General features: G+C 57.8%; 1 protein-coding gene and 1 long non-coding RNA gene across 6 annotated transcripts; both read right to left on the reverse strand.

Moving 5' to 3' along the window:
* Positions 1-17,744: 17,744 nt before the first annotated feature.
* HTRA3 (HtrA serine peptidase 3) lies at positions 17,745-48,921 on the reverse strand. 5 transcript variants are annotated; one of them, XM_032493293.1, is made up of 10 exons: positions 48,242-48,910; positions 35,510-35,609; positions 33,540-33,762; positions 31,348-31,542; positions 30,567-30,599; positions 28,723-28,837; positions 26,942-26,977; positions 21,738-21,786; positions 20,039-20,134; positions 17,745-18,912 (listed from the first exon to the last, which is right to left on the reverse strand). In XM_032493293.1, the coding sequence occupies exons 1-10, from the start codon at positions 48,624-48,626 to the stop codon at positions 18,747-18,749; spliced, it is 1,398 nt and encodes a 465-aa protein (XP_032349184.1). In that variant the 5' UTR covers positions 48,627-48,910; the 3' UTR covers positions 17,745-18,746. The 5 variants fall into 5 exon arrangements, 3 of the variants coding, with proteins under 3 accessions (XP_032349184.1, XP_032349189.1, XP_032349193.1); XR_004324591.1 differs by having other exon boundaries at positions 18,776-18,912; positions 20,039-20,151; positions 48,242-48,918; XM_032493298.1 differs by lacking the exon at positions 26,942-26,977 and having other exon boundaries at positions 48,242-48,912.
* Positions 48,922-51,402: 2,481 nt separating this feature from the next.
* Positions 51,403-53,859, reverse strand: LOC116667654. Its single transcript, XR_004324596.1, has 2 exons — positions 53,590-53,859; positions 51,403-52,317 (listed from the first exon to the last, which is right to left on the reverse strand). It is a non-coding gene; the product is annotated as an uncharacterized LOC116667654 (long non-coding RNA).
* Between the last annotated feature and the right edge of the window lie 10,143 nt (positions 53,860-64,002).

Here is a 64,002-nt window from a genome sequence, read left to right on the forward strand (position 1 = left end):
TGGTGACCTCCAGACTGCCCTCCCCTTCTGCCCCTAGACTCGTCCCCCACCCCTCTCCCAGGGCTGCAGGGGGGCCCAGGCCACCAGACCCATTCCAGGTCACCCCTCACTCCTGCCTGATGTGCTTTAGCGGCTCCTGCTTTAAAACAGGCGGGGTTGATGCCGCTGTGATCTGGTCCCCCGGGAGCCCTGGGGAAACTGAGGCCTGGGGTCCCTCTGAGGCCACTGGGCTCTCCGTGTCTGTGGGTCCCAGGCAGCCTGGGGCTGCCCTGCCTGCGCCCCTTCCCCGTGCAGGTCGCCTGGCCGTGTGCCGGGCCTCTCACGTGGAGCCCAGCAAGGAGGCTTCCTCACAGGGCTTGTGGGGCCACGCGGCTGAAGCCCTGACAGCCCGCTGCTCACAAGTGACATGTGTCCAATCCTTGGTGTGCAGACCTTTTGCAGATGTGCCAGCTGGCTGATGGCTGAGGCCTCCCCAGGCCCCACCTGCCTGGCCCTCTCTGCCCAGGGCTGTCCGTCCACAGGCCGGTGTGCGACTCTCCATGCAATGTCTCAGCTGCCGGATTTTTATTGCAAACAGTGACGCCCTCTGTCCCCGTGACCTCATCTTTCTGCCCGCTTCCCTCAGTCCCCCGGCAGGAGGCCAGCTCAGTTTTCTCTCCTGCTGCACAGGTTGAGGCTGTGGCCCCAAGTCGGGAAGGGGCTGGGCGGGGCCGACTGGTGCCCTCACCCCAGATCCCTACCTGGGAAGCTGGCTCACTGCACCTCCAGTCTCCCCAAAGGCCTGCATTCTGCACTGCCAGCTCCCCCTCCTGGGCCCTCACCTCGCGGGCACCAGAGCCGGGCCCAGCACAGACACTACCTCACACGCCCGGGGCTGCCAGCTGCGGGACCACGGCCACGGCCAGCTGGCCAGTCTAGGAGACAGGACAGTAATTCCTGAGTCTGCAGGCAGTGGGGTCCGTTCAGGTCTCAAGACTCGGCCTAGACGGTGGCCTGCTGTGCGCACCTGAGGGCGGAGGGGCAGGAAGTGCACGGGGTGCTGGACCTCTAGCCCGAGGGTTGTCTCAGAGCCTCTTCACTGTGATCCTGAGGGATAGAGCCCATACCCACTTGACAGATGAAAAAACTGAGGCCCAAGAGGTAGACTGACTAATTCAGGGTCTCAGAGCCGTGGGTGGAAGAGTCAGAACGCACTTCTGATGGCAGGAGGCCCAATGACCTTCTGAAACGCCATCACGCGTGGAGCCTGCTGGAGACTTTCACGCAGTGAGGAGGGGGACAGGTCGCTGTATTCTGTGGTCCAGAAGTCCAAGGTCGAGGCTCGAGCCCAGCGCAGGGTTGGGGTGAGGAGTGAGGCACCGGGTACAGCATTTAAGGAGGCTGTGCTCCCTCTCTGGCATCAGCCCCGAGAGCAGGCACCTCCTCCAGCGCCGCTCCCGGTGCCTCGATCTCCCTATCTGGTCCCCGCGGAGTCGGGGGTGGAGGGGTGGGGGGCTGGGGTGGGCGTGGCCGGGGCAACGGGCCTGCTGAGGACGTGAAGGCAGGACGAGGCGTCCAGGACTCAGGCCCGGCCTTCCAGAGTTGGTCTGATCTCCCGTTGAGGAGTCTGCCCCCCGGTTCTAGGAGTAACTCTCCCTGGAGGGCCATGCTGTGAAAATACTCCTGGCTTAATTTAAGTTTTGGCTAAATGCCATTTCCTTCTTTCTGACTGAGGAGTCACATCGTCTCACCGGAAGGGCCACGGCCTCGGGCGCGCTGCCCACACCGGGCCGGCCCCGGCTGCCTGAGACAGGGCCTTGGTCCTGCTCTCCTCCCACCCCCACCCTCAGCTGGCAGGTGTCTGGACCACACAGCCCCTTCGTGTGCCAGCTCTGTGCAGGGCACTGTCGTGCTGGGGCCAGAGCTTGGGAGGCGCTAACGGGTCCCTGTTCCCAGTGGCTCATGCTGGGCTGGACTAGGTGGGTGCCCGGGGCACTGGCTAATGAGGCGCCTGTTCTCGGGTCAGGGGCGCAGACACAGGGCTGTGACTTGGGCATCGCAGGTGCAGCCTGATGCTGGGTCGGTGGCTGTGGGCCCTGGTGCTTTGGGGCCCAGAGAGGGCAGAGTCATTTGGCCTGGGCTGCCGGGCAGTCTCCAACCTGCCAGGAGTGTGGATGGAGGGTCACCCAACACTGGGGGCCTGTCCCCCTGCCCTTGGGCAGCTCCAGGCCCCCTCCCCTCACCCAGCCCCCGTGTGCCTGCCTGGGCCCTGTTCCTGGCACTCCCAGGCCTGGCACTCCTTCCCCGGGGCCATCGGCTAGCCTCTTACTTTCCTGAGAGGTCATGGATGAAGAATTCAGGCCTGTGATCTGCCTCCCTGTCCTTTCAGGTCTCCCCAGTTCCGCCTCCCCCCAGGCTGACCCTCCTCCCGCCTCTCCACTTGCCCCTGCTGCTCCCCAACCACCAGCCACAGTCAGTGTCTCGCAACCCTCCTGACTGTTTCCTGGTTGGGCTCAGCGCTGGGGGCCTCGTGGGGCATGGGCCCCTGGGCCCATGTCTGGGTGCCCAGCATGAGACAGACCCTGCCAGGATGCAGCACCTCCCCTCTCCCATGGGGTGTCACTCTTCTTCCCAGGGGGCTGGGCACTGTATCTTCTCCTCTAGGAACCCGACTTGGGGGCCTGCATGGCTCCCGGGCCCCGCGCGGAGATTGGACCCCGGTGACCTGGCCCGGCCCCCAGGGAGCATTATCTCGACGTGGCGGGCATCACACCTTCATCTGCTCACTTGCGGCCTCTGAGTCAGGCACCACTATGAGTCTGGGCTGCCGACGCTTGACCCTCACGCCAGCAGGGTGTGGTGAGAATCCGCTCAGTGACTGGGGAGGATAGGAAGGAATGGATGGGAGCTGTGACCTGACTCTGGTGAGATCAGACTGAGCCAGGTTTGGCTGTTGGGTTAAAAGACAGGCAGAAGCAGTCTGTGTGGTTAGAAGTCAGCACAGATGAGAGCAGGCTTTCCCAGCCTCGGCACTGTGCACACTGGGGCCGGGTGATTCTGTCTGGGGACCATCCTGTGCATGGGATGCTGAGCCGCATCCCTGGCCTCTGACGCCAGCAGTCCGCTCTCGGTTGTGACGACATATAAGTCTGCACTCATTGCCCGGTGACCCTGGGGCTACACTGCCCCTGCTGAGAGCCACTGGACTAGAGGTTACTGTGGTAATGGGCAGCTCTGGTACCATTTTCTTCCGGATCTGGGGCTGGGTACATGGCGTGTTCACCTTGTGAAAATTCACCAGCTGTCCCCTTATGATCAAAGCTGCTTTCTGCACGTCCATTGTAGCCAGGAAAAAGTTCATTAAAAAAGGAATCACGGGAAAACAGGCTGAAGGACATGACAGTCAGGTTTCAGGGTCTCCATCGCCAGCTGAGCTCGAGGGTGTCCACAGCGTGCAGTGTCCCCATGAGCCCCCAGGGAATGAACCTGAGGGGCTTGGGAAACACAACGATCTTCACCCAGGAGGAGCTGGGTCCGTGCCCTCTGGCTGGGTGGGGGTGGGTGGGGCTCTTGTCCTGACCCCACCCTTTTAGGACATTCCGGGGCTCTGAGCGCCCTGGGCCTGGCACACAGTAGGTCTCCGTGATGACACGAGGTGGGTGCAGCTTGTATGGCCAGGGGGACACACACAGGGTGTTCGCTGAGGCTTCTGCTGAGCAGCTTCTGCTGAGCGGCTTCCAAGCTTTAGTGAACAAAAGACAAACATTTCTTCATTCTTTTTATTACAGTTAAAAACAAGCCTGGAAAGACAGGGAATGATTAGTGCATTACGGAGTCTCTCTACCTATCTGAAAATTAGGCAGGAATTACCATCTGTGCTTGAAGAAAGGCTTAACCTTGTATATGAAGTGGGAAAGCAGGACTGAAAATACCTGCAGCGTGAGCTCAATGCAACAAGATTCAGACACAGAAAAAAGGACGAAATCAGGGGATAAACAGATACTCCATGTTGGTGGTCGGGAAGCCTCGGGACTGTCAAGATGTCAGCTTCATAACTGCATCTATAGATTCAGTGCAACCCAGCCAAAGTCTCAGCCCGTTATTTTGGGGATGTCGGTAAAAGTCTTGGAAGACACACACTCCAACGTCAGCAGATATCATCACTGCATCCTGACATCATGAGGAATTTTAATTGTTTTGTTTGTGCTTTTCTGATTTTTCTGCGATGAGCACGTGCTTCACTAGAACAGAGCAATGAAGATACATGCATTTTTAAGGGATAAATGCAGAAAGAAAGAAGAGTGAGCAGAGAGGAGCCGGGCAGATGAGTTTAGCAGCAGGGCCTTTTGGAGTTGGCTAGCTGGACCAGACCCAGGGGCGTCACTGGGGCCAGCTGTCAAATGTCTCCTTCCCGGGGTCTGGGAGCCCCCGTCCAAGGGCTCTAATGCGGAAACAGCCCCACAGAGAAATCCGACTCAGGCTGGCCTGGGGTCTGGGCCTCTCTGTGTTTTACATCTGCAGAGACGGAACAGCTGGGAGGCAGCCTTTTACTACAGTCTGCACGGGCCGAGAAGGGATTGTTTCTCCAGCTGGGGTTCTTTCTTTTAAAAGGCTTTTAAAGTAGATGATGGGGTAGATACTGTTGAAAAAACCAACTGCAGTTCCTCATGGTTAGGTCCCCAGTTCCCAGAGACCATAGCGGAAAGGCCCAAGGACTGTTAAGGGCTTGCTCCTCAAACTCTGCTCAGCATTCAAGGCCTTTCTCTAGCGCCACCTCCTCCAGGAAGCCCTCTGACTTCCTGGGCCACAGCACTTGAGCCCTCGCCTAGAATCCTAATGTACTTGACCTGCCCCATGGGGGGTCCCTGAGAGACTGTGTGGAGCACGCCTCAGGGGGCCCCGCTGAGGTATGAGGAAGCTGCCGTTACCTGCTGGCCGGTCTTGCAGCCTGAGATCACTGCGGGCAGGCAGCAGAGGCGGCCCTTGGCTGGGGTGACAAGCCCATCAGCAGGTGGGCTGGCCTAGGGGTGGGGATGGGGCACCGCCACACCTACTCCATGTCCTGGGACAACCACGGGACCCCTGAGGTTGTGCCCCCCGTGGCTAGCCCGGGGCGGCATTTGGTGCACAGCCTGGGCGGCGGACCCAGGGGGCCGCCTGCTTCTTCCCTGAGCCCCTCCCTCCTCGGGACCAGAGCAGGTACTCTGGAGGTCTGAGGAAGAAAACAGAGCCAGGAGGGCCTGTGCCAGCTCTGGCCCCATCCCAGGAAGGCAACAAACTTTCACACATTCAACAGGTATTTATCGGCAGCCCGGTATCTGTGAGGCCCTGAGCCTGAGGCTGCCAGAGGCTGGCAGTGGCTCAGAGACTCTGAGTCAAAGTGGGTCCCTCAGTCCCCAGACGGCAGGCTCAGGCTCAGGTGTGCGATGGGTGCTGGCTCTGCCGGGAGCATGTGCGGGAGCTCACAGCTTGACTTTGGAATCAGATAGACCCAGGCTCATATTCCAGCTCTGCCACCTTCGTGCTGCGTGGCCTGGACCCACCACTTAACCTCTCTGAGCACAGTCTCCTTGTCTGAAAAAGTGAGAAACAAACGGTTACAGAATCATCAGAGGATTCCGTGCCACCCGGACATCAAGTGCTCAGAGCAGAGCCTTCCCCGTGGTGAGCGGTCAGCACAGTGTCGCTGTGCTAACGGGTCATGCGATGGGGCCGTCCCTGACCAGGACTTCGTGTCTGACAGCAAAGTGGGCTAGATGCCCACCCCTTCTAGAGAAGGAGCCAGACCTCTGTCTGCAGGGGTAACTAGGGTGTGATCGAGGGGTCCTGGCCATACCAACCTTAGCTGTGAGCCGTTTTTGGTGAATGTAGTTGAGAGACCGGGGGGAGGATGTGTTGGGGAGAGCTGGCCAGGAGCTGTGCGCCACCATCGCTGGGTGAGAGGAGAGGGCTGTGCAGGCCCCCAGCCAGGTGAGGGGCTTGGAGAGAACCACCTGTTGGCCGAGAGATGCTCTCTGAGCATCTGGGTAGGGGACCTGCCTAGGGCAGGATCCAGGGAGGTGATAACAGTTTTCCCAGGGTCAGCCCTGTGAGGGTCTCATTAGCTATGGAATGAGCGGCCCCTCCCATGCGTGCCTGTAGTTTTGCACAAATGTGTATTTCTCTAGGATGGATTTCTGGGTCGGAGGGATGTGAATTTAACCCTCTAGTAGACAGATGGACCAAACTGTCCTGCAAGAAGTTCACTGGCCCGTGGTGCACGGTCTGAGCACAGCCGGTCTCCCCACCGGGCCCGCAGCTCTGCCAGTGACGGTAGGATGGCATTCCATTCTGGTTGTCACCCTCCATCCCCCTTTCCCAGAGACACTGGCCCCTTACCTCATGCCTGCAGACACTTGTGCATCCTCTGTGTGATGTGCCCAGCCGTGTCCCCCGGCAGGCAGACAGGGGACTTTAGGCCACTCTGAGGGCAGACCCCTGCCTGGGCACTGAGCACGTCCCCCCCTCTGGGAAGCATCAGTGACACTCCCTGGGGCTCTGATGATGGGAGGCAGGGCTCCAAGGCCAGGCTTCCACAGGAGCTGGAGCAGGGAGCCGGCACCCACAGCCAGTGTGGCCGACGGCCAGGGGCAAGTCAGCCTAGACCTGTCACTGGACAACCAACTTCCCTGAGGGCCAGGGCCCTGTAGGCAAGAGGGCGGAAGGTAACCTGGGACCTTGACTCCACGTGAACTATTTAAGAACAACACTTAGGAAAAACTGAGGCAGAAAAATTATCCCAGTTTGAGAAAGACTTCATTTTCTAGACTCTAAAAGTCCAAGCCCAGATGCCTCATTTCACAGATGGGGAAACTGAGGCTTAGGGAGGGGCATAGGTTTGTCCTGCTGGCTTCCCAGGGTGGCCGGGAAGAAGGACAGTTGGATCTGGTATCAACGCAGGAGGTGGATGCCAGGGGGTGGGGAGGGGTGGTGCTGGGACATGTTTAACAACTGGTACTGTTGGGGGGGGCTCTGATTTGTGGTATCTGCCACTTTCCATGTGTTAATTCTTCCCCTGTGGCCAATTTCGAGCCACCAGTAAGGCTGTGATGTGCCTTCCCTACCTTGTTCCCAAAGAAACCTTCAGTAAAGTTAATATTTCTCTCTTACGGTTTGTGAGAGGATTCTTCTTGAGAAATACTGATGACGATGATCGTGATAGTGATGATGGTGATGATGATGGTGATGGTGATGATGAGAGTGGTGATGATGGTGATAACAGCGGTGGTGATGATGATATGATGGTGGTGTGATGAGGGTGAGGGTGATGATGGTGATGATAACAGTGGTGGTGATGATGGTGATGAAGATGATGATCATGTTAGTGATGATGGTGGTGATGATGATGAGGGTGGTGGTGAGGTGATGATGGTGGTGATGATGGTGATGATAATGGTGGTGATGAAGGTGATGATGGTGACGATAACAGTGGTGGTGATGGTGATGATGGTGGTGATGATGTGGTGATGGTGGTGGTGATGATGATGGTGGTGTGATGAGGGTGATGGTCATGAGGGTGGTGATGTGGTGATGATGGTGATGATAGCAGCGGTGGTGATGGTGGTGATGAAGGTGATGATCATGGTAGTGATTATGATGAGGCAGTGTAGTGGGGATTTTGATGAGGAGGAGGGTGATGGTGATGATGAGATGATGGTTTTGGTGATGATGGCTACTAATATTCTGGGACACTTACTAAGTCCCAAGCAGAGTTTTAGTTTTACTTTACCTGCGCTATCCCATTTATTCCTGATGAAACCTAAGTGTACACCATTATTGTCCCCAGCATGAGTCCCTTGTCCCCGTTATCCAGGTGAAAGGACACTTCACGTGGGTACAAGTGTTCAAGGGCAACAAGGATGGGGGAGCCTGGATACTCTAAGCTTCACAACCACCCTGTGAGGAGGATTGTTGTTCTGCTTTCCAGGTGCAGAAACTGAGGCCCAGAGAGGGAGAGGGGCTTGACTGAGGTCACAGAGCTGGGGATACAGCAACAAAGTGAGAAGTCAGGTGGGCTTGACTCAAAGCTTTCCCTGAGCACCTAGGCCAAGTGCTAAGAAGGCACAGAAGAATCAGACAGACCTAGCCCTGCCCTTGAGAAGCTCACAGTCTCATGGGCGAGATAGGCAGGTAAACTGGCAGCAGGTGAGGGTTAAGAAGGCCACCCCAGATGAGGAGTCAGGAAGGCTTCCTGGAAGAGGCAGCCTTTGGTCCTGGGGAGAAGGGGAGGTCTGCTCAGATGGGGGCTCAGGGAGGCCGGCGGGCAGGGTCTTTTGTGTGCTCTCCTCCCATCCTCAGCCGGGGCTCCATCCTGACCCCCTAAACCTGCCTCTGGCCATGCAGAGTGCCGGCCTCTCCAGCCACTTCACCCAGACCTATTTTTAGACCCAGTTCAGTGCTAAACACAAACACATTGTCAAGAGAATGGCCAACTTGGATCCCGTCCACGAGCAGCCTTCTCTGCGACACCAAAATAGAAAATGTCTCTGTTTGCGGGTGACATGGGCTGCTGGCCGAGGCTTCGACTTGAGTGGACGGGGGCCAGGTCACCGCCCAGCCCTCGGATGACCCGGACACATCGATGCTTCCTACCCAAATACAGTATAAAAATGCGTGCAGAAGTGTGTTGCTGTTAGTCTTGTAAAAAGGCAACTTCCGCCTGGGGCAGCCCCCGGTGCCAGGCGTGTGGGAGCAGGCAGGCTCAGGAGAGCGAGTGGTCCTGCCTGCTGAAGGGAGAGTGCTTGAGACAGTGCATCATTGTCACTGCTTTTCAGAGTTAGACAGCCCCCGGCTGCGGGAGCCAGGAGCTCCGGACCGTCGCGGTAACACAAAGCGCACAACCCCGTCACCTACTGCAGGCTCACTGTGGGCCGGCGCGAGGCGGACGCTTGAGCTGCACCCTCTCTCCATCCACATCACCACCCCACGAGATGGATACTTTGCCATCTCATTTCGTAGATGAGAAAATGGAGGCTCAGACAGGGTACGTTATTTGCCTTAGCAGTCAGTAAGTGGGAGGTTTGGTATTTGAAAGTCGGTCTGTTGAACCCCAAAAGCCATGGGCTTAATTTTTCCAAGATACGGTTTCTCTGTCTTTCAGCATTTCCTCCTTCTTTCATCCTCAAAGGACAGCACAAATGTCACCTCCTGCAGGAAGCACACCCTGCCTGTCAGGCCAGCTTGCATGCTTTTTGTCTCAGAGCAGTGGTCACACTGAGATTCCTTCCCTGCCAGACTGAGAGCCCCTTGAGGCCAGAGCCTGTGTAGAGTTGCCTCTGTTCTCACTCAGGACAGCTCTGGGGACACAATGAATGAATGAAATTTTTCACTCTGTAAGGGAGGAAGGGCCAGCGGGCAGGACAGTGTGGTGCCCAGGGCCTGGATTCCGGGGTCAGAGTGACTTGGCTCTCATCCCCCTGCTGCCAGGTTTCAGACAGCAGAGCTCCGCCCAGGGCTCCCGCGGGCATCCAACCAGGCAGACAGCATCTCGCACCCTTAGTGCCCGTCTGGCGCACGTCCCGGGCTCCACACACAACTGATCTCATTGGTATTGAGACCCAGACCACAGTTCCACTGGAACGAGGGCAAAACAGACTTGCCTCTTGGTCTGATCCTCGGAAAGGTGGTACCCAATGTGCCCGGGGTGACTTCCTTTTCACTTTTTAAAACTGGGGTGAAATATATATATAACAAATTTTGCCATGTTAACAATTAAAAATAGTTTTACTGTGATAAAATCCACATAGCATAACATTTACCATCTTGACTGTATTTTGAAGCGTCCAGCTCTGGGGCGTTAAGTACGTGCACATCGTTGTGCAGCCGTCGCCCCCACCTGTGAAAACCGCAGCTCTGTCCCCGGGAAGCAGCACCTCCCCCCCGCCCCGGCCCCGCACCCACCGCTCCGCTCCCGTCCCGGGGAACCTGACTGCTCCAGGGGCCTCACACGAGGGGCAGCGGGCAGGGTTTGCCCTCTGCAGCCAGCTCACCTCACTGAGCGCACCGTGCTCAGGGCTCGTCCATGTCGTCGCAGGCGTCAGAATGTTCTTCCTTTTTTTTCGTATAGCAAATCTTCGTTTTATTTATTTTTTTAAGCAAAAGTTTAGAGTTTAAAGAACTCTTGATGAATGTGTTTTTATTTTTTTTAACACCTTTATTGTGTTATGATTCCTGTACGGTAAACTACACACATTTCAGATGTAAAATTTGATGAATTTTGATCAAGGTTCCATTTTATTTTATGTTATTCTATTTTAAAGGGACTGAGATGACCCCTTTTTATTATTTTTTTATTTTTTGAGGGGAGGTAATTAGGGTTTTTTATTTATTTATTTTAATAGAGATACCGGGATCGAACCTGGGACCCTGCACATGCTCAGCACACGCTCTGTCCTGAGCTTCACCCCCCCTTCTCTTCCTTCTTAGTGTTGAGTCATATCCTGTTGTGTGGAAGGACTGCATTTTGTCTATCTAACCTTCTGTCCATGCACACTGGGGCTGCCTGGGGTGTGATTTTGTCAGGAAATCTATCACCAACTATGGGGACAGTCCATGGAAAAGTTGTGACAAGTGATCCAGTCAGTCAGCCAACTCAGTGACCGCTGCCCGGTGAGCGCACGGGCCCTGGGTTCTGTGTGGGCTGCGCACGCAGGCAACCGTGTGCATGTCCTGGGTGTGGATTTGCGTGCACATAGACCCACGTACGTGTGTGCGGGGGCGCGGGTGTCCACGTGGTGGTCACACGGAGCTGGACAGCAGGGTGGGTGAGCTAGGCAGCTGCTAGCTGGAGGCAGCAGGCCATAGGAGGTGTGGGAACACTGCTGGAAATGAAACAACTTCATGGAAATTGCATCTGTTCAAGCTCTTGGTGGAAAGGCACGCGGGTGAGTTTGGAGGGGGTGTTCAGGGAGGAGAGTGACAGCCCCTCGAGCGGGATCACAAACCCCTGTAAAGGGCCAGACAGCAAATACTTCAGACTTTACACAAGGTTTGCAGCCCCTGTTGGTCTTCTGTGGCCCATTCCTCCCCCCACCCCTTTAACATGCTGACGACAAAAAGGTCTTAAAAGCCTCCAGAGAGAAAAGACCACTTCCCCACAAGGAGTGACGGTTGTACATGCGTCCGTGGCCACAGCAGCAGACCCACCGCAAAGCCAACGGTCTGGTGCGGCTGGTGGGGCTGGTGGGGCTGGTGCTGGAGACTGGAGCGGTTGTCTGCGGCGTGTTTGGGGATTTCGGTATTTGAAAGATGAACATCTGAAACAAATGTATCAGAAAGCTACCATTTGACAGTGTCGGGGGATAGGTTCACAGTTCAATTATATTTTCTATTCTTTGCTGTAGGCTTGACATATTTCATAATCAAAGATTTTTCATTTAAAAAATATAAACAAAGCAAACCTCGTGTCTGTCTGCCCTGGGGATGTGTCCGTAGGTTGCAGGTGCTGTGTGTGCATTCACACCCTCTCCTCATGACCACCTGCGGCACAGGGACAGTGTCTCACTGCAGGTGCCTGTCACTCTGTCCTCACCGGGAAACAGACTGTGCATATATGGGAGCTTGGTTTATAACAAAGGGGGAAAGAATTGCCTGTTTTGGGACAATGATATGCACGTACGTCCAGATGGGAAGAATGGAACGTGACCTCTCCTTTGCACCACACACAAAAGTCAGTTCCAGTTGGATCCCCTATTGAAATGTAAAATGTAAAATAATGAAGCTTCAGGAAGCTAACAGGAAGGTAAGGGACTCTGAGGTAGGAAGATAATTTCTAAATCAGACATAAGAAACACTAGCTTTGCAGGCAAAGACTGGTAAACAGAGCTATTAAAACAGACGCATCCGGCGGGTGGACATAGCTCAGGGTAGAGCGCGCGCTTAGCACGCAGAGGGTCCTGTGTTCAGTCCCCAGTACCTCTATTAATAACATAGAATAGTAATAACATTTTAAAAAAGAGGGAAAAGATGTTTCAACACAAAAAACTTTCAAGAGCTCATTTCTACAGTGCATAAAAGAACTACCAAGCAGTAAGAAAAAGGCAAGGTGGGAGAGGTCCTGCCCCAGAGAGGGCACCTGAGTGAGCAGCGAGCATTTGCAGAGCCGCTACCTGTGCCCGGAGCCACGGATCTGCAAGCTCACAGGAGCCTCAAGTTCAAGGCTGACCCCAACAAGCGTTGGTGAGGGTGTGGAGCAATGGGAACTCTCACCACACTGTGGGGAGTACGAGCTAGTAAAACCACTTTGAAAAGCTTACATTTCTACCAAAATGGGATCTACATACACCCAATGACCTAGCAGTTTCACTTGCAGAAATGTGCCCAGCACAATCCCCTGCCCAGTAGCCAGAGACGCAGACACAGATGCTCCCATCCACGTGGGGAGCCGCGGCTCGGGCTGGATGCAGCCTGAATGTCCAGCAGGAGACCGGCGTTCATGGACTGGCCGCTCTGCGGTGGGGGGCAGTGACCACCGCAGCTGCGCAGCAGTGTGGATGAGCCTCACAAGCAAGAATGGGGGTGTGGGTCTTGGGGGGAGGGTACAGCTCAGTGGTAAACCACGTGCTTAGCATGCACAGGGTTCGATCCCCAGCACATCCATTAATACATAAATAAGTAAGTAAACCTAATTACTCCCCTCCAAATTTCTTTAAAAGAGTGGGGAGAACCTCCTTCGAAATGAGGGGCAGAAGTGGGATGGAGGCCAAGGTGGGTGGGGGTCCATTTCCCCTGGTGGCTCGCTTGGCCTGGGGTGTCCTTGGAGCTTGGAGAGGGTCCCGGGGTGAGGCTTGGTGATTCCAAGTGGGTAAAGGGACAGCATGTGGCCAGCTCTGTCGGCATGGACACCTGCAGGGGGGCTTTGTCCTTGGGCGTGGAGAAACTTGTGGCAGCGAGGAAAGTGGGGTCTCCTCTGCCCGACCCCATCGTCTTGTCCCCTCCTCTCCACATTTCACACCTCTGGGCATCTTGGCATTCCCTGATATGGAATTTGGCGGTCTGGCTTGCGGAAGTGGCAGGCGTGGGCATTCTAGGACTCAGATGAACTCGGGTTCACAAGCCCCACCTTGCTGGAGTGTGTTCCCTGGCACCTGCCATGCTGCGGGCCCTGGGCTGGCTCTGAGGAAAGGCTGTGATTCAGAGAAGGGCATGAGCTCCTGGAGCCGTCATTCGGAGGGGGATGCGGTCGGCAGACATCGGAGCAGTGCGGTGGGCCGGATGCAGGAGACAGGGGCCTCCCTGGGGACCTGGCGTGGCCGGGCGCGGGCATCCTGGCGGCAGTGGACGGATGGGATTCCTGTCGCTGCTGCAACAACTCGCCACAAAGGTAATGGCTTAAAACAGTTCTACTGAGGTTCAGAGTCACTGGCTGAAGTCCTGGTGTGGGCGGGGCTGACTGCTCCGGGGGGCGGCTCCGGGAGAGATCCCACTTCCTCACCTTTTCCTGAAGCGCCCTCGGTCTTTAGTCCCTTCCTCATGTCCCCCAACCTCTTGCTCCCATGGTCACATCTTCTAGTCTGACTCCCCTGACTCTCTGTACTAAGGACCCTGTGATGGCACGGGGGCTCCCCAGACCACCCAGGGTGACCTCCCGTCTCAGACCTTGCACTTGATCACAGCCGCAAGGCCCCCCTGGCCACGTAGGTTCTGGGGTCATGACGTGGACAGCTTTGGGGACTTCTTCAGCGCATCACAGAGGAGGGGATGGTCGGCGGGAAAGAAGCAGGCCTGGGGCAGCCTGGGGTGGGGGTGGGGCGTCCAGGGACGGGGAGCAGCCTGCACAGAGACGGGGGGGGGGGGCTGGGGAAGCACGTGGAGTGCAGGGAGTTTAGAGCAGAGCTGGATCCTGCAGGGTGGAGGGTGTGGACTGAGGGCAGGGCAGCGGGGGGACTGCAAGCGGGGGAGGTGAGTGTCCGGCACCTGCGGGGTGGAGGGAGGGGTGGCTGGAGGCGGGACACCTGTACAGACACAGACTGAGCAGTGCTGGCAGGCTGGTCCCAGCCCAGTCCCCCCAGGCGCCGCTCAGGGCCCCGGGTAACAGTGCCAGAGCCCCCACTGTTTCCCTCGCATCTGACCCATTCCAGAATTCCCATCTTTGGTCACCGTGTTCTGGATCCACTAATCCTGGGGGGGCAGGGAGGAACTCTGGGAGGAAGTTGCCGAGACTCGCAGGTTTTCTGCTCCCAGGAACGGCCCCCCGGTGCTCCGGGTTCAGCCCTATGCACTCAGACAGCGGATGTTTGTCCTGCTGCAGCTGCGGCCACAGCTGTTTGCTCCAGCCCGGCCTGAGGGGCAGTCAGGAGCCCAGCCCAGCCCCCTGTGGGCCAGCCCTAGCCCACGTGTGACCCCATGTCCTTCTCTCTGGGCCTCAGTTTTGGCCTCTGTGCAATGGGTCGCTTGGACACAGGAAGGCGTGAAGCCCCTTCCAGGCCTGTCCTTCCAGGACTCCCGGTGTTTATGGAGGGACCCGAGGCTGGAAGGGGGGGTCCCTCCCCCATGGGGCTCTGGCTTGTCAGCACCCTGCTTACAGCTTCCAGGACATGGAGTGGGGGGTGGGCCAAGAGCCCAGCCTCCAGGGGTTGCGTCAGGAGCCTGGGGGTTACACAACGGCTCAGGCGGCAGCTGGCAGGCTCTGAAAAAGTTGTTTTTCACCATGAGCGGCTGGAGCAGCGGCGGGAAGGCCAGCTCTTCCCCACTGGGTGTAGTCAGGACAGAGCGGCTGGTGGGGGACAGAGGCCTTGACCACCACAGAGCCCACTGCCACCATGGCGGGGCCAGCCGGGCGGGCAAGCAGACAGCCCCCAGCACGGGGCGAGGGGCCTGGCTCCCAGTGAGGTGGCGACCAGGGGCTCCCCTGGATGCAGGCACGTAGAGCCAGGGGCCCCGACAGAGGTCAGCCAGAGAGGGGCCAAGCCGAGACCACAGCCCAGGCCTGGTGGACTCCCGAGCTCAGGGACCCCCACATCCCACCTCCCATTTCACCATGGACAACCCGAGGTCATGGAGGGTGGCACAGCCCTGCCACCCAGGGGGCTGGTGTCAGGGAGGGATTGGATGTGAAGTGACATTATGGGGCACTCTTGGGGCCAGACTATGAGTCAGGAACCTCCCAGGTGACATTTAATTCAGCACTTATTGCAACAAAGCTGCGTTGGGGACAGATGGGTTTCAGCCCCGCCCCTCTGGGCAGGGGCCCCTCCCCTGCTGGGCCCCGTGTCTGCCCCCTTCCTCTCTCCCCTCCAAACCCAAGGGGCTCCGGGTGGTGGTGGAGAAGAGGGGACGATGATGGGTTGGCCGTGTTGATGCCCACAGAGGCCATGCTCAGGGAGTCTGGTCCACCCCAGCTCCAGACCTCAGGGTGAAGGCGGTTCCATGAAATACCGAGGGGGCTGGTGACCTATCTGGGGCACTGCAAGTACACAAAGACTGGCATCTATGGGGCGGGTGCCTGGCACTTCCACTGTCTGTCTCTCAAAATCTTAGGCAGGAGGGGCTGTTGGTGTCCCCTCATGCTCCCCTCCACCTCTGAGGTCACCTGCCACTTCCAGGGACAATTCTGGGCTCACTGTCAGTGCTATCCCCAGTGTCCTGTCTCTGTGACCCTCGGCCAGCGGGTTCCCTCCAGCAAGGTGGGCACTAGCTCCGCCCCCTCAAATGTGAGAGGGCGGGGTCTGTGGACCAGCACTGCCAGCTTCCCTGCCTCCGGGAAGTGTCTGGGCCCATCTGCACAGTTCCTCAGGGGATCTCAGCCCCGTTCCCCTCAGCTGCCTGAGCCCACCAGCTCAATACCACAGGCCCCCACTCTGTGCTGAGGACTGGATTGTGTCCCCCAGATTCCTGTGCTGAAGCCCTAGCCCCTGTGATGTATATGATGGTGGTGGTACGTGGAGGTGGGGCTTTTGGGGGTGAGCAGGGTCAGATGACAATGGGGACTTCATGGTGGGGTGGCTGCCCCTATGAGAAGGGACTGACTCCCCCCCTCCATGTGCTCACACTGCAATCGGGAAGTCAGGAAGCAGCTCTCACCAGGAACCGCAGGACTCCCTTATCTTGGATGCCCTTATCAGTTCCCGCTCAGATACTGGGCCCTGGTCAAGTTCACAGCTCTGCTTTCAGTGCCCTGTTTCCAGCTCACCTTCTGCCCACACCCCAACACCCCCAGGCTCCTTACTCTTAGGGGGGACCACCTGGCTGCTGAGTAACAAAGGCCAAGCTCTGGGGGCCATTGAGAGTGTGGAAGGTGGGGACGGGGGCCCTGCCTGGTGGGAGTGAGAGCAGAGACCTCAGAGGGCGGACAGACTTTGGACATTGGGACTGTTCCAGATTGGGGGGCGGTGGGATGGTCCAGGGCCTGCTCTGTGGGGATGGTCCAGCCCACTCTGGATGGGAAGGGAGGGATGGGGGGACTGGCTGTGGGTAGCCCTGTGATGTGGGCTGAACCAGGCTCTGTGGCTGTGTTCTGGCATTTCCAGAAGACGCTGGCAGTGAAGAGGGCTATAACAGGAGGGTGACACTGTGTGAGGCCAGCTCAGGGCGAATGGAAAGGGGGCAGGCCGGCCAGTGGTGGCAGGGACCATGTTGTGGTGGGGGCTGGAATGTCACTCGCAGGGCGGCCTTCGTGCCCGGCCCCTCCTTCCCCAGTAGCGCCTGGGTGCGGCTGAGGGATGGGGAGTGGTGCTCAGTCCACTTGATAATCTGAGCCCTGGAATTGAGAAACTGGCCTGGTGAACCAGTTCACAGGGCCCTCATTAAAAAGCCGCCCGTGACAGATTCTGATCCTTTCCTGAGAGTGGGAGCTTTTTTGTCTCACTCCCTCCTTCCCCCCGCCAGCCAGCTGGCACACAGTGCACACAGCAGTGCACACCCAGTGTCTTCACGGATCTCCTATGAGCCCCGCCGGGTCCTGAGCAGGGTTCTGGCCACTGCCACGGCCGTCTGAGGCTGTCTCCTAAAATAAGCCTCATGGCAGGTCATTTAAGTCTGGACCTGTCGAATCTCAGGCTCTCAGAACTTAGTCTGCAGTTCACTCCCTAACCCCCAACTCCCGAGGGAGAAGGTGCCTGAGGTCACACAGCTGGGGGCAGGCCCGGTTGCTTTGCGAGGGTTGGACCAGGGGACGGCGACCCTTCTGGGCTGGTGGTCCAGCACTCGGGGCCGGGACCTTCCCTCTCAGCCCCAGTGGGAGCCCCTCACCCTCACCTTGATTCCCCGACCTGCAACCGCAGGGCCACTTCTGATTTGGCTCTCGGTGTTCAGAGTTCACAGCCCTCGGCGCCGTGCTGGCAGCGCCCCCCGCCCCCCACCTGTGCCTGGGCAGCCTGCCCCATCCTTTTCTGCCTCATTCCCGATGCTGGGGGTGCTGCGGGGACGGTGATGCAGGGCAGATGCAAGGACAGCTTTATCACGCGGCCTGGCAGGCACACTCCGCAGGCTTAGCGGGGCTTGCTGCTGCGGGCCAGGTGTCTCTCCGAGTATTCCGCCCGGCTGCCGGGAGGTCGGTGGTCTCGGTGCCCTTCTGCATGGAGGGAGAGGCCACGGCATGGGGAGGGGAGGCGTCTTGTCTGGGACCAGGGGGCCAAGGTGAACGGGGAGCCGGGCGGCGGTGCGTGGTGATGCCCTGTGCTCGAGGTGGTTGGTCCGAGGTCTTCTTGTCTGTTGACGTGTTGGCTCTGGGGCAGGAGAAGCTGTTGGCGTTGGGTGGGCTGCCCCAAACGCCCCTGCTGGGGAGGGACTCTGTGCTTTGTAAACTTTAATTTCCGTACAGTAGAGAAACATACAGTACAAGCAACATGGGACCGGACTGGACAGCGAAGCTCACGGACCCGCCTAGAAACAGGCTCCCCGCAGAGAGGAAGCACCTTTCGCCGGCTCCTGGGGTGATGCTGCCAGTCCTTGCTCCACACAGACCAGCACGGGAGGCGAGGCCGGCTCAGTCCTCGCCACCCTCCCTCTGCGGGTCCCAGTCTCCTCGGCCTACCGCCCCCTGGTCTCCTCTCAGAGGATGAGCTGGCCTTCCGGGGGGGCCAGACACACTCTGCTCCCTGCCAGCTCCTCTCCCGCCTGGGAAGGCGGACCTTGTCGCCAAGCTCCAGGGCTCAGCTGGGCAGCCAGGGAACATCCCGCGGGGTCGGCTCCGGGCCAGACCTGCCACACCTGACTCCTCAAGGGGGCAGACGTGGCCCACCCTCCAGGGACTCCAGGCTGACCAGGCAAACAGCCCTGGTCATTCAACGTGGTGGGCTCTGTGCTACTGGGCGTGGGGGGCCAGGGAGGAGAACCTAGGAGAGGAGGAGGCTGGGGGGCTGAGACCTGAAGAGGCGAGAGTCGGGTGGGAGGAGCAGAGAGCATTTCAGAGAGAGGTATGGATAGGCGCAAAGACAGGAAGGTGGGAGAGAGGATGGGACTTCGGGGAAGTACAAGAGTTTTCTAGACCCAGGGAACTGGGACGGGCCCTCAGGAGCATTTGTTGGGGGTGGGGACATCAGGCTGCCCCAGGGGCCCTGTGACGTGGAAGCCAACGCTCCCTGAAGGCTGAGATGCGGACCCCCAGCCAAGCCCAGCCTGTGGCTCTGACCCTGGACGGCTGGGAGGAGGCCACTGGCTCTGCTGTGGACCAGCCGCAGTCCCTTGTCCTGATCCTGCGGGAGGCAGCAGCTCGGGACAGAACCAGTCTGCTGGCACCTGTGCTTGGCCGCAGGCCCTGGAGCTCGGCGATGGAGGGAGGTGGCCCACGTTCACAGGACCACCTCGGGTGCGATGCTGAAGAGAAGGTCATCGTTCCCCCGCCTCACCTCCAGCAGCAGGGGGGACTCAGTCAGGACAGCCTCCTGCAGCTCGCTCGAGTCCGCCAGAGGGCGCCCGTTGACCTTGACAATGATGTCGCCATCTTGGATGCCCCCTCTGCCAACAGGGAAGACACGGGGTCACCGCACATCCCTGCGAGACCCAGGCCCTGGGCACAGTGGGTTTTAACTGCAGCAGGTTAAGAAAAATCACCTCAGCAGGTAAGACCAGGGCCCTGACTGCAAGGTTCTTACACCAGATGAAAACCGCGTCCTCCAACAGGCTTGGGCTTTGCGGGGCTACTTCTATGCATCAGAAGGGCTGGGGGCTGCAGGGCTGGATTGCCTTGGGCCAGCAATCCTGCCCCTTGGAGCCTCACTTTCCACATCTACCATCCTATGTGGAAACATGCTTTGTAAATTACAGCGAGGTCCAGGGAGTTGATTCTAATGTTACAACAGCTGCTAAGATCTTCACATGAGCAGCAGAGTGAGCTGGCCAGCCTCCCTTCTGCACCTGACTTGCTGCGACCTTCCCCTTCACCCAGGAGGAGGGCAGTGGTTAGGCGCATGGGTGACAGAGCCCAGATCCACACGTGTGTGCTGTGTGCCCTCGGAAGAGTGACTTCACTGAGCCTCAGTCTTCCCATCTATGAAGTGGGGTGAGAGCAGCAGCCCGCACCTCCTGGGCCACAGTGAGGATTAATTGAGACAATGCGTATGGAATGCCCAGCTCATGCGGCATCCTTGGTCCCCACCAAGCCCCCTTCTCTGGCTCTTGGGGTGCCCTGCATGTGGTTGTTCTTGGTGACTGCTGTCTGCTGAATCAGTGGGGTACAGCAACCCGGAAAAAAGAGCTTGAGTTTGGGTGGTTATTTTCTGGCTTTGTGGATCTATATTGCAACAATTTTTGCTGCAGGCTGGCTGCGGGCTGAGCATGCGTGCGGGGCTCATGGTAGAAGGACACAGAGTCCGTGTCTTCTGACACATCCTCCTGAGCAGCACACAGAACAGGAAGGAAGGGTCCTGTTGGGTTGAAGGGGCCTCGGGGGCTAGTGCTCTGCTGGGTACTTCGTCTCTCCAGCCTGCCCGCAGCATAGAGGACCAGCCAGAATCCCCCTGGCCACTTCTACCTTGCGTCATGTTGCCAGGAAGTTCAAGGTCATGCGAGGTCAGTGAAGCAGGCCAGACCCAGGCTCTGTGCCCGCCCACCCGGCCTCCCCGCTTCCTCTGGCGGAGCCTACCTCTGAGAAGGCGAGTTTGGAACAACCTCCTGCACGTAAATCCCACTGCTGACCGCCGGGAAGTCTGGGTTGCCGGCCTTCAGTTCTTCCACCAAACTGAAAAGGCAGTTCCACTGTGAAAGCACATCTTCTGAGCCGCTGAAGTAACTCCCCCTCCATCCCCCCACTGCCCAGGCCAGGCAAGGAGTCTCTCCTGGGCTCCCATACTGCCCTGTCCTGCCACTGCCCATCCGGGGTTGTCACTGGTTCTTATCTGTGGCCCCCACTCAACACGGGCTCCTCAAGAGAAATCTCCCGTGGAGGGGATGGTCAGAAGTATGGAGAGGGGAGGCTGACGGATAGATGTGAGGCTGGGTCAGGGGATGGATGGAAAAGGAAGGAAAGGTAGAGGGAGGGACGATCAGGTGGATGGATAGATGGATGGATAAATGGACAGATGGAAGGAGGGTGAACAGACAATGGGTGAGTGATGGAGTGGAGAGACGGGGACTGGACAGATGGTGATGGATGGATGGAAGGAGAGAAAGAAAGAACCTCTTTAAAGGATAAACTAGTATATTGGTCTTCATTCCAAATTACTTTCAGACTTATTCCCTAGATGAACAGGAAGTATGGTCGTTTTAGGGACTGTGTGGGTGGGAGGGTCTGGTGAGCCTTAGTTCTTCCCCCAGAGCAGCGACCTCTTCCCTTTTCAAACCCCTGGACTTGACTTTGCATTTTCTTCCCTTCTGCTTCCTTTCCTCCCTCCCTCTTCTTCCTCTTCCCCAACCCCTTCTCTATGTCACGCATTCAGTATTTGTAGGCACACACTCTGGTGTAGACCTGGTACTGAGAGGTGGGGAAGCAGAGGGATGAGCAAGACACAGTCCTTGCTCCCAAGGAGCCCATGGTCAAGGTTGGGGGCGGGCAATGCTGACGCTGTGGGACCACTGCAAAGCTGGGGAAGGGAGCCCAGCTATGCAAGTGAAGAGGAGGCGCCTTCTCCCACTTGAGTAACCTGGTGAGGCAGAGTAGTGTCCTCTGCAAAAACTCATGTCCGCCCAGGGCCTCGGACTGTGACTTTGTTTGGAAGTAGGATCTTTGCAGACACAGTTGGTTAAGGATCTGTAGAGGAGATCAGCCTGACTTAGGGTGGGCCCTAAACCCAATGACTGGTGTTTTTATAAGAGAGCAAAGAGGGAGATTGGACACAGACACATAGAAAGCAGACGCCATGTGATGAGAAAGGCAGAGTTTGGAGTGATGCAACTACAACCCAAGAAACACCTGGAACCCCCAGAAGCTGGGAGACACAAGGAAGGGTTCTTCCCTGGAAGAATCCAGCAGAAGTGCAGCCCTGCTGACACCTTGATTTTGGACTTCTGGCTTCCAGAACTGTGAGAGAATGAATTTCTGTTTTAAGCCACCAAGTTTGTGGTAATTTGTTATGGCGGCCACAGGAAATTAATCTGGGAGGCTTCCTGGAGGAAGGGCACCTGAATAGAGTCCTGTGGGAGCCCAAGGAGTCTACCAGACAAAGTGGGCAAGATTTTCCAGGCAGAGGAACTAGCCTGAGCAGAGGCTCAGAAGGATGAGTGTGTCTGGTCTGCTAGAGCATCCGCCCGTGGCCAGACATGTCCGGGCCAGGGTCTGGGAGGTGGGTGGAGGAGAGGCATGAGATTGGATGGGCGGCAGGGAGCAGCGCCCTTCAGACACCAACCTTGGTGTGATGGTCCGCATTCGTATGCCGATGAAGCGCTTCTTCCAGTCTGAAACAGAGCATGTCAGGACTCAGAACCACCATGGAGCCCCTGTCCTCCCTGAGCATCCAGTCAAGGGCAGAATCCCCTTGGCCCCCCACACTGGGAGTAGAAGGCAGCAGGGGTCACTCTGCCTGGGCCAGCCCAGCCTCTGAGTGATCAGGCACATAGAGCCACCTCCCTCCACTTGGCTGCTCTTGAGGAGCCGAGGGACATCCTGGCTCTAATCTGGTGGCTTCACGCCCACCCTCACCCTCAGGCACCATCCAGTATCAGCTCTGACATCTGCTCTCTTACTGAGCCCCACAGCCAAACCCCAACGGACAGTGCGGCTCTCCTCTCCAGTCTCCATCCCACAGGCTCCCCAAACTTGCCTTACTCTGATTGGAGCTCATCACCTTCCCTTGCCTTCTTCATTAATAGTAATACTAATTGGTAATGCCCAGTGAGCACTAACCATGTGGCGGGCACTCTGGCTGGAGAATTATATACAAAACATGCTAAGGTGTGACCTCTATTCTCCCAGCTGCTCCAGCCTGTGACCTAGCAGGTGTCAGACTCAGAAATGACATTTATGTATTCTGAACCATAAACAAGTCTCAGTGTATTTTAATAATTTCATATCATAAAACTATAGTCTCTGACCACAATGGAATTAAACTAGAAATCAAGAACAGAAAGATATCTACAAGATTCCCCAAAGCTTAGAAACTAGATGATGCATTTCTAAATAAGCCATCTTCAATGAAGAAATTAAAAGGGCAATTAGAAAGTATTTTAAACTGAATAAAACTGAAAATACAACATACCAAACTTTGTGGGATATAGTTACTAAAGAGGAACTTAGAGGGAAATCAATAGCACCAAAGTGCCAATATCAGAAAAGAAGAAAGTTCTCAAATCAATAACTTCTGCTTTCTCCTTAAAAACTAGAAAAAGAGGATCAAATGAAACCTCATCTGGGCAGAAGAAAAGGAACAATGAAGAATAGGAATCAATGACACAGGAAATAAAAACACAACGGAGAAAATAAATGAAGCCCAGAAGCTGATTCTTTGAGATCAATAAAATTTTTAAGCCTTTAGCCAGACTGATTAGGGAAAAAGTGAGAAAAGATACCAGGAACATGAGGAATCAGAGGGGTGACATCACTACAGATCCCACAGCTATTAAGAGGATAATGAGAAACTATTATGAACAACTTGATGTCAATAAATTTGACAAATCTGATAAAGTGGACAAATTTCTTGAAATTTCCAGACCTTTAAAGCTCACTCAAGAAGAAACAGAAAACCTCAGCAGCCCTATATTTATTAAAGAAATTGAAGTTGTAGTTAAAAATCTTCCCACAAAGAAAGTTCAGGCCCAGGTGGTCTCACCCGAGAATTACACCTAATGTTTAAGAAGTCATGCCAATTCTACACAAACTTCTCTAGAAAACTGCAAAATGAGTGAGTACTTCTGTGATATTGTGATTTATAATAAAAAATACATATATATTCTGGTCTTTACCCATGGTTCCTAACAAATGCTCCTAAAATTTTTTCATTTCTTAAAGTGATTAGAGCTATAAGGGACATCTTTTGCTCCCAGCTCTTGAAATAGCTCCAGAACTATAAAGGTGAAATGGGCTTTTACCTTCCATAACAAGCCCCTTTCTGTCACACCACAGTTTATATTAATGAGGTGACTTTTGGAAAGCCCCTAGGGATGGGAGCTGTTTGCCAGGGGAACCAACCATGTAATTAGAGAGTTGGAAGTTTCAGCCCCAGCCTCCTTACCCTGCCTCTGGGGAAGGGAGAGGGGCTAGAAGCTGAATCAATTGCCAATGGCCAATCATTTGGTCAGTCTTGCCTATGTAATAAAGCCTCTGTAAAACCCCAAAAGAATGGATTTGGAGAGCTTCTAGGTTGGTGACCCTGTAGAGGTGCTGGAAGATTGGTGTATCCAGAGATCATGGAAGCTCCACACCCTTCCCTCATGCCTTGCCCTGTGCATCTCTCCCATCAGGCTGTTTCCAGGTCACATCCTTTTAAAGGCAACTGGTAACCTAATAAGTAAACTGTTTTCCTGCTCTAGCAAGTGACTCAAGCAAGAAGAGGTTCATGGGAAATTCTGATTTATAGTCACAGGAAGTATGCAATCAGCATCTGGAGGTGGGGTCAGGGGTGGTCTTGCTAGACCAGCCCTTCACTTGCAGGGTCTGATGCTCTCTCCAGGTAGACAGTGTCAGAATTGAGTTAAATGGTAGAGCATTCAGCTTGGCATGGGGAAACCCCACACACTTAGTGAGCAGATGTGTCAGACATGAAGGAGCAGAGGATGGAGAGTAGAGGAGACACCCAGGAGGAATGCTTTTCCTAAATAAATTCTCAATGTGTTATCCCAACACCAAAGCCAGAAAAGAAAACTGGACCAATGTCCCTCATGAAGATAGATGGGGAAAATCTTTGAATGTTTTCAGCAAATCAAATGCAACAATATATAAAAAGGATAATACATCATGGAATACATATTCCAGGAATGCAAGGATGGTTTAACAACAAAAATCAGTGCAACTTACCATATTAACAGAATAAAATGTGAAACTGTCATCTCAAAAGATGCAGAAAAAGCATTTACAAAATCTAACATCTATTCCTAATAATAACGAGAAGTAAAAAGGATCTTTTTCAACCTGATAAAGAACATCTATGAAAATACTTTACTTAGCATCATACTTAATAGAGAGAAACTGAAGATTTCTCCCTAAGATCGGTAATGAGGCAAGGAAGTCCACTCTCACCACTTTTATTTAACATTTTTATGGGAGAACCTGGCCAGGCAAGAAAAAAAGCATTTGGATTGGAAAGGAAGAAGTAAAACCGTCTTTATTCACAGACTGCATAATCATCTGTGTAGAAATCAGATGGAATCTACAGAAAGCCACTAGAACTAATAAGTGAGTTACCAAGGCTGCACGATCTCACGGGTCAAAGTACAAAAATCAATTTTATTTGTATATTTTAGTAAGTAACAAACATTCAGAAATTAAAATTTAAAAGAATAATTTTGAATAGCACAAAAATTATAAAATACTTAGGAATAAATCTGATGCTTAAAACCTGTACTCTGAAAACTAGAAAAAAAATTGCTGAAAGAAATCAAACAAGACCTAAATAATGGGGCAATATCTGTGTTCATGGGCCAAAAGATTCAATATTGTTAAGATGACAATTCTCCCCCAAGTCAGTCTATAGACTCAGGACAATCTCAATTAAAATAGCAGCAGGTTTTTTGGGGGGGGGGGGTAGAAATTGACAAGCTGATTCTAAAATTCGTATGGATTTAGAAGGATTTAGAAGAACCAAAGCGACTTTGGGAAGGAAGACCTGGCGGGGGCCTGACACTGCCTGACCTCAAGGCTCATCGCAAAGCCAGGAGAAGCGGGACGGTGTGACCTTGGTGGACAGAAGGACCCAAGCGGAGCAGAAGATGCTTAGTTTGTTTTCGACAAAGGTACCAAAGTGACTCAGCAGAGGAAGGATAGTCGTTCCAACGAATGGTGCTAGGACGGCTGAATATTCAACACAAAGAAAGAAAAAAGAACTTGATTCACACTGGGCCCTGTTTTAAAGAATAATTCAAAGCACAGCATAATCCTACATCTAAAACCTCAGAAAATAAAGCTTCGAGGAGAAAAATCTTTCTGACCTTGGCTAGCAAGGTTTCCCAGATGCAACCTTAGATGCACAGTCCACTTATAAAAATCAGTAAATTAGACTTCACCCAACATTTACAAAACTTCTGCTCTTAAGGAATGCAAAGGCAGGCCACGGGGGGGAAATACTTGCAACTCATTCCTCTGACAGAGAGCTCCGCGCCAGAACGTACGAAGAATCCTCAAAACCTAAGTGGAGCACCAACAGCCCTAATGTCTGAAATGGGCGAAATGCTTAAACAGGCATCTCACCGAGGAAGGCGGACGGTATTATGCATGTTTGAACCACATGGGAGATGAAGTCACAGTTGGGGGGACGCCACACCTCATGGATCTGGTGGGCCAGGGGAGGCTTTCGTTTTTACTTCCACTGAGATGGAGCCTGGGGAGGGTTTGTAGCAGAGACATGCCGTGGTCTGCTTGAGATTTTGAAAGAAGTCCCCTGGCCATGGGAAGGGTCTGCCGGGGGCAAGGGCAGCAGCAGGGAGCAGAGAGGCAGCAGTAGCGCAGGGGAGTGTCCCTGCTGGCTTGGGCGGTGGAGCTGGAGATGGGAGGAGCGGGTGCAGGATGGCTGCGTCCCCAAGGCAGGGCCAGCCAGTGGGGCCGGTGGCTGGATGTGGGGTGGGACACCCGGGAGGAGGGAGCTGCCCGTAACTGAGAAGGGGGACAGTGACGGGGTGGAGGTGTCCAACAAGCAGCTGTACGTCCAAGCCTAGGGCTCAGGGAGAAGGACGGGCTGAAGGTGGAAATTTGGGGTTCACTCTCTAGATGGCATCTAAATCCCCGAGACTGGATGAGGTTCTCAGGGGAGAGGGGAAAGGCCCAGGCAGTGAGGCCTCGGCCCTCTAACCTGCTCCCAACACGAGTCCTGGCCACTGGTCAGCTTGGCTCATGGCCCGAGGTCATGCTTAAAAAGAGGACAAAACCTGCAGTTTCCTGAGCTTGTGTGTGAGGAGCGCCTGGGCAGTGCTGATGTGCAGCCCAGGTGGCCTCCGAGGCTCTCCAGAAACAGAATCCTGCCAACCTTCATCCTCCTGTCCTTACCGGAAAGTCCCCTGAGGGATGCGTGCCTGTGCCTCCTCCCGCCTCTGCTCGCCTGTCCGAGGAGGACTCAGCACCCTGGCACATGGGCTCCCGGAGGCTGCCTGCGACCTCGAGGCCAGGGAATGCGCATTCGGGCCCTTCTTGCCAGCGCCCCTCCCCCGCACCCCGCAGCTCGCCCTCAGCTGGTGGGCCACAGAGACCCCCGATCAGGAGACACTGAGGTTTCCTATGCCCCAGGCCGGACGTGAGCACTGAGGAGCCGTCTCCACAGCTTACAGAGGGGCGGACACCCAGGACCACTCAACTCATCGACTGAATCACCCCCGGGGGTGCACTCTAGTCTGAAGGCTGGCTGAACCCCCAGACCCTCCTGGGGCCCCAGGCCGAGGTGTCCCCAACCAGCATGGTGGCCACTCTTACCTTGAAAGTCCCCCAGAGGCCTCTGCACCCCAACCCCTAGATGGAAACAAGATATGCACCTTAACCAATATCCCCTCAATGTAATAAAAAGATGGTTAGTCTCAAAGAAATTCAGATTAACTGAGTTTGCATAATTTCATATTTTCATTTAAAAAAAAAGCAAAAGTAAACACCAATTTCAGGAGGATTTTAAGTGATTTGGTCATTCAGCTAAGATTTATCGGGCCCTGTCATTACTCCACATGTCCTCAGGGAGGGGACAGCTCTGGGGACATGGGATGAGTGCTTCCTGGGGTCTGGGGAGAGGTCAGTGAGGACAGGGGCAGTTCCTGTACAACAAAGGAGTGAACCAGCCCGGGCGGGGTCTTGCCTGGCACAGCAGAGGAGAACGGACAAGACGGAAGAGGATACTACCACCTCGTTCCCAGCGACAGTCACCTCAACCCGTGCCAAGTGCAGCTCCACCGATTCCCAGGAAGGTGGCCAAAGGCAAAGGCACCCCTGGAGCAGAGGAACGTTAAACTGGAAAAGCTTGGTTATTAGAGAAAAGACCAAGTGCGGTATGAAGGTTCAGCCCTGGATCAAGTTCTGAGCTTCCTAGAAGCCAAGGGGAAAAGGGCTCCAGAGGTTAGATGGCACCCTTGTCCAATAGAAGCCTTCGGCTTCTTTAGGGAACACTGGCTGTGCCTTGGCTCCAGGCTATCCTTGCACAAGGACACCGATGAACCAGAGTCCTCAACTGCGGTTCTTCATGTGGCCAGTCCCCATGGCACTTGTCTGGGCTGCACTGGAGTCTGTGTGCTTGGCTTCTTGGGTCTTGGAGAATGAGGCAAGCATGAGGAAGCCCCCCTGCCCTCGATGAACTGCTGGCAAGGGGGCTGGGGGGAGTCAGGGAGGCAGTTTGAAGGTGTGAGCAGTGGGGCTGAGTCAGGGCTGGGTGCCGGCCAGGAGGTGGGCATGGGAGACAAAATGTGGGAAGAAGTCACTGGGGCTGAAAAGAAAGGTGGGAAGGCGGAAACCACCAGGAAGGGTCCTGAGATCAGAAGTGTGACCCTCCTCTGGAAAACAGCTGCTGCCACCAACTTTAGGAAGGCGATTGGTATGTCCTCTGAGGGACAAGGCCATCTAGGAATGGGCAGGGGAGGCTGTCATCCCTGTGTGGCTGGGGGTGAGGGGACGGAGGACTGGAGGAGGTGACGTCCAAGGATCAAGGCCTTGGACTCCACTCCCCTGGAGTCGAGGATACCCTCCCCGGAAGTCTGCATGGCCAGAGGGCTGAAAGACGGAGGACTTAGAGATGGGCAGGTGGATGGAAGGAAGGAGGGGTGGAAGGAGGGGAGGAAGGAAGGAAGGAAGGAAGGAAGGAAGGAAGGGGATGGGTCTGTGAGTGGGTGTGTGGGTGGATGGAAGGATGGGTTGGCGGGTAGATGGGAGAGTGGGTGGGAGGATGGAAGGAAGGAAGGAAGCACCGGGTTCTGACAACTAAGGAGCAGCCCAGACAAGTGGGGCCCTGGGAGCCCCGGGAGGTGGGAGGTGAGGTTGGGGATCTCCAGCCACAGGGTCAGTCTAGAGGATCAAGGGTGAAAATGGCCATGAGTTGAGGAGAAGATCTGATGGAGGCAGAGTCTGAAGCATCCTGGCAGGTCTCAGGACTTGGGGGCGGGATCAGGAGTGACTGCGGGCACACAGCCCCGCAGGGTCTGCCCGGCCCCACTGGAGGCTGTGGGCTCAGCCCTGGGACAGCCGCCCTGCCTCTGCTGATGCCTCCGGGGAGCTCCTACCTCTGCCCGGCTTGTCCTGGAACTCCGAGAGGAAGCGCGTGATGCGGTCCGAGGGGATGGCAAAGGAGATGCCGGCCGCAACCTTGAGTGTGTTGATGCCAATGACCTCGCCATCCTGGGCGGGAGGTCAGGGGGGCGGTCACTTGGGGAAGCCAAGGGACCACTGCCCTCAACCTCAGAGCATCGTGTCCACGCCTCGGCTCCCGAAGTGACCCTGGCAGTCAGTGCCCTCCCTGAGATGCTTACTCCCAGGGCTGCCCCAAAGCATTCCTGAAAGGTGCTCTGGGGTTCACATCTGGGTCAGGGACCCCACCTTTGCTTCCAAACTGGACAATGCCCCCTCCATCACTGGGCAGCTGGGGAAGCTTGCAGTCAGCCCTTGAGAAGCAGTGCCCCTGACCGAGGACACCCCCAGGCAGCATTCTGAGGGGTCGAAGCCTAGAGGGACATGATGAGGCCTGTGGGACACCCCCATCCCCTCCTTCTAGAAGCAGGGTGGGGGTGAGTGGGAACAGGGCAGCCCCCCAGCACCCCTACTCTCTCTGTCCCTTTGGAGCTGAGCTCCCACGCTGCCCCGTCCTGCCCCCCCATGAGGCTGCTGCAGCTTGGCCGGATCTGCCCTGGCCACCAAAGACCTCACTCCTGCGATGTAGCTCCTCCCACAGCCAGACACGCACCCCTACGCCAGCTCCCCCGTCCATCTCAAGGGTGACACCTGCACATGACACCCAGGCCAGGGCCTGGGCCGTTCACCAGGGGCCCCCTCTGGGGCCTGGGGCAGAACTCTGGACAAAGGCACACTTGGTCTGCCAGTCTCCTGAGCTCCTGTCCCCGGCTGCTCCCTGGAAGCCTGCAAGGTGGGAGGACCAGCCGAGGAGAAGATTCACGGATCAAGATTCTCTCATCGGCCCTGCCTGCCCATCCGCACCTCTTGGACAGCAGGCAGTGACCTCCTGACCTCCAGCCTGCAGTCCCCCCACAGGAGCTCCCTGAGCCCCGCTGGAAGACTGCAGCACTTGTCAGGGCGCGGGGACCGCCACCTGTGTCAGGACGCGTGGCCCACCGGCCTCCTCGCGCTGTGTCCCACCCTGCTGCTCCAGGGGCGGCGCCTGACTGGGCCCCTGCACCGTGCGCTTGTGCTCTGCCCTCTCCCCTGGAATATCCTTCTCCTCTGCGTCTCCATCCACCCGAACCCTCCAACTCTGCAGCCCAGGTCAGATGCTCTGCCTCCAGGAAGCCCTCCCTGATCCCGCGTCTGCTGTCAGGACGCCTCCCCGCACCCCCCCCCCCAGCGCTCCCACTGCTCCTCACACTGTGCCGGTGTGTCCCTGTCCTACCCGCTCCTTGGATGGGACCCCCGGCACCGCCCAGATGGCCAGGCTAAGGAGTCCCCATGAGATCTGGCTTCTGCTTTGGAGCGGGCTGGACCTTGGAGTCCCCACCCATGGCCTGGTCTATCCTTACGTGGCCGAGTGCAGGGACCAATTCCAGGGAGCCTGGACGCCAAGGCATGGCACACCCATCTCATCTCATATGAATGTGAAGGTGGGGAGGCCTGGAGGGGGTGGCTGGTCCCTGACCGGTGTCCCTGCCCTGTGTCCACGACGGGCACATGGCCCTGCCTCGGCTGTAGTTCTCGGGGCGTCCCTCCTTCCTCCTCCAGCACCAGCACCCCAGGGGCACAGGCTGCACGCGCTTGAGCTGTGTCCTCCTCCTGGGTCTCCAGCAGTTGGCTGTGGGGGTCTGAAGGCCGTGTTCGGGGTCCCCTCCATGCCTTGAGGCCGTGCCTCCCATGTGAGCAGAGCCCCAGAAAATTAGAGGCCCCCGCTCCAGGAGACACTCACCAGGTTCACCAGCGGTCCCCCGGAGTTCCCGTACTGCAGAGGAGGAAACCGACGTTAGTGTGTCCCAAGCCCCCACCCCGAGGTTCCTGAAGCTCTTTCTGCCAGCCTTCATCCTAACCGGCACAGGAACATGTACTTGAATTTCACCCCTGACAGCACCAATAGGCCTCATCCCTGACCCCACTTCACATATAAGAAAGCTGAGGCCACAGAGGCCAAGGGCACAGCCGTGTGAGGATTGGGGACCGGCCTGGCCCAGTGCTTGCACACAGGCCCCACAGACCCCCTCCAGCCTCACACTGGCGTCAACACCACTCACGGGCAGGGCAGCCCCGGCGGATGCAGGGTTGTGTGCTATTTCCCATCCCACTGGCTTCAAGGAGTCTCTCAAAGACTGACATTTCCAGAAGAGTGTCTGAACCACAGCAAAGCCAAAGACGCAGGCGCTGTGCATCCGGGCAAAGTGCTTTGTGAATGCAAAAGGTACCATCCAATATAGTAATAAATAATAATAATAAAATAGTAACAATAATGTTGATTTGGGGTGTAATTTGGGCAAAGATACTTCAGGGGCCCTGGCTAAGCCTCTGCATCTCTGAAGGGCTGCCCCAGGTCAGGGCAGCAGCCTCTAACCCCAGGGCAGGCCCAGCACCCTGGGCAGCAGTCGCAGGGAGTCAGGGCTCCACTTAATGTACAGAAGGAACTTTCTGGCCAGGGGCACTGTCGATGGCGGGGCGGGCTCTGGGGACAGGGAGCGCTCCGGGCCGCGGGGAGCACTCACGTTGATGATGGCGTCTGTCTGGATATAGTCCATGTCTGAGTCCCGGAGGCCCAGCTCCCGGCCGTCCCGCTGGGCCGTGCTGACGATGCCCGTGGTCACGGTGTTCTGCAGGGCGAAGGGGCTGCCGATGGCCACGACGAACTCACCAGGCCGCAGGTCTGCCGAGTGACCCAGCTGCAGTGCCGGGAGCTTTTTCTGGGGAACAGTGGGGAGGGCACGGTGAGGGAGGCTCAGCTGTCAGCCTTTGGAGGGACCAGATCCAGGTCCCTGCCAGGACCCCGGCAGGACGGTCCCAGGAGCTGTAGGGGGTGCCAACCGAGGCAAGTCAACCACACAGACAAGGCCGGGCTGGCCTCTGGATGACCCGTGGTGGCCAAGAGCCTTGTGACTGGCTGGCTTCAATGGAGCAGAGGCTCAGCCCACCAGCGACCACAGGTCTCCCCAGGGCAGGCCTTGGAGGTCCATCACAGGGGCGACACACAGACGGTCCAGCTGGGTGCTGCCCAGTGGTTCGATGGTCACAGGTCCCCCTGAAAATTAGACAGAAGCCATGGACACCAACACCCGGACGATGCACTGCACACACACTGGTGAGCCCTGGAGCCCAGGAAGGGCTGGGAATTTCTGACGCAGCTCAGCCTGGTCTCCCAACACAGACACACAGGGGTGCTGGGGAGGGTTTGGCTCCCCTGTGGTCTGAGTGCGCCTGGGCTGGCAGCATCCCCAAGGCTCGGTCTGCAGGGCACGGGGGCTAAGAGGCAGCCCGGCTGCCCGGAGAGCCCCTGCAGGCACTGGGCTGCCCGGGACGCCGGGGCGCCTGGGTCTTGCCGACTCTGCCGGCATCTTTGGCCACAGGTGGCCGCTGGGGTGTGCCCTCTGCCCACCCTGAGTTTCCGTCACGGTGCCTGGAAGGGGAGAGACCCAGCGCAGCCAGCCCTCAGTCTAGTCCGGCTCTGCCTCTCCCCATGGGGTCCTTGGGCAGGGATCGCAAACTGTGGCCCTCGAGCAAGTCCAGCCCAATTCAGTGGCCTGTTCCATAATTAAACTCTTACTGGAACACAGTCCGCCGTCTGTCTCGCCTGTGGCTGCTTTCCCAGGACAGTACGAAGTTGAGAGTTTGCAACAGAGATTACAGGGCTCGTGAAACCTAAATCGTTTGCTGTCTGGTGCTTCGCAGAGAAAGTCTGCCAACCTCCCTCCTCAAGTACACGTCTCACTGCAGCCCCCTGACCTCGTCTACATGGAGGCGGTGCCCCAGACTCAGAGAGCGCAGTGCAAGGGCGCAGAAGCGGGCAGGGGCTACGCGGGCCGTAAGGTCTCCTCTCCCGTGATTGAGCAAGAGGAGACCTCCTTGCAAAAACCAGATCATCTCGAAAGCTGGCAACTTTCATTCAGAAAGAGCAGAAGCTGGGCTCAAAGTCAGTCAAGCTGGGCCCGCCAGCACAGATGGACCTGCCCCTCACCGGCCTCGTGGTGTGCGCAGGCCGCTGGTCACCACAGCTGAGCCCACGGCGGCCCCCCGAGTTGTGACCACACTGTTGGATGGCAGGAAACACGCTGGAGGGAGGCCAGGACTCGGCCGAGCGGGTCCCCAGTTAGAGTGACCACGGGCAGTCTCTAACCCCCGAGCCTCAGTTTCCCATCTGAAATAGCAGGACACCGAAACCTCTCCCGCGAAGGGCCGCGGGGAGAATTAGGGTGCACACAGGTGCCGTTGGCGGCTGGCCTAGAAAGAGCCAGTGGTCATAACGGAAGGTGACTGTGGTCCCGGGTGGGTCTGCCTGCTCAGCGGGGGATCGAAGTGGAGGTGGAGGGAAGGATGGGGCATGTCTCCTAAGTGCTCCCCACCGGTTTCTGTCACCCCCCTGGGGACAGCTGCACCCACAGGGATGGGTCCAGGAGGGACGACAGAAGTGTCCCTTTGGAGGCCCCCCGTGTGGGAGTGACTGTGGGTGGCACACTTCCTGGATGGCAGCCTGCTCTGCCCTGTACCTGGTGGCCTGGGGAAGCTCAGGGTGGTATCTGGACACCCAAGCTCTAGTCTGACTGGATGCAGGACTGGGGACATGTTGCCAGTCCCTCTGGGCCTCGGTTCCTCCAGGTGTCCAATGGGAAGAGCAGGCTGGCGCGTCTCTGGCCCCTGGGGCCCTGGGGTCTGGGGAGGCGCCCCCACCCCTCCACTGCCCACTCACTTTGGGGTGGATCTTGATGGTGGCAATGTCCGACTTCTTGTCGATGTCTTTGATGGTGGCCTCATAGGTGTCACCGTTCTGCAGCTGCACCTTGAGCTGCTCCCGGCCTGAGACAGTGTTGCTGCTGGACACCACGTGGGCGTTGGTGATGATCAGGCCCGCCTCCGACATGATGAAGCCCGAGCCGCTGGACAGGGGCACGTTTCGGCCAAACAGAGGGTGTCTGCAGGGAGGCAGCGCGGGCGGGCATTCAGGGCGTGGACACAGCCGTGCGCCGGCAGGAGGGGAGCAGAGCCAGCACATGGGTTTGGAGTCCACCAGGCCCACGGCTGAATCCCTGCTCTGCCACCTCCTGACTGTGACTGTGGCCAGGTCATTAAGTGTAGACCCATTTCACAGCCACAAAGAGGAGGCAATGATCTCTGACTTGCAACATGCGGAGATGAGACATGAGGTCCAGAAACATCAGACCCATGGCGACACAATAGGAGACAGACAAACCAGCTTTCTAACCCCAAGTCCAGTCCCTGCTTACATCTGCCTGACTGTGGGCAGGTGGCTCACTCTTCTGAGCCTCAGTTACCCCATCTAGGAAATGGGCTAACAAGACCAGCTCCATGGAGTGAGGATGCACTCAACAAGCTGGGCTGCTCCTGTCATAGGGATATGCACACAGCGCCCATGGGACTGTCACACAGCAGGTCCCCAGGGAATGTCAGTGTCCCAGACACCGGGGAGGGCAGTAAGCACACCTCCCCTCTGCTGAGTGCCCGGAAGCCCCAGATGTCAGGGGGAGCAGCACTGGTGAGACCCGGCTGGTGAGCAGCACTGGTGAGACACCAGGCTCCTAGACGCGGAGCGCTAGACATGGCGGGGTTCACAGGCCAGGGGACGCCCGGCCTCAGTGTCTGCCGCCACAAAATGGGATGAAATAGGCGATGCAGTGGGCGCGGGGGCCGAGCCGGTATTCTCTGCTGGGGGACAGCACCCAGCCCTGGCCAGAGCCCTCTGAGTAGGACCTCAGCTCCCAGAAGCGGGGAGGCGGGGTGCCAGATGCTTCTCCAGGGTGGGTCACCTCTGGGACCCCAGGGCCTGGATGCAGCAGGTAGTCAGTGGCCAGGGATGATGTGTGATGTGGGGCCCTAACCAGGACGGATGGGAAGAACAGAGACGGCGGGAGACTCGGGTGGGGGGGGAGCGTGACTCCCTGGGGAGCGCAGGAGCGCCACCTCGCCCAGCAGGACCAGCGACAGCTCATGTCACCAAGAGCGCCCTCTCATCCATGGACCAAGTCAGTTCATGCTCGTGGCTGCACTGCAGGGCAGGTAGGCGTCCAGTTTACCAGTGGGGAAACGGGCCCAGTGACACAAACCGCCTGCCTGGGTCAGGCAGGCAAAGGGCAGTGCAGAATTTGAACCAGGCAGGCTGGCCTCTCAGCCCCCCTGCAGGGTGACCACAGCATCTATCCACTTACGTCCGCAACCAACTTCCGCGCCCACCCAGCTCTGCGTGGGCCCCTGGCCTTCTAGAAAGACATTGCCCCTCCAAGCCACCCCCAAGGCCAGGGACGTGCCATTCACACTCCCAGTTGCAATTTCCTTAATGACATGTCTCTGGGTCTGGGGCTCGCAGAAAGGGCAGTGAGGGGTCAGCATTGCAGAGACGTGGGCTCAGCTATGAGGTCCAAGAGACCCGGGGTCAAACCTCAACTCAGCACTCAGCAGCTCCGAGCCTGGGGAGATTCCCAGGGGCCTCTGCTTCCACATTCAGAAAGTGGGAACATGTGAGCCTGCCTTCTGGACTACAGGAGGGGCGTCCTCCCCAAGGGCAACGGCTGCCTGCTGGTCTGAGAGAGGTCCACCAGACCCCAAGCCCACTCTGCCTTCTACACCCCGATGCTAGAATCCAGTCTAGTCTGGGCCAGGTGGATGGAGGGGAAGCCTTGGAGGGGCGAGGGGGGCTCTACCCACCTCAGGAAGAGTTCTATGTGGACCACGGCCGGAGCGATCTTCTCCACCACATCAGCAATGAAGTTGAACTTGTACCGTGGGCTGGTCAGCTGGTGGAGACCTGCACTGGCAGAAAGAACCAGGTGCGTCAGTGAAGCCCAGACACTGCCCAGAACCCCTGCCAGGGGTCAGTGCCCTTCGGGAATGCTCCAGGCACCCAGGTACTTGGGAGGGGGGGCTCACATGCCCTGAGAATGGTTAATGCTGAGCTTCCTCACCTCCCATCACCAGGCCAGCCAAGAGGCTCAGAGAGGTCAGAACACTTGGCGTGGGCCACACAGCAGTGACATGAAGCTCAGGCTGGATCTGGGCTAGTCTCCCTGGGCCCCCGCCCTTTCTCTCATATACAGCAACGCCCTGTTGCGAGGAAACCATCCCCTACCCCTGGCCAGCTCTGGCCTGTCCCTCCAGGCCCTGGGTTAGCCCAGTGGCTGGACGAGGTTATAGCAGAAGCCCCTGGGTGGTCCCCTCTGAGGTGCCCCAGCCTGGCCATGGTGTGGCCCCCTCCTGGGTCATGCCGGGTTGCCGATGTCTGAGTCACCAGAGCCCCCCAACCGTGTCTGACTTGGCCAGGCCCCAGTCTGACTTGCCAGGCGGTTCACGAACTTCCCTGGAACCTTCTAGCTCAGATTTCTGCTGCCGTCAGCAGCGGGGCTGCAGCCTGCCAGGACCACAGGCCTGATGCCAGTGGGTGGCATGAGGCCCACTCCACTTTGGTCTCCCTGCTCCGGTATGTGCCGAGGTCTCCTGGGTCCCCGCCAGAGGCTGGCGCTATCTGGAACCCGCACTGCCCAGCACCACTTGTAACTGGCTCCCGGGGCCTGGATGGGGCTGAGCACCTCTGAGCTCCAGCTGTGTGGCTTCAGGCAAATCACTTACCCTCTCTGGGCCTTGACACCTCATCTGAAACGCGAGACTGAAGATGCCTCTCCAATCCCCCTCCCCCAGGCCTGCGGGAATGCAGTGTGATTTGGAAACTGTGATGCTCCCTCCCTTGGGGACAAGGAGGTAGGGGAGCCCACCACCCTCTGGTCCCCAGTGTTGCTGAACAAGGAGAGCTCGCCCGTAAAGTCCAGCTTTGCAGCTGATGCTTCTCTTGGTGGTTGCTGGGAAGTGACTGAACATCAGGATGTGGTGAAAATCTGGTTTTCCAGGTCGTCCAAAGGGACAGAATGGAGCATGTTGGGTGCAGCAGCGGGGAGCCAGGCACAGGCCCACAGTCGGTGCCCCACGGACACCTGTGGACAGATGCAGCCCCACCCACAGCTGGACACACCTCCCCACCATCCAGGGTGGCAGCCAGGGCAGGGGTCATCAGCTCTGCCTTAAAGGCAGGGAAACTGAGGCTCAGTAAGGGGAAGACACTGCAAGTTCAACCAGAACCAGGCTCTGGAGCGGGGTCCTCCCCTCCCCCGTACCCACCCCCCACTGCCAAGGCCCCAACTGTGCGTTAAGCCTGAACTGGGGCTCGGGGCCTGGAGGAGAGTTTGCCTGGGGCTCTGTGGTCAGCGGAGGTGAGGAGGGCCCTTTCCACTGGCCCTGTGATGTCTGCCTCTTAAGCAGCCACGGAGGCTGCGGTCAGCATGAATGAAAGGCCACCTGTCCCCGGTGGCCAGAGACTGGCGCACTGCTGGCCACTTTGCGGCTCCTCGCTGATCAAACCAGGGGCCACCAGGGACCACCGTGCCCGGGAGCCCTCCTCCCGGAGGCAAAGCCAGTGGAAGGGTGGCATCTAAGGTTCAGAGGTCATGGTCACAGGCAGGGCCCACTCTGAAGCAGGGCTCTGCCAGTCCAGCACACACAGGTGCCTGTATGGTTATTTCCACGTGAGTTGCTCATAGTCCCTGAAACTCTGGAGGAGAAGCTACTGGTCAGCTGGTCCGTGGGGCTGAGCCCAGCTTTGCCTGCTGCACCCCAAGGCCCCGGGGAAACTGCATTTGTGCTCTATCTGCAAAAAAGAGGAAAGAAAGCCAGCCACCAGCCCTGCTGCCCCTTCCAGGTTCTGCTCTCTGGCAAAAGCTCTCCCGCCAGGCAATCCCTACGACACCAAGGTACCCGGAAGACCCCAGGCAGGGGGAGGACTTGGCAGGGTCAGCAGCTTTCCCAAGCACACCAGTCCTGGATTTACTCTGCCTACCGTGCTGTGCTGGGGCAGGCGTGGCCCGCTGGGTGAGGCCAGGTGTCACCTTCCCTGCTGTGTAACCTGTAGGGGCCACTCACCCCCAGTCTCTACTCCATCACCCACTACTCTGTGCCTCCACCCACAGGGACTGCTCCCCAATTCTCCCTACCGTGATGCTCCAGGCTGTCCCAGATGCAGCTCCAGTCCCACTTCCTCCAGGCAGTCTCCCTGGTAGGCTTCTCCCAGCCCTCTTTGGGGCTCCCAACATAATGCCTCGCCCATCCATTTGCCCTTGCAGGGAGTGTATTAAATCCATGCCTGCTGAGTGCCACCTGTGTGTGCACCCCATGCTGGGGACAGGCCAGTGAGCAGCAAGGCATAGCACTGGGTGACCCATGATGGGACAGGGGAAGACACAGGTGAGATGGGGGACTCCAGGGGTGGCCCTGATCCAGGCTTGGAAGAGCACACTGGGAGGGGATCAGAGATGCAGAGACACAGCCTCACTCATGAGGGCGGCTGCGGGAAGATTCAGCCAACTCCACACCGGGCTCTGGGTGAGTAAGACAGAGGAGGAACCAGAGCGTCCCATCAGAAGAGGCTGCTGGTTACCACGTGCCTTGCTCCCAGATCTCAGAGACTCCACCCCTTCCGGCACGTCGGGCACCCCCTGGGGGACCCGGCCCTGGCACGGCAGGCCTAGAGCATCCCCGGCTGCGCAGGCTGCTGGGGAGCCGACCCGGCCGCGGAGAGCGCGATGGCACGGCGGCCTCCCTCCAGGTGCGTTTCTTTCCAGTGTGTCCTCTCTGGAGATCACTTAGAATAGGCGACACTCAATTTCAGATGTGATGATTTAAACACAAAACCCTCTGGAAAATATTCGTAGGTCAAAGGCTGGCAGGAAATACCCGAAAGCACCTCGCGGTGGGCATTGTGGGCAGAGGCAGAGTTGTGAGGGGTTCTGTTTCTTTTGCGACTGTCCGCATGCTCTCCCACAGGCAAGTTACACAGACGCATAGGAGAAACCGAAGGGAGGGAGGAAGGCCTGGCGGGGCTGTGAGCCGGGCCGGGGCCGGGCTGCGAAACAGCAGAAGGTCAGGCTGTGTCCCCCAGCGCCCCCGCTAGGCGGCTGTGTGCCCCATCGCCCCCCGCTAGGCAGGCGGCAGGGCCCTGGGGGTGCAGGGCCACAGGCGGTCTGAGGAGAAGCCAGACGGGCTCACCTCCCACCCAGGCAGCAGCTCCTTTGGGACACAGACGTGTCTAGATCCCCCACAGACCAGCAGTGACCAGCACAGGCAGGCCCCACAGCAGCCCCCGAGAGGGAGGGAGGGTGGTGGGGAGGCCTGACCCCATCTGATCCAGCACACAGTAGGTCTGCAAACAACACCGCAAAGAACATGCTTCAGCCTGTTAACCAAGTCTTGCAAGGAGCAGCCTCACAAGAGCACAGTCAGTGGCCCCTTCTGTGTCCCAGGAATCAGGCTGCAGGCAAAGATGGTTCAGGGTGGAGACAGGCCAGGCACTAGCCCCAGGTCCCGTGGACTTCAGAGCCCGAGCCTCCCCTGACCCCGGGGCCTGGGGCTCCCCCGTGGAGCTCCCGGGTCAGACAGCTGCTGGTGACATAGGCCCTTCCAGGCCCTGCCCCTTTAAGCCGGCGAGGTGGGTGGTGGGGAGGGGGTGGGGGTGGGACAGGGCCTGTTTCCTGGGCCTCCTCCCCACACACAGATGAATCATCCCATGAATCAGTGGGAAGAGAAGACGCGGTTCCCACCGCCTCTTTCCACATGAAAACCTTGGGCCCCACGGCTGGGAGGCAGACTCTGTTTATTTGGGGGTTTTGACAACCCTCACCCTCGCCCTGTCCTGGAGCCAAAGTTCTGAAGTCAACAGTCAGTCTTGACCAGATTCAGCTGTTCGTATTTTTTCCGTTTGTTTGTTTGTTTTCAAAAATAAACGGTAATCCACAGGTCTTGGAAGTTTTAGTCAGGAGGAACTTGACAGAGCAAAGCAATCAGGGCCAGGTGTCCAGTGGCGCCGCCCGGGAGAGGAAGGGGCACCGCCAGGGCGGAAAGAGACCAGGAGAAGAGCCAGCAGGAAGCCAACTGGGGCTCGGGGCCCCACCTCCAATATTTCTGTACAGTGCACCTTCCAGGAGGGCTGAGGGACAGTGGCACACCCTGGAAGAGGACCTACTATGTGCTGGCTCTGGACAGTCATGACTGCTATGAAACAGATGGGGAAACTGAGGCCCAGACACCCTGTAGGGCCACTCTCTACTGTTGCACAGGCTGTATACTGCACAATTCTAGAATGATTATTAACAAAGATCATAGCGTGACTACCTCCCTTGGGATTGTGCAGTGCACAACCTGCTTAACTGTCTGCGTTACCCCTCCAGCATACAATGGGCAGACCCAAGACTGAGACCCAGTTCTAACCCTCTAACTCCAAGGTCAGTGTTCCCTTCTTCTGTTGTCTCCTGCAATCAGAATACTCACCTCCATCACCCAGTGGTTAGGTAAGAGGTAGAGATGGAGGGAGCGTCAGCAGATGCCCACGAGGTCCTAGGCTGTGCCTACCTGTCTGTGACGCTGACTACAGCCTGCAGGCCAGATGGCAACCTCTCAGCAGGGCACCCAAGGACCTCGGTGTCCAGGTCCCATTTACATCTGCAGCCTCACTACTGCTGCTGCCACCCCCCATCCCGTATCTTCAGCTCCAGTTCCCCAAGCACACGTGCTCTGAAGCATTCCCCCACCTCTGCAGTCAGTCCCTCAGGCCAACATACCTCCCCTGGGAGCCCGCCCCGACTGGACAGGCTCAGTGACCGAGCTCTCTGTCTGGGGCCCACGGCACCTCGTGACCCTTCTCAAAGCTGTCCCTTGGGCCTGCCCCTATGGCCTGGGCACCCCTGACCCACTGCGGTGAGCAGAGAGCTGCGGGAGAATGAGTGAATTGTGTGGGTGGGCACGCGGTCCCAGGGGCCCCTCCACAGCCACTCGCCTCCACCCCAGGCCCCCCCCACCTTGAGGGGCAGCCTTTGAAGCCCCAGGAGCCGCCTTCCGGGCTAATTAGTTCCCAGGATGGCTCCCTGCCTGTGTTTTTCTTTCTCTTGAAAACTGGCCTGTCCCTGAATGAACTGTCTCCCCCCAGCCAAGGACAGTGGCTTCTGATCCCGCTGTGGCTCCTGGGGTTGGGGGAGGGGTGATGCCACTGTCTGCAACCCCCAGGCTCCTGTCCCCAGAACACAGGGCCGAGGGCTGCAGCCCGGGATTCCCTCTCCAGGGGCCAAGCCAGCCGGGGCTCCGGGCACTTATGCTGTGAGTTCCCACAGCAGCTCTGCCAGCTCACCCATTTTACAGGAGAGGGAGTAGGCTCAGAGAGGCCAGAAGACCCACCAGGACCCGCAGCCAGGTCCCCTGAACTCCCACCCCGGGTACTACTCTCACTCCATGCTGGTCCTCACCCAGTATGATTGGCTGTCCTGCCCCGAGGAGAGCCCAGACCCGGCCAGTCCTCAGCTTGGAGCCAGCCTGGCTCCTCTGGCCATGAACTCCACTGGGGCTGCAGCCAACCCTGTGGAGGAGAGGGCTCTGCCACCAGCTTGTTCGTGCTTTATCAGAGGGGTCCCACAGGCCAGGCAGGACTCCAGGCCTCCCACAGGGCCACCCAAGCCATGGAAGCCAAAGTGGGTCAGCCTCTGACCCTCCTCTTACAGGAAGCCCTCCTTGCCCTGACTGGTCCGTTAGTTGACTCCTCTGGGCTCAGGCTCTTTAGCCTTGACACGCCGGTGGAACTCCTGTGGGCAGGGTCTGGCATGTGGGAGCCCCTCCCCCTGCAAACACTGCCTTCCAGCTCCTTCCCTTCCTCAACTGCCCCGCCTTCCTCCCTCAAACTCCATTTATGTGAGAAATGTCCACTTGTCAATATTTAGGTTTGTTTGCACTAACCTCCATTACCCCTTACACTGTGCAAAGTGCTTTAAATTCATTATCTCACTGATCGTCCAATGACCCTGTGAGGAGGGTACCACCACTGTCCCCATTTCACAGATGAGGAGACTGACGTGCAGAGAGCTGAAACTTGCAGGGTTTTGCCATGGTAAGTGCTAAAACTGGGACTCATCCCTGAGCAGCCGGATGAGGGGAACCAAACTGGGTCTCAGCCCTCACTCAGACCATTCTGTACCAGAGGGGCTAAAGCATACAATTGGAAAGGTTGTGCACTGCACAACTTGGAGGCCACTTGCTACCTCTGCACCAGAACGGGTGTTCAGTTCAGGGCACACACACTCATGTCCTGACCACACCTTTGCTACACTGAGGACATGGGGTCTGTAACTTTATTCTATTTTCAACTTCTTTATTCAACACTTTTGTGAAACCCAAGATGGGAGGCCACTTCCTCAAGGTGCTGGAGGCCTGGGTAGCATGCAGCATGCTAGACGGAAAGTCAGGGGGACCCGGGCTCAAGGCAGAGCTGTCTGTCCCCACTTGATGACCTTCGGGCAGCCCACTGAACCCTGATGAGTCTTTTCTGCTAAAGGTCCATGACAAAAACACCCAGACACCGTGTGTGTTTAGCCTGGAGCACAGGTCTTGCCCTTGACCTTGCTAAAACATGGTGGCTTCTCTTCCTCAAAGCAGACCCAGGAGGAGGCGGACTTCAGACCCTCTGGCAGGACACACAGCTCGCTCGGCCAGCCCCCGCCCACTCCCTCATCCGGTCTGCACAAACCCCACACCTCCAGGGAGCCAAGTGACTCTCTGCTTGGCCTCAAGTTTCCCCAGAGCTCCCAGCCGCTGAGGGGTACATGTCAGGCCAGGTGGACAAAGCCAGGGGGTCGAGCCTGGCACAGCCCAGCTCCAGCTCACCCAGCGCAGCGCTTGCAGTGTGACAGAGTTGCAGCAGCTCTGTTCATCCCCAAAGTGTCCGGGTGTTTCCTCTGGGGACCCCTTGGATGTGGCCATGATGGCAAGGACAGGACTTGGGATTTGGGCTGGGTAGGGGTGGGGCTCCACTGGCCTCGCAGGTCCTGGAGTTCCCCCTACAGTCTGCAGAGGTGATGAGACCACTGCCCCGTACTGAACCAAGGCCACCCCTTCTCATGACACAAGCATAGCAACGCTGCCACCAACACATGGACAGGGCCATTCATCAGCCAGGCTCTTTCCAGGGAACCCCATCCCCCACTGGACACCCTTCTTACCAGAGCCTCCCACCAGAAGCTAATCTGAACTCACCAACTTGTCTCTCCAAACCTGCTCCTCCGGTGCCCCGCCTCCAGGCAAGGCCCCCCATCCATCCACCCTGCCCCCCCACACCCATCAGGCATGAGATCTTAATGCCTCTGGAGCCCCTCCCCCTCACTGTCACCCTAGCTCCAGCCTCATCAGTTCTCCCTGCCCAGGGAACTGGACTCCCTCCAGCTGGGCCCATGTACCCACTCTGCACACCTGCACACACATAAGCCCTCCTGAAGATGAGTCACCCTCACAGTTCCTCCACCCGGTACCAGCCTATGCTCAGCATTTCCTGCTGTCCTCCTCTGCACAGACTCTCTTTGGGTCTACCTCGCCATGGCTGTTAGATGCCACCTCCTCCAGGAAGCCCTCCTGATCTACCCTTCTCCCCATCCTGGAGATGGGTTCTCCCTCCCCTGAGTTCCTCACATTGTCCTCTGTCCCTCACAACACAGGATCAGGGATTCCACAGGGACTTGGCTGGTGGTGGTGATGGTGCGCAGGAAACAGAGGACAGAACGTACTGAGCCTGCAGGCCATGTCAGAAGTTGTGCTTGGTCCTGAAGACAGTGGGATTCATGGCTGGGCTTTGAGCAGGGGAGATCCGAGTCTCATACTGCCCCTTTGGACCAGTGTTTGGAGGTGCATGGGAAGGGAGAAGCCCCTGGAAGACAGACCAGAGTGGGTGCTGTGGGATCCCAGTGCACCTCCAGACCAGCTTAGGGAGCGTGGAGGGTGAGGGTGCTTTCCAGGCCAAGCCCTGGCAGGGAAGGGACAGCTGCACCGCACTCTGGGCCTCAAGCTCCTCTTGGCTGGACTCCTGGCTCCCAGGAGCCTTGGCGCTGGGAACTCCTGAGTCCTCAGGAGCCACCAGATGCTGCCACTCAGTGCTGCTATCAGGGTGGGGGAGCGAGAGGAATACGGATGCCTGATTCCTGAATGCAGAATTCCAAGACTTGCCAGGCCGGGAAGCTGCTAAGAGGATTAAAAATAAAAAACTAACCAAAGCTCTTAAATAAACAGAACTGAGAGACTCCGCAGGAACGTGCTCTGGAGTTGTACAATAATCACCGACAATTAAATGCCACGTTGCGAACTGCTCAGGGCTCGAAATTCTGATCAACTGCACGCTCGAAGGCCTGTTTGCCTGCAGTTGTAGGCAGAGAGGCCGTGAGGATCTCCGGGCTCTGGCTGAGCGAAGAGGGAAACCTCTGCTCTGCACAGACCCTCTGAACACCTTTCTCTGGGCTTCACTACTTCATTGATGGATATTCACCCACACTGGGCAGCAGCTCGGCCTGCCACGGGGATGCGAGCACGTGAGGGCTCCCTGGATGGCTGGCGGGCCCATCCCTGGGAGCATCAGGACGGTCGCACACTATGTGGGTGCACCTTTCATTCCGTAGCACCTACTGAGCCCAGGCCCTGGACCAAGCCCAGCAGGGCACGAACAGACAAGACCTCCACCTTGTGAGCCTCAGAGCCTGGTGAGGATGGAGATAAGGCAAGTCATCGAGGAGCTGGGAGGGGCCCAGAGTAGCCTCCAAGGTGCACTCATGAGGCTAATAAAGGGGCTTACCCAGGTGGTCAGGGAGGGCAGCTCAGCAGTGGTGGGACATCTAGGCCAAGGCAGGATGAGGATTGGCCCCATGAAGGTGAGGAAATGGGACTTTCAGGCAACGGGCACAATGTGTGCAAAGGCCCTGAGGTAGAAAGGAGACCAGTGTGGCTGGAGCACAGAGGATGGGATGGTGTTGGAGGGGTGGGCAGGGCCAGATGACAGAGGACCTTGGGGGTCAGGGTCAGTGTTGGGGAGCTGCCAAAGGGATCCCACCTGCCATGGGCAGGACGGATTCATCAAGGTCATCCTGGCTGCTGGGTGAAGAAGTGATCCAATGGAGGATGAAGGAGATGGGGGAGGTCAGTGTGGACAGCATTGCTGGGGGACCCAGCAGCGGTGGCTGCTGCAGGGATGTTTCCAGGTTGAGCTGAGGACTCTCCTGCTGATGGGAGGTGGGGAGTGAGGGAAAGAGAAGGGTCAAAAGTGACCAAGGCTTCTGACCTAACCTTCCTAGGGGTGGTCTTGTTGGCTGAAGGCCACGGCCAGCTGAGACACACAAGACTCCAGCTCAGGGAAGAGTGGGGCTGGAGACAGGATCCCTAGTCAGCAGCACCCGGCGTTTCTGGAGGCTGTGAGGGTAGAGCTGGCAGGACTTCTGTCCACAGGGAAATGCCAGAGTGGGCAGCACCATGCCCGCTGCTACGTATGCACATCACTTGTGACTTCCGGCCAGGCCCTGGGGAGGGGGGCAGCACTGTCAGTGACACTCTATGGAGGATGAGCCCACTGTGGCTGGAGACCTGACCCTGGCCCCTCAGCTTGGGGACCTCGCTGCCCCTGTCTGCAGGAGAAAGCCGAGGACCTGCAACAGCAAAGCTTTCACAGCCAGCCAGCTCCAGGCCAGGCCTGACTGTCATTTCCCGGCCGAGAGACCTCAGCCAAGTCACTTGGCCTTTGCCTGCCTCAGTGAGCACATCCGTGATGCATGAGTAAGGAACAGATTCACAGCAGCAAATGAGACAGCGCCAGGGAGAGCGCGGTATCAGCACGAATCCACAAGGACTGGACTCTGCACGTGCAGCCCCACGGAAACCTGGGTGTCTGAGGTCCCTGTGCCTGGGTGAATGCACAGGAGCGAGGGTGGGGTCACATACAGACCTCGGGCCACAGTGTGAATGGAGCTCGCGGGAACCTGGACCTGTCTCCCCCTCCCTTGTGCAGGGAGCCCTCCCCTCCCGCCCCTCCTCGGTGGCCCAGCTACCTTGCCCCTTGGGCTCTGGCAGCAGCAGGGCTAGTGGGACCCTGCGCCTGTGTGGCCAGTCCATCTGCCTCTGCTTCGCTCCTGCCCCCTCCACCCTCCCCAGCCTTCGCCCAGAGAGCTCTCAGGCGCCTCCCCGGCCTTTCCAGATGAAGGGAACCGGCGGTGGCGGAGCCGTCATCGTGATAACAGGGCAAGAAGTAAGAAGCACTCTGTCGACTGCTCGTCGGAGGCACGTGCCTGTGCACCAGGGTCGTGGATCCTCACCACGGCTCTCCCCGCAGCTGCTACTGTCGCCCCACTTTACAGCAGAGGAAATTGGGGCAGGAACTTGCAGACGGCCGCCCCATTAGCAAAAAGCACAGGGACAGCCCCAGCCATGACCTCACGCTCCAGCCGCTTCCCCTGATGAGCCGTCTGTGCCGGTGTGTCGGCATCAGGCCACTGTCCTCTTCTCACCCCCCGTGTGCCCCCACCATCTGAGTTTCTCCAGGGCACAGGTGGGGTCTGTCTCATTACAGTGGCCTTGTCACCAGCTCAGGGCCAGCAGGACACGCAGAGAAGGTGCTTCACAAACGTAGACTCCATCCGTTAAGAACGAAGGTTTCAGAACGTCTAGACCACCTCCAACCTCCCCGCCAGCCCCGCCCCCGGGCACGGAGCCCTGCTCTAAGCCTCCGATACCTGGGGGAGTCGGCATTCGGGAAGGGCCCACAGACACAACCAAGCTGCAGTGGGCAGTGCCAGGCCCACCGCGAGCCCTCTGCCTCCCAGACCTCCCGGCACAGCCTCAGATGGGCCTGCTGTTTCCGTGCCCCAAGCCAGAGGCTGCAGTGGGCACTCAGCAAGCGGGGACGCCCACCTCCGTGACCCTGAGTGGCACCCTGCTCCCGGCCCTCGGCCTCCTGGCACAGTCAAAACACAAGTCTGACCTTACCACCCTCACTTCTCTTAAAACCCTTCAATGGCTCTCCCATACCGTCATGGTTAATCCCACGCACTGCTTCCCAAACTGGGCTCCCCGGAATGCCGGTGTGCCGGGGGAGGTCATGTGTTCTGCCAGGGAAGAGTTCTCCATTGAAGTTCTCTTGGGAAAGCCTGGGTTTTATCATTTTGTGGTTTTTTTTTTCACTTGCTGCAGATTTTCTCCGGAGCTTGACAGACTCAAGCGTAGTGTGAATCCCCACTGCAGGGATGGTGTCTGCTTTCCTGAGTGTTTTGAGCCACAGGACACTTTTTTTCAGAATCCCAGACAGGATTTGGGAAGCCTCGCCAACAGGATGAAGGCTAAGGCATGACGTTTACAGGCCGCCTGTGGCCTCATCCCTGCGATCCTGCCACCCAGCCTTGGGTATCTCCCCTGGTACATGCACACACGCTTTCCCTGCACGGCGGCTGCTCTGGGCACCTGCTCTTCCCGGCTCAGCTCGCCCCACACAGCAAGGCCTCCACGTGGTGGTGCACGTTGTCCCCTCTTCCCAGAAAGCCTCCCTCTCCCTGGGGGGGGGGACGGGTCCTCATCCTTGAAGATTCAGCTTAGATGCCCCTGGTCTCTGAAGGCTTCCCGGCACCCCAGGCGGCCCTGCTCCCCGCAGTGCTCCCAGGTCCCCTGGAGCCTGTCCTGGTGGGTAGCATCTCCCGTGCTGCCGTGGCCTGGGGGACTCACCTCCCATCACAGTGAACTCAGGGCCCAGCGCAGGTTGCGGAGCTGCGAGTATGTGTTGGACCAGTGCTGGAGCCTGCCTTCCTAAGAGATGCCCCAAACTAACAAGAGTACAGCAAGGTCTTCCAGCTTTTTCTTCCCGGCTCAAGGTCAATCTTTGTGGCAAGAAGCAACCCAGAGCCAACTCCAGGTTAGAGGAGGCTGTTCTGAGGTTTGAAGGGAATGAGAAATTTCCTAACCCAACACTCATCCCCATGGGACCCCAAGCAGTCCAGAGACCCCCTCCACGTTTGCTCACCACTCCTAAACAGCCCTCCAGAGACATGCATTTTAAATGCAGTGAAAAAAGAAAGAAAACACCACATGTTGCTCTATTAGTGCCACTTAGATATCCAGACTGGATATTTAAGTCCAGAAAAGATTTCTTTGTTTGCACCCAGCACCCGGGCAGAGCAGGGGATACAGGGACCTGTGAGAATAAGACCCAAGACGGGTAAGTTTTGATGAGTCCAGAAGCTGGAGAAATGTACAGCTAGACCAGCCCCTTGGGGCGGCCAGAAAAGCACTGCGCTTCATTTTTGACTACTTCTGTGACCTTGGGGACAGCAGTTTACCTCTCTGGGTCTCAGTTTCCCCACCTGGAAGACCAGAAGGCTGCTTAGATGATTTCTAGAAGAAATCATCACTTGTGCCCAGAGACGGCGGCCCTCGAGGCTCTGCCCTAGCTCTGAGCCTCAGTTTCCCCGGGAGAAGGCTTGTTCCACCCCTGCGCTGCCATCAGTCCCACCCCTGCGCTGCCATCAGTCCCACCCCCGCGCTGCCATCAGCCCCAGCCCGAGCGCTTACCCGATGGGCAGGCGCCCTTCTGCAGCTGGCGCACAGGCGTCCCGGAGAGCTGCAGCGCGCGGCGGCTGGCCGCCTGCAGCGCGCACACGTTGGCATAGGTGTGCCCGTCGGTGCCGCACACGGCGTGCGCCCAGCGGCAGCGACACACACCGCGCGCGCACTCCAGGCTCTCCCCGCACGGCGAGTCGACGGGGCGGCCGCATGGCTCGCCCTCGACGGCGGCGCACACCAGACAGCAGTTGCAGAGGTCGGGCACGTAGCCACCAGGGCAGCGGGGGCTGGGGCACCGCGACACGTCGCAGCGCGTGGGGCACGACGCGGCCAGGGGCTCCCGGGACAGCGCCAGCGCGGCCAGCGCGGCCAGGAGCAGCGCCCGCGCCTGCATGGCGGATGGGCCGGGGGCGGGCGGCAGCGCGGGGGACCAGCCAGGGGGACACCAAAGCGTCTCCGGGCGCCTACGGAGGGAGCGGGGGCGGGAGCGCAGCCACACGCGCCGGAGGCTCAGGAGGGAGGGCTCCGGGACCGCAGGGACATGCCCGGGGCGCGGGGACGCGGGGGACCGGAGAAGCTCCGGCTCCCTCCTGGGCCGACGGTCTGCGGGCAGCGGCCCAGCCGCATTTAAAGGCGCTGGCCGCCGCCCTCGCTGGAAGGGGGCGGCCCGACCCCTCCGCCAGCCCCGCCCCGGCCCAACCGCCCCCGCCCGGCCTTCCGGCTAGGACCCACCCAGCGGCGAAAAGACTGAGCCTGGCTGGTCTAGGAAACCCGGGTGATGGTTATTCTTGGGCGTGGGTAGCGGGGGAGAGGGCGCAGGCCTCGCCCTCCCACCAGTCCCTGTGCCAGCCAAGTTCATGTCCGAGTTCCGGTGACCTCGGCTACTCCTCCCCCCTCGTAGAAATGGGCAAGTCCAGACCATCCCAGCTCTTCCTCCCCAGCCTGCCTCCTTTCCCTCCCTGCCCCCACCTCCAAGCCTCCTCAGCCTGGGAGCCCTCAGGGCAGACCTGGCCCGGTCCACATCGGTGGTAGGGGTGGGTGTCACCCCTAAATGGCTCCCCCCCCCCACTGGGGACAGACCTGCAGGAAGCGCCCCTCCCCCGTTGTCCCTAGTCTTTAGAGCCTGGAGGATGTGCTCCCCCAGGCTCCGGACAGGTCTGTCCCGTTCCAGCCCCAGTTCTCAGTGCTCTGTGACCATGGGAGGTGCGTTATGGCCCTGTGCCTCAGTTTTCCTCCCCACAAAAGGGGAATGAGGCACTCGGCTGCCTCACAGGGCTGTCGGGAGAATCCCAGGGGGTGGGCGGTGGAGTAATGTTCACAAGTACTTCATGCTTGGCACGCAGTCAGCCTGCAGGAGCACCATTCTCCTGGTTATTCTTCACACACTCACTGAAGGGCCATTTCAGACCCAGGGCCCTGCCCTGAGGGGCCCAGAGCCTGGTGACCATGATGTCACCTGTATGACAAAGACTGAGGGGGTCTGAGGATAGGGCAGAACCCTCCTTTGGAGGTGAGCCTCAAGAGTGTGTAGGGTTTGGCTACATGGTAATGGGCCTGGGGGCTGGCAGAGGACAGGCCCGGAGCCAGTCCCACCCTGGGCGAGGCTCTGGAAGCAAAGGCAAGTCAGAGAGACGCCCATTCTGTGGAGACAGCCCTCGGGTACGAAGCCTGGAGCCGGGGGTCTCGCCCTCTCTGTCAGGCCCTTTGGCCACCTTGTTAAGTCTGGGGAGCCCTTCTCAGAATGGTGTTTTTTAAATGCATAAAACAAACTGCACAGCATTACTAGGGGAAGCAATGCTATTGAGAAGGAGAAGCTGGGCTGGGCTAACAAGATAACTCGTAAATCTAAGTGTAACAAGTATCGGTTTACTGATCTGAGTTCTGCTGGGCTAACTCGTAAATCTGAAGTTTAGTGTCAGTTTACTGGGCCAACAAGCTAACTCGTAAATCCAAGCTCAACACGTGTCGGTACCGTGATCTGTTCCTAATAGATAAGCTCCAGTGTACTGATCCTTGCTTTTTGTTGTTCGAGCTAATAGCCCCATATTTGTAATTAACCCTATAAAACCCTGTAAAACCCCATGCACACATCTTGGAGGTGCTCAGAGCTTCGGAGCAGAAGCCCCTCTGAGCCCGCCGGCGTAATACATCTGAGTGCTCCAACCCTCCAAGTGGTGCTTGTTTCTTGCTGGCCTGTCATTTCCATAACACTATTATTAATATGCTTATTAAATATAAAAACCTACAAATAAATCCATGGTATGTATGTGGCTTCTTTGTGAACCCCTTAAATAAGAAGATCTGGCCGGCAGTGGATACCTGGCCAGATTTCCAAGAGAGCACAAGGGGGTCTGGAGGCACCAGCAGCTGCTGCGGGGTGATGCAGAAATGTCCACGCTTTCTCTTGGTGACAGGGTCACAGGTGCACATGGCTTGGGCCTACATCAGCACGGAAAGACATACTTGGCTTCAGCGGGAGAGGTTGATGAAAATGAAGATTCCTTTTCAGCCAAATTTTCAGACACCCAGCTTAGGAACCTCTGGCTCAGAGGAGGGAGGCGGAGCTGGTTAGGGGGGTGGGAGGCTAGGGGAGTGAGGAGGGAGTGTGTCCGGTCCCTGAGGTCCCTGAGGTTCCTGAGGTCCCCAAGGTCCCTGGCATCCTTGAAGGACTGGGCACTGCCGAGGGGGTCTGAGCGTGGCCCTGCAGACTAGTGCTTTGGAGGAAGGGGCTCAGGTGGTGGACAGAGGGGGATCTGGGGGCCCAGAGAGGCAGTGGCTGTGAGTGTAGGGTTGAAGGTCTACAAGGGGACGGGCATTAGGAGGCTGCGGCTTCCCTTCTAAGAGGTCCTTTGACAAAGGGAAGAGGACATGCCCTTCTGCCCCCAAAACGGGAAATGCATTTTGCTTTGAAGACGTGGAGAATTTCAGGTGTTTCCTTGGAATAACCCAGAATGTCAGGGGTTGGAGTCCCAAGGGCTGGGCCTCCTCAAACCCTGGCCAGGGCTCGTAGTTTGTCCCTCCTCTAGGGAGGGCTCAGGCCTGAGGGGCAGAGGGAGTGCCGCAGACCCAGGACATCCTGGGGGCAGCACAATCCAGAGCAGTCTCCTTGGGAGGGGTCCACAGGGTACCATGGATGCCCAGCCCTGCGGGCATCACTCTTCCTGCCCAGATTCTTCAAAAGCTCATTTATTCTAAGTCTTTTGTCTGGGGGGCGGGGAGGGAATGAGTTTTGAGAGGTCCCTGGGCTGGCAACTGCTGCAGACCAGAGCTCACACTGCCCTCTACAGTTTGTAAGAGACAACACCTGCTGCTTCTTGGGTCCTGCGGCCACCCAGGTGCTCTGCGTCTGTGATCTGATTGAATATTCACGGCCATCCTGGGAGATGGGTATTAACAATCCTTGAAGGAGGCTCTGGGGTCTGGAACCCAGTCCAGGCTCTTCCCTCGGGACCACACTGCCCCCAGCGATCACCTGATTTGACCTTTACAACCATCTTGCAAAGGGGATATTTATGCCCCTTGTGCAGATAGGGAAACTGAGGCCCAAAGTGAAAGGACCCATCGTAGCATCCATTCTCCTCTCTGAAACTGGGGTGCTGCCCCCTGAGGTCGCTTTTGTTTTGGCCTGAAATGGGCAGGCCCTGCTCGCAGAGGCTGCAGGGAGCATGGCTGGCCTGAGGCCCAGAGTGCTCTGTTGGCTAAGGGAATTCATTTCCAGATGTCGGGGCAGCTGTTGGGGAGACGGTGGGAGCAGCGCCCCCTGCTGCTCCCGCTGGGTCCTGCCTCAGGCTCAGCAAACCCGGAGCCTTCAGGAGTTTCCCGCCTCTCCAGGAGCCCCTTCCCCAGAATCTGAGTCTCTCCCAGAGCCCTGCTGCTCCTGTGGGTGAGCATTCCTGAAGGCCTGGGATGCTCCCAGCTGGTGCTTCGAGGAAGGTGGAGGTTCCTCCTACAGTCAGGGAGCACGGGGGGCGGGAGGCTTGTCTGTCAGTGGCGTCCAGGTTTCCAGATCCCGCTGGCATGTTCAGGCACCATGTCAGGCCCTCTCTCCTGTAGCATCACAGTCCATTCAACAGATGCTGGGAGGCCTGTTTTATCCGCAGAAAGTAATCATTCATTCATTTGTATTTACTCCCCATTGCCCCTCAATACTTAAGGTGCTTTACAAACAAGAACAAGATAAAAAGAAAGGAAGAGAAATCAAGTAAAGCAGAGAAGAGCGGTAGAGAAGGAATGCGAAGCCAGAGGCGGAGCAAGTGTGCAAATTCTTGTCATGAGATGCGACGTTTTAGTGCCTGTAAATCTGGCTCCAGGCTTCCTGGCAGCCAAGGCAAAGAGGAAAGTGTGATGCCCAAGTGACAAAAACAAGCTATGACTTCAAAGCAGCCTAACTTCTCACTTCTAAGAGGAAGGAGGTGTCCTCCAGGGAGCCTCAGAAAGGATGCTGCCTGTGGGAAGTCCTGACAACCCCCACACACAGCGGGTCCTGTGGCCCCCCAGGAAATCACTCTCAGTGGGAACGAGGGCCAAGCCAGCCCAGAGATCCTGCCAGAAGCTCCATTCATCAGCAGGTGGGATGTGAACTGGGCCCTGGGGAGCAGGGGAGCTCTGCACAGGTGCCCAGGTGGGCAGAACATCCTAGAAGCTAATTCAGGAGCAGAGGCGTGTGACACTGGAGTTGATGAGAACTGGCCTCACTCACCGGTGAGAATGCCTCCCCCACACCGGTCCCCCCCGATGTGACACCTTATACCGCAGGGGAGGAGCTCCGTGAGCCTTTGCTCAGTGCCTGGACTTGGGTCAGCCCATGTGACTGGTGGCATACAACACAGCAGGGTGAGGAGGTTCCAGAAGAGGGGAGAGGGGTGTGAGGACTGAGGGTCATCAGAGCCGTGTCAACGAGGGCCCCAGGTGCTATGCTTTGGGATCCTCTCATAAAACAGCCCAGGGGCCCGAGGACGGTATCCCAGTAGCCCGGGGCCCGCGGGCCTGTGGGGCCGCCCAGCACATCCAGGAGGGTGCGGGAGCACGGGGGGTTGATTCCCTACCACCGGGCAGAGCAGCGGTGGGTGGAGGGCAGTGGTGCTCCCTGCAGACTCCGCCTCGTTTGTGAGCGCAGGAGAATCGCCCTCTGGGAAGCACCCCAACATTCTTGGGCAAAGGGGATACTTTCTGTGGGGCTCAAGACTGCATGTGCAGGTAGGGGGTTTTGCTAGAGAAAGTGACCTTGCCCCTGGTTGCAATCAGAGTGTGGTCACCATCTGGGTCATGCCAGATGCGACCCAGATGTTAGCCCCAAGAGGGATCGTGTCTCATTTCCCCCGCGCTGGCTGCGCTGGGCGTCAGCCGGTGTTACTTACACTGACTGGAATGGAGCAGAGTCCGTCCAGGCGGGCCCTCAGCTGGACCACGTCTGCAGCCTCCCCGGGGCACTCGCATCCCATGTCTCCATCTCTGCACGGAGCCGGATGGACAGCTGGCCCTTGGTCCCCAGGTCGTGCCTTCCAAGCTCTGGGCGGGCTCTGCCCTTTGACCCAGCTTTGTCTAGGGCTTCTCGTTTGATGAGGTCATATCTTATGTCACTTCGGGGACTTCGAAGACCATCCCGGCCACACCTCGGCCTGCAGTAAGACTCATCAGCCCGCACTAGTGGGTGACTCAGAGGGTGGGCCCCTGCTCAGGGTGGGTGGGGAGGGGATCGGTGTGGGTGGGACACACTGCCTTCAGCTCCTCCCCTCCGTCGGCCCTCACCACACTTGGAGGAAGCGAGTCCCTTGAGAGGAGACTTCCCTCCCTACCCCTGGCCCCTGGCCTCGCGGGGGAGAGGGAGAGGTACAGGACAGCCCAGGGAGCACTCAGGGCTGGTTGGGGGCCCTGTGGAATAGGTGCTGTTGTGGTCCCCATTTTGCAGGCAAGGCAGCCAAGGCACAGAGAGGTGGAGTAACTTGCCCAAAGGCACACAGCCTGCTTGAAACAGCAAGATTTGGACCCAGGCTATCTGGCTCCAGAGCACGTGCCCATGGCCAGTCCACACACTGTCTCAGGCCAGCTATACTGGGGCAGCGTGCACAGGGGAGGCTGGGACAGAGGGAAGCCTGGGGGCTGGGCGGGAGCCAGGGGAAGGAGGGCGTTCCCCGAGTGGGCTCTGAATGCTGGGGAGGAGTTTGCTGGATACAGCAGGAAGACGGGGAGCCCAAGGAAAAGGCGCAGGGATGCCAAGGGGGCCAGCTGGGCTGAGGAAGGCAGGCCTTCTCTCCAGGGCGGTGGGGACCCCAGAGGAGGTCAGGCTGCAGCACATTCTGCTCTGGCTGCGTGAAGGCCTCGGCTGGTGGTGTGCACCGGCAGGCGGTGTGCAGAATGTGGGAGACCCGGTGGGGGTCCTGCAGGGGTGCAGGCGCAAGGCGGCGCCTTGGCCCCAAGTCGTTGGCAGGTAAGGGGCAGAAAGCCCGGCTCCAACTGGCTTCAGCAAAAGGGGGCTCATCAGCGCCTGGTAGGTCCAGGCTGCGCTGCCTGATCCAGGAAGCCCCGGTGTCCTCCGGCCTGTCTGGGCCGTGCTCCTCATGGTGCTGGTTTCGTTCTTGGGCTCTTGGGATTGCGTGACGGCTGTCAGCAGCACCAGACCCACATCCTCTAAGGGGCCCAGCAAAAGTCTAAGTGTATCTTATTGGCTCTGATGGTTCTCACGTCCACCTCTGACCCAGTCACAAAGGCAGCAGAGTCGGGAGCTCCCTGCAGTCCAGCTCTGATCACCTCCTGCTGGGCTCAGCATTTTCCAGCCGACGACAGTCCCAGGTGTCAGGAAGGAATGTCTCGGAGACTGAGCTGAAAGAAGCTGCCCCGTGGCTGAGACCAGCAGGGCTGGGCCTTCCCTTCCCAGGCCCCCTGGCGAGGCCAGCCAGCTCTGCCCGCACATCCTGGTGAAGGCAGTCCTTCCCTTGGTTAGACTGTTCCTCCTTCAGCTGAGCTAAATGCTGCTCCTGTAACTCCCACCTTTGGACTTGCTAGACCCCAGGAGGCTGTGTTGTCTACAAAAGAAGGCTGCAGATGTCAGAGGCTGGCCCTCACATGTTTTTTCTGTATGTGACTTGGGTCTCGGTTTTCTATCTGTCTGGAGAATGAGAAGGAAACGTCCTCCTGGGATTCCTAAGCGCCAAAGGGGGCGGTAGGGAGATTTGTAAGACGGCTCCCTAGATTCCTGCCCCCTGGTGTACAGTCGCTTCATAATTCCCTTCCCCGTGAATTTCGGTGGGCCTGACCTAATCAGGCAAGCCCTTAAGAGGGACTGGGCCCTTCCTGAAGTCAGAGGCTCAAAGTGTACAGATATTGGAAATGTGAGGGACTCGTGGAGGGGACCACAAGGTAAGTATCTGGGGGTGGCCTCTAGGAGCTGAGAACCCCCAGCTGATTGCCCACAAGATAACGGGGACCTCAGTCCTACAACCACAAGGAAATTAATTCTGCCAACAACCTGAAGGACCTGGAGACATCTCCCCAACTGAGCCACCAGTCAGGGATGCGGCCAGCAGCCATGTGAGACCCTGAGCGAGGACCAGCTAAAACGTGCTGGCTCTTGCCCCACGGAGACCAGGAGATGATGAACGGGCACTGTTTCAAGCCACTAGGTTTGTGGGGATTTGTTCTGCAGCACAGAAAATGAATACAGGAGGGGAGGGCTGAACACGCACGTGGCTGACATAGAGCGGGCAGAGGGAGCAAGTTGCGGAAGCAGCTGGAGGGGTCGGGGGACAATGGCCTGGAGAAGGAGGCACCCCACTGCACCTTGGGGCCGAGTCCCAGCCCTGGGAGACAGCCACTCTTCAGTCCCGCCTGCCTGCCCAGCTTTGCCCTTTCTTGGAGAGTTTCTTTAAGTTCCAGGAAAAACACCAGTTAACCCATCTCCTGAGAGCAGAACACAGAGCTGGGAGACGGTAAGTGGCCTTCCCAAGGCCCCGAAGCCATTAGGTGATGGACCCGGGATTAGAAAATAGTTGGGTCTGACCCCAAAGCTCATGCTCTTTCCCCAGCACCATGCTTCTGTTCTACATCCATTTTATAGAAGGAAAAACTGAGACCCAGGAGGGAGGTGGGTTGCTAAGATGCCAGGCCAGCTGACAACAAAAGGGCACGCGGACTCAGCCTCTACTGTGTGTCGGCAGACGCCACTGGTGTCTAATACTCGCCACATCCTCCGAAGGAGGATGCCCTCCAGTTGACATGCCCATTTCACAGATGAAGGCAGCAGGGCACAGAGAGGTTCAGTAACTTGCCCAAGGTCACACAGCGAGCAGGAAGCTCCAGAATGGGGATTGGAACCCAGGCATCATGCTTCTCCTACAAAAGCTGGTTTGGACCAGCTGACACTGAGGCTTAGTGAGGGAAATCAGACACAAGATAGGAAGGGCAGACGTCTTAAAGGGGCCTCAGCTGATTGAAATGATGAAATCAGGGCCTCCAGGCCAGGAGGGCTTGGTCCTTTTCCCGTCTTTTAAGATAACAGTCCTCAACTGTGACTGTCTGCAGCCCAAGCCCTTCTTGGAAAACACCCCACCCCACCCCACCCCTGCCCTGACAGGAGTGGGACGTGGACCTCCGTCTGGACCAGGGCGGCCTCTGCATCCTGGGAGGGCGCGCCCTGTCCATCCCAGCCGGCAAGGCAGCCCTCCCCAGGCTTGCCCGCTCACCCCCCGCTGATGGTGCTGCTGTCCTGGGGGCTGCTCCTCGGGCCCTTCTGAGGAGCTGCCAGCCTTTCAGCACCCCCGGCCCTTCTCCATCCTCGCCAGAGCTGGGGGCAAGTCGATGCCCAGAAAGTCACTCTGGCTACCCAGGGGGTCAGGAATGGGTAGGCTTGGTGGGAGTGATGGGTGGGGACCCGACACCCTCTCCCCTCGCTCCCAGGGCCAAGCATCTCATCAGGACCACTGAGCTGTGTCCACATGGTCCCAGCAGCCTGCCAGACTGAAGATGAGCCAGGTAGGAGGCCGCCTGCTGGCCCTTGGGGGTGCCCCTCCCTGCTTTAGTGCTGCTAATGGGACGCAAGTACTCCTGGAACACCCCCGCAGTGGTCCTAATGTCAAGCCCACCCCCACCTGCCCTGTGCCCAGGCGTGGTTTTACCCTCGCTGGGGGGAATCTCCTACCGCCCCATGTTACAGTCTCAGAGAGGTGGTGACTGTCCAAGGTCACACAGCCAGGGACAGGGCAGACCCTGGTGCTGACCAGCAGGCCACACGCTGGGCCCTGGTTTGGGGAGTGGCCTGTCGGAGGCTGAGGTCACACAGTCACAAAGATGAGATGCTCCCGGGGAGAGGGAGCCCTGCAAGAGGCTGGGGCCCCACCGAGCACCCTCCTGATGGGCTGGCACTCCTTCAGGGAGGGGAGCCCCTCTCACACCCCCACCGGGGCAGCCCGCACTCCTAGGACTGGCCGGCCTTCACAGCCCCCGCCCTCCTGCGGGGCTGGGCTCCCCCGTGGCTCCCTTGGCCCCTCGGCCTGGACCCAGGGCAGACCCCCTGCCCCCACCCCGTGCCAGTATAAGTTCTGGAGCCTTTTTTGGTGCCTTTCTAGAAACATTCCCATTTTTTCCAATCAACTGGAGCCTGGTTTCCTGTCCTTGATCAAGAAATCTCAGGTGGGTCTGAACCCAGTGCCTTTCAAGGGTGAGCCCTGATTGGCTGAGCTCATCAGCCTATCCTGCCCCCTCCCCCATGATTGGTTCAGGGGTGGGTCCTTTAACCAATGAGAGCCAATCCACATAAGAAGCTTCACTGGTACTGTCAGGAAGAAATGTTTTTTTCTGCCCAGACAGACTCTTTCCCTCAGTGAGGGAACCAGGAAAAGTGTGACTGGCAGCATCTGGTGACCTTGAGGGGAGAGGCTGCCTTGTAATGCAGCCACCTGAGAAGTGGAACTGAGAAAAGTAGAGAAAGCAAGCTGGTCTCAAGCTGGATCATGCCATGCCTGAAGCTGTTGTTTCTAAGCTGTCAGTCGGTTGAACCAGTAAATCCTCCATAACGCTGAAGTCAGCTTGTTTTGCGTTTCCTGTGGTTACCTTCCACTGAGATTGTTGTACAGGGGCTGTGCCCAGGCAGACTTTGACAATAAACATAGATTCACAAGGAGAATTCAGCCAACTGGTGGGAGTTATGCACCTACCATTTACAGAGTGCCTACCGTGTGCTGGGCGCTTTTAATGCCACCACAGGTTTCCCTTTTTGCAGGTGAGACCCAGAGATCACCAAGACTCACCCAAGGCTAGGATTTGAACTCGGGTCTGTGTGACTACAGAGCCTGTGCCCCCAGGCAGTCCCTCCTCAGGTGCTGTGTGTGTGCTGGAGCCAGAGCCTGGCCACACTGGACATCCAGCACCTGTGTGGACCCCACCCTGCCCAGCCAGCCTGGCGAGCCCACTGGCACTCCCTGGGCAGCACATGTCCGGGGAGCATCTGGTTGTCTCTGGCATCCCTGCGGGAGGCCTGGGCGTGGCCGATGCTGGTGCTCTGGGAGGAAGCATGTAGTACAACCGTGGGCCAGCTCCACGACGCAGCTGGCTCCAAACCCAGTGCTTAGGTTCTGCCATGTCCTGCTGTGTGCCTGTGTTGGTGTCCTGTCTCCTCTCTGACCCTCGGTCTACTCTCCTTTAAAATGGGCACACTGGGCTCTTGCTCTCTTGTTAACTACATCTCTCTCAGCTGCTGCCAGGTGACCAGCTGACCGGGTGGTACAGAACCAGGACCCCTTCCCCCCCCCACCTCTCAGCCTGAATGCCACGTCCTCCAAGCCCCTTAGAACTAGAAGCACCCCACACCTCCCACCCCTGTGGACAATGATCTCTAGCTGAAGCCCATGACCCCCCACCTATCTGTCATCTCTCTGACTTTCATCCACCCCCCGGCCCCATCCCGCCTCAGCCCTTCCTCCCGAGCCCTGATGTCAGTCCCCACCCCACCGCGTGACTCTGCGTGGATGGCACATCCGGTGTCCTGTTCCCAGGACTCCTCATGGCAGGGACTTCCTCCTCCATCCCTCCTTGGTCCTGACTCCACAGTCTGGTTCCTGTATCACCAGCAACTGCTCCACCTTTGAAATCTCAGTTTCTAACAATCTCCCTTGGTTTTAAAAATACAGCCGCTCTTTTGGGATATAACTCACATGCCATACAATTCACCCTGTTTGGAGTACAATTCAGTGGGTTTTTTTTTTTTCAAGTATATTCAGATATGTACAACCCTTTACAATTCATTTTAGGACATTTTCATCACCCTAAAAAGAACCCCTGTACCCATTAGTTCTCACCATTCTTCCTTCGCTCAGCCCCTGGCAAGCACCAGTCTATTTCCTGTCTCTGTGGATTTGCCTGTTCTGGACATCTCATGCAAATGGAACCATACAACTCGTGGCCCTTCTGTGTGGCTTCCTTCACATAGCATATCGTTTTCAAGTTTCATCCACGTTTTGGCACGTATCAATGCTTCATTTCTTTTTATGGCTGAGTAACATGGGCCACATATTATTTATCTTTTGATAATCCATTGTCATCCATTAATGGTCATTTGGGTTGTTTCCATTTTGGGGTTAATATGAATCTTCTGTCTGTGAATATTCATGTACACATTTTGCGTGGACACACATTTACTTGGGTACATACCTGGGAGTTGAATTGCCGAGTCACGTGGGAATTCTATGTGTAACCATTTGAGGAACTGCCAGCCAGTTTTCCAAAGTGACCGAGCCGTTTCACATTCCCAGCAGCAGGCGTGAGGCTCCGATCTCTCCACTTCCTTGTTATTTTGGTATTTGTTAAAATACTTGTTATTTTCTGTCTTTTAAAAATTTAGTATAGTTATTCTATTAGACACAAGGTGGTCTCACTCTGGTTTGCTTTTGCATTTCCCTGAGGTTGAGCATATTTCCATGTGCGTATTGGCCATTTGAATATTTGCTTTGGAGAAATGTCTGTTCAGATCCTTTGCCTGTGGTAAAATTGGGTTCTACGCCCTTTTTTATTACTGAGTTGTGAGAGTTCTTTATACATTCTGGATAAAATCCCCCTTATCAAATACGTGATGTGCCAACATTTCCGCCAGCTCTGTGAGCCGCCTTCCCCTGGCGTCCTCGGAAGCACGAACGGGTAATTTTGATGGAGCCCACCTGGTCCATCTGTCCGTCTGTTGCTTGTGCTTTTGGTGACACATCTAGGAAATCTTTGCCTCCCCCAGGTCACAGTGGTTTAGTCCTGTGTTTTCTTCTAAGAGTTTCACAGCTTCGGCTCTTACCTTCAGGTCTGCGATCCATTCCACACTGGATTTTGTATCTGGCGCTAAGTGGGGCTCCAGCTTCCTTCATTTTCATGTGGAACGAGTGCTCCCAACAGCGTCTGTCTAAAAGCCTATTCTCTCCCCACTGAGTGGTCTTGGCGTCCACTCGCCTCGCCTCCTCCGGCCGACAACACTTTGGCCGTCGCCTGCCCCGCTCACGTGCCGCTCGACTGCGGTTCTGAGTCCCTGGCCGCCTGGAGCTGACCGGCGACCTGCCGCGCTCCCTGCTGCCGGTCGTCAGGGGCCCTCCTCTGCCTTCCTGGGGCGGCTCAGACCTTAGTGTCCGCTCCTCAGGGTGCCCTGGCCACTCCCTCTCTCTCCTCCTCTCTCTCCCCATCTCGGTCTCTCTCTCTCCCCATCTCGGTCTCTCTCTCTCTCTCTCTCCAGATGGACTTCCTGGCAGCTTTGAAGGGGGCTGCGCTGGCTCCTCGGGCCCCCCCCCCCCCCCCCCCTGCTGCTCACCTGCCCTGCCGCCCCTCCCCTCACCCCTGCCAGGGCCCCTCTCTCCCGGCACACATCCCTCAGGGACGCCACGTGCTCCGGTGTTTTTCTAACTTCTTATTTTGAGATAATTATAGACTTGGACAAAAGGTGCAGACTAGCCCAAGGAATGCCGTCTGCCTGCTCCCGACTCCCCAGTGTGGACATTTTGTTGCACCAGTCTTATCTCTGTCTCTCTGACTCCCTGTCTCTGTCTCTCTCTGTCTCTCTGTCTCTCTCTGCCTCTGTCTCTCTCTCCCACACACACATTTCCTTCTGGACTTGAGGCTGAATTGCAGACATGATTCCTCTTCACCCTTGAGTTCCTCGGCGTCGTGTCCTAAGAACGGGACCTTCTCCATACCCACAGCACAAGGACCAGAGTCAGACTCAGGTCCAATCCTGGGAGAACTGACCTAAGGCGGGGTGAGGAGAGAGGGCAGACGTGCTGAGGGACCATCCTAAGGTCAGGCTGGGAGCTCAGCCCAGGAGGGGCAGAGCTGACGTTCGAAACCAGGAAAAATCCACAACCTTTCTGTGCCTTGCAGACACTGGCTCATTAGGGACTCTGCCCTCGAAGCTTACGGCTTAAGGGGGTGGGACAGAGGTGCTGATCCACCACTGGGACCCAGGACAGGGCTGTGCAGGCAGCCTCTTCTCTGGGGCCACCGTCCCCCCGCAGGCTCGTGTCACTGTCTGCCGTCTATCTGCGGACGAGTAGGGACTGTGCCCCACAGCCCCACGCACACCTGTGTTCCCTCCGGGTGGTGTTCTGCCCGTGGGCTGCCAGGTGGCTGTTAGCTGTAAATGTGTCTGGCGGGGGAGCTGAGATGCAGAGAGATGGAGCCAGCGGTGGGCTGGCTGCCTCCTAGGACAGAGTGCCCACGGCCGGGACCCTGCTGCCTACAGCTGGATGCAGGTCCTGCCTCCCAGGTCCAGCCAGAGGTGTCATGGACCACCCCACCAGCCGGTGCTCAGCATACCCTGAACGTCCCACCTGCAGAAGAGCCTGAAGGAGGGTCTCTGTGGTCAGGGTGCGGGCAGGGGCCACGCAGGGAAAGGTGGGGATGGAGAGGCAGGCTCAGGCCGAAGATTCCAAGTGTGACAGGGCTGCTGGGGAGCTGGAGGGTGAGCTGACATGTGTCCTGGAAGGATGGCGGTGGCCGCTGTGTGAGCAGAGGGGTGAGGCAGGGCTGGGAGAGGATGGTGCCCACCAGGCTGTGTCCCCGCGGTGCCCAGCATTGGGCTCAGCACTTTTGTGGCACTTTGAGCTGCAGACACGATGCCCCTTCAGCCTAAGGTCTCAGTGTGATGTGTTCCACGCCAGCCCAGCCAGGCAAGGTGCAGGAGGTGACGGATGAACGAGTGAGCCCACGGCTGCTCCCTTCCAGCGCGAGGCGGGGCCCCTGTAAATTCCCTGCTGTGTGGATGGGGAGCTTCAGCCCTGAGGCCCGCGGTTCCCGGCCCGCCCTCGGCTGACTGGTCACCCCCACCCAACCTCCCTGACTTTGTGCAGATGCAGCAGTTTGGCTCCTGCTCTGGCCCAGGCGTCCTGGGTGACCTCACCCCCGAGGCATGCCCCCTGCCCGCTCCCCTTCCCGCTTCCTGCAGGCCGGGGCTGGCGCCCCAGTGTGCAGGCAGGGCTCCGCAGCCTCCCCAGGGCGCAGCCCAGGCCCTCGGCGCTCCGTCTCCAGGGGCTCCCCCAGCCCCCAGGTCCCCATTTCCCAGCCTCCCTGGGGTGACATGTCTGTCTGGAGATGGATGGTGGTGATGATTATGAATGTGCTTAATGCCAAGACCTGTACACCTAAAAATGATACAAAAGATAAATTCCACGTTGTATATATTTTACCAGAATTTAAAAAATTTAAACCTTTACCGGCAATGAGGGCCTCCTGCTCCGAGCAGAGTCACCCTCCTGTTCCGTCGCCTCCACACTGCCCCCAGTGCCCCCTCCAGGCCTGTGTCCCCGCTGCTGTCCTTCGAAACGGAGCGCCCGTGTCATCAGAGCGCAGTCTGTGTCCTGACCCTGTGCTGGGTGCCTCGGGGGGCCCCGGGCAGGTGGACGGACAGGGACAGGTTTCTCTAGCGGGAGGAGTGCTACTCACGACAGGAACTTATCCCCGAGGAGATAGGCACTAAGTCTTCGCACGGGCGTCCAGCTGTGATGCTCCCACAGCGCAGCTGATGACGCTGAAAGCCGGGCCCGGCTTCATGCCGCCGGGTGGGCAGGATAGAGGCAGCGGCGGCCACAGGGCTCGGGCGGTGGGGTGCAGGAGCCTACTCAGTCCACGTGGAAAGTGACACCGTGCCTCCGGTGACAAAGGAGGTCACTCCCAGAGGGGCCCTATGATGCCACTTTTGTAAACATTATGCCTGTACATCTTTCTTTGAGAACCTGGAGGCAAGTTCTCCAGCACGCACACCGTGGGGGGGGGCTCTGGGCGACCTTTCCTTTCCTCGACTGGGCGGAGGGCAGAACTTTGAGCAGCTGTTTCAGAGCGACGTGAGTGTGTGCCCATGTGCACGTCGTGCACGTGTGTATGCATGCGCAGGGTGTGTGCACGCATGCGTGTGTTAATGGGGGTGTGTGTTGCATTGGGTGTGCGGGTGCGTGTTCGTGTGTGTGCAGTGCATGCATGCATATGTGTGAGATGTGTGTGTGACCCTCTGCCTGGGTGTGTGTCCATGTCTACACTGTGGCCACTGTCCCACCCAGCAGACAGTCTTGGTGCCCGTGGTCTGTTCCCGGGCCAGGATGAGAGTTCTTCTCAGATTTCCAGTCCTGGGAACCTTTCTGGTGGGGAGAGGGGTGAACTGGGGAGGCCCCTGGCCTCCAGCTGAGCCGGGGCAGAGGCTGGGATGCTGAGAGCACAGTGCCGACCTCAGCAGCTGCAGGGGGGCCAGGCTCCCAGGACGAAAACTTGCTTTTCCCTTTGTCACCACAGACCAGAGAAGCAAAGCCAGGCAGGTCTCAGAA

The sequence above is a fragment of the Camelus ferus genome, chromosome 2 (genome assembly GCF_009834535.1).
Source record: "Camelus ferus isolate YT-003-E chromosome 2, BCGSAC_Cfer_1.0, whole genome shotgun sequence".
NCBI lineage: Eukaryota > Metazoa > Chordata > Mammalia > Artiodactyla > Camelidae > Camelus > Camelus ferus.

Bases quoted from the DNA above. Each gene is read 5' to 3' on its own strand.
- HTRA3 (XM_032493293.1), bottom strand. From the start codon at position 48,626: ATGCAGGCGCGGGCGCTGCTCCTGGCCGCGCTGGCCGCGCTGGCGCTG. The intron at 35,610-48,241 runs GTAAGCGCTCGG...CTGCCAGTGCAG, and splicing joins GAAGGGCGCCTGCCCATCGG to GTCTCCACCAGCTGACCAGC. The intron at 18,913-20,038 runs GTAGGCTCCGCC...CCCTGTTGGCAG, and splicing joins CCAAACTCGCCTTCTCAGAG to AGGGGGCATCCAAGATGGCG.